This window comes from Triticum aestivum, chromosome 5A, assembly GCF_018294505.1.
Source record: "Triticum aestivum cultivar Chinese Spring chromosome 5A, IWGSC CS RefSeq v2.1, whole genome shotgun sequence".
NCBI classification, from domain to species: domain Eukaryota; kingdom Viridiplantae; phylum Streptophyta; class Magnoliopsida; order Poales; family Poaceae; genus Triticum; species Triticum aestivum.
In genome coordinates this window covers 309,609,483-309,681,571 of record NC_057806.1, presented here as the reverse complement: position 1 = coordinate 309,681,571, position 72,089 = coordinate 309,609,483, and the positions used below count along the sequence as shown (strand labels likewise).

Below are 72,089 nucleotides of genomic sequence, written 5' to 3'. Positions count from 1 at the left end.
TGCAAGCATGTGAACATGGCAAAAACATAAACAGATTCAGACTTTGTGAAAAACTGGAGCATGCAAATCAGTTAACGAGTAGGCATGTTTATGAGCTCGATGCAGTCACTACAGAGCATGGCATGACAAACTAAGCATACACCCATCAAGAATACATGGCATAGAAGCTATACATGGCAAGAACAACCACATAGCATGCACGGATCAATATCAACATCCTCGGCAAAATCGCTAACAAGTCAACAATCTGCCAGGATTCACGATATAGCAAAAGTAGAGCTCGATTGACTCAAGCTAGGGTGCTACATAAATGCAAACAAAGACATGGATGGATAGAGCACCATAATATTAACAAAACATCCTTACTGATCATCCTCAAAAGAGGCACGGATCACTAGGAAACAACATGAACATATGGCATAACGACAAAAACAGGACAAGGACTTAGTGAAATTCTAAGTCCCTGAAATCAGCATTAACGATTACGCTACTTTGCAATCTTGTACTAGTCACCACAAATAACACAAAAATACATGGCAAGAACCTCTGTAAAGAAGGCATGGCATATAACAAAACACATGTGGAGCTCAGGGTCATAGCATGCACACATTAAACGTGGAAAAAATGACAAAAAGCTATTTGATGAAACAGATCTGACAAATTACTCACATAGCCCTTTTACAACAGCATTTCGGGCATCAAGATGAGCTCAAATGAAAATGATGCACTGAGATGAAATGATGTACTCGTTGAGGCGAACATTTTGATATGCTACACGGGTAAATTGGAGTTACGGATGCAGAGATACAACATGATGAAGATTGCAAAAATTCTAGGGTTGGTAGGGAAAAAGTCAACCGTGGAGATTTAGATCTCAGATCCAGATCGGGATCTCGCCGGAGTTACTGTAGCGCACGGAGCTCGAAGTTCGCCGGAGGGTCACCGGAGGTCGGAGAAGAGGGCCGGCGAGGTCGGGGCGCCGGATCCCGCCGGATCCGAGCCGGAGAGGCGGCGGGGAGGCGCGGCTGCGACGGAGGAGGAGGAGTGGGGCGGCGACGCACGGATGGCGGCGCCAGCGAGGGTCCCACGCGGCGGAGCGGCAGCCGGCGATGGTGCCTGGGGCGGCTGGTGGCGGCGCCGGCGGACGGAGGGCGCGGGGAGGCGCGGGCCGGCGCTTAGGGCAGGCTCGGGCCGGCGCTCACGGCAGGCGCGCGGAGTGCGGGCCGGGAGGGCCGGCCATGGGCTCGCGGGCCTGCGGCGGCGCGCGGCGGCGCTTGCCACGTGGCGGCCCAGGAGAGGCTGGGAGCGGCGGCGCGGTGACGGGCGGACATGTCCGTCGGCGCGGGAAAAGTGTCTGGCGGTGGAAGGAGGAAGATTGCTAGGGTTTCGCCCGAATTTTTGGAGGAGGCCTTTTTATAGGTAGAGGGAGCTAGGAGTGTCCAAATGAGGTGAGGTTTTCGGCCACGCGATCGTGATTGAACGACCAAGATGATGGAGGAGGTTTAGGTGGGTTTTGGGCCACTTTGGAGGGGTGTTGGGCTGCAACACACACGAGGCCTTTTCGGTCCCTCGGTTAACCGTTGGAGTATCAAACGAAGTCCAAATGGCACGAAACTTGACAGGCGGACTACCGGTAGTAAACCAAGGCCACATGACAAGTCTCGGTCCAATCCGAAAATGTTTAACACCCACACACGTAAAGAGGTAGAAAGGACCACCAGAGGACATAGGAGCGCCGGAATGCAAAACGGACAACGGGGAAAATGCTCGGATGCATGGGACGAACATGTATGTAAATGAAATGCACATGATGACATGATATGCAATGCATGACACGCAAGCAATGACAATGCAACAACACCGAATAACTGGAGGACACCTGGCACATCGGTCTCGGGGCGTTACAACATGAATTAAGCTTGGGGATGCTTGATACGTCTCCAACGTATCTATAATTTTTTATTGTTCCATGCTATTATATTATCTGTTTTGGATGTTTTATATGCATTTATATGCTATTTTACGTTATTTTTGGGTCTAACCTATTAACCTAGAGCTCAGTGCCAGTTTCTGCTTTTTCCTTGTTTTTGAGTTTCGCAGAAAAAGAATACCAAACAGAATGAAACATTCGCGATGATTTTTCTTGGACCAGAAGATACCCCAGAGACTTGGATATCAAGTCGGAAGAGCCATGAGGTGGCCACAAGGGGGGAGGGCGCGCCCCCACCCTTCGGGGCCCCTCGTGACTCCCCTGACCTAATTTCTTCGCCTATATATTCACATATATTCCCAAACCACCAGAAGCATCCACGAAAAGACTTTTCCATCGCTGCAACCTTTTGTACCCATGAGATCCCATCTAGGGACCTTTTCCGGCACCCTGCCGGACGGGGGTTCAATCACGGAGGGCTTCTACATCAACTCTATTGCCCTTCCGATGAAGCGTGAGTAGTTTACCACAGACCTACGGGTCCATAGCTAGTAGCTAGATGACTTCTTCTCTCTCTTTGATTCTCAATACCATGTTCTCCTCGGTTGTAACGCCCTCGATGCGGCTATATCTCCTACGTGTCAAAGCACGACTTAGAGGCATAACCGCATTGAAAGAAATGTCGCAAGTAAGGTAATCTTCACAACCACCCATGTAAATATATAAAAGGGAAAATGATACATAGTTGGCTTACACTCGCCACATCACACCAATACATGAATAACATTACAATGATCCAATACACTCATGGTCCGACTATGGTACCAAAATAAAAGATCAACCCCAACATGCGACATGGTCCCCGATCGCCCCAACTGGGCACCACTACTGATCATCTGGGAAAGACACATAGTAATGGCGGGAGTCTTCATCGAACTCCCACTTTAGCTCAAGCGCATCATCTGGAACGGTATCATCGGTCCCTGCATCTGGTTTGGAAGTAAACTGTGAGTCACGGGGACTCAGCAATCTCGCACCCTCACGATCAAGACTATTTAAGCTTATAGGTAAGGCAAGGTAATATGTGGAGCTGCAGCAAGCGACTAGCATATATGGTGGCTATCCTGTTCGCAAAAGAGAGCGAGAAGAGAAGGCAAAGCACGAACGAAGAACTATGATAAAGAAGTGATCCTAGAACAACCTACATCAAACATTACTCCAACACTGTGTTCACTTCCCGGACTCTGCCGAGAAGAGACCATCACGGTTACACACGTGGTTGATTCATTTTAATTAAGTTAAGTTTCATGTTATCTACAACCGGACAATAACAAATTCCCATCTGCCCATAACCGCGGGCATGGCTTTCGAAAGTTCAAATCCCTACAGGGGAGTCCCAACTTAGCCCGTCACAAGCTCTCACGGTCAACGAAGGATATTCCTTCTCCCGAGACATTCCGATCAGACTCGGTATCCCGGTTTTACATGACATCCTCGACAATGGTAAAACAAGTCCATTAACACCGCCCGAATGTGCCGACAAATCTCGATAGGAGCTGCACATATCTTGTTCTCAGGGCACACTCGGATAAGCAATCCGTACAACTAAAAACCAGCCCTCGAGTTTCCCCGAGGTGGCGCTGCAAGGGGCTCTAGTTTGGACCAACACTCAGAGGAGCACTGGCCCGGGGGGGGGGGGGTTAAATAAAGATGACCCTCGGGCTCCGGAAACCTAAGGGAAAAAGAGGCTAGGTGGCAAATGGTAAAACCAAGGTTGGGCATTGCTGGAGGTGTTTTATTCAAGGCGAACTGTCAAGGGGTTCCCATTATAACCCAACCACGTAAGGAACGCAAAATCCAGGAACATAACACCGATATGACGGAAACTAGGGCGACAAGAGTGGAACAAAACAGTAGGCAAAAGGCTGAGCCTTCCACCCTTTACCAAGTATATAGGTGCATTAAGATAAACAATATAATATGGTGATATCCCAATAATAAACAATGTTCCAAAAAGGAACGATCTCCAATCTTCACCTGCAACTAGCAATGCTATAAGAGGGGCTGAGCAAAGCGGTAACATAGCCAATCAATGGTTTGCTAGGACATGGTGGGTTAGAGGTTTGACATGGCAATTTGGGAGGCATTATAAGCAAGTGGTAGGCATCATAGCATAGGCATAGCAAAAGAGCGAGCATCTAGCAAGCAAAAATAGAAGTGATTTCGAGAATATGATCATCTTGCCTGCAAAGTTGTCAAAGTTGACTTGATCCTCGTAAGCAAACTCAACAGGCTCCTCGTTATCGAACTCGTCTCCCGACTCTACCCAAACAAGACAAACAAGCAAAAGGAACACAATCAACCACGTGCAATGCTCGAACAACATGATGCAAACATGGTATGCTATGCGGGATGCGATATGTGATGCAAATGCAAGATTTGACAAGGAATGATTGAACCTGGCCTCAACATGGAAATCCAAGAGTGACACTAGAAAGGTGAGGTGATTTCGGTTGAAATCGATATAAAGATCACCGGAATCGGATGCACAGTTTGGAAATGGCAAGCAAAACAAATATGGCACCGGTCTGCGATAATCAGCAAGTAGCCATCCAAAAGCATCAAGATAATTATGCTAAAACACTCAAACATGACAACAAAATACATGGAAGGGATCCATTCATGATACTTGACAAAAGATGAACACTGAGCTACGGCTAATTCATCCATTAACAGGTTCAAACAAGCATGGCAAAATGCAAATGATAACAGGTTTCAGACTTAGTGAAATTAACACAAGTCTGGAATTTAACATCAGGAAGCACACCTTAGAGCATGAAAACTATATGAACTTAACATGGCAAAGCAAGGAATGGCATGAAGCTACTCAAAGCACTTAACAAAAGTCCCTTAGTGACCTTGAGCCAAAAGGGATCAGAAAATACAATTGCAAGCATGTGAACATGGCAAAAACATAATCAGATCTCAGACTTAGTGAAAAACTGGAGCATGCAAATCAGTTAACGAGTAGGCATGTTCACGATCTCGATGCAGTCACTATAGAGCATGGCATGACAAAATAAGCATACACCCATCGAGAATACATATCATAGAAGCTTGACATGGCAAGAACAACAACATAGCATGCACGGATCAATTAACAACATCCTCGGCAAAATCGCTAACAAGTCAACAATCTGTCAGGAATCACGAAATAGCAAAAGTAGAGCTCGTTTGACTCAAGCTAGGGTGCTCCATAAATGCAAACAAAGACATGGATGGATAGAGCAACACAATGTTAAAAAATCATCCTTACTGATCATCCTCAAAAGAGGCACGGATCACTAGGAAACAACATGAACATATGGCATAATGACAAAATCAAGACAAGGACTTAGTGAACTTCGAAGTCCCTGAAATCAGCATTACCGAATGCACTACTTTGCAAGCTTGTGCTAGTCACCACAAATATCACAAAAATACATGGTAAGCACCTATGTAAAGATGGCATGTCACATAACAAAACTCATGTAGAGCTCAGGAGCATATCATGCACACATTAATCATGGCAAAAATGACAAATATCTAATTGATGAAACAGATCTGGCAATTTTATCACATAGCCCTCTTCCAACAGCATTTCGGGCATCAAGATGAGCTCAAATGAAAATGATACAATGAGATGAAATGATGTACTCTCTGAGACGAACATTTTGATATGCTACACGCACAAATCAGATCTACCATGAGAGAGTTATAGCATGCCAAAGTTTGCAAAAAGATTAGGGTTCGGGGGTAAAAAGGTCAACCGAGAAGTTTCAGATCCAGATCTGGATCCGGTCGGAATGGATCCCGAGGTTCGCCACCGTTGCACTGTAGCTCGCCGGAGGGGAGGAGCAGCGCGGTGGCCGGACTTGGCGGCGCTCGCCGGCGCGTGGGAGGCGGAGGCCGGACGGCGAGGTGGTGCGGCTCGGGCACCGCGCGGCCTCCACGGGGGCGAGGGGCGGCGAGGTAGGCGCTGCGGCGGAGTTCGGCGACGGAGGCGGCGGTCGGTGAGGGAGGCAGCGGTCGGAGTCGAGCTAGCGGGCGGCGGAGGCGGCCGACGAGGGAAGGGACGAAGGCGGCGCGGGCGGCAGCCTCTGGCCCGTGCGCGGGCGCGGGCGGGCCGGCCACGGGCCCGGCGGGCTTCGTCGATGTGGGCCTTGGGTGGGCGAATGGCGGAGTGCCATGTGGCGGCGGCGGCGCGGGTCGGACGTGTCCAGCCCGGCGATTTTTGTCCGGCGACGGAGAGGGAGCGGGGCTAGGGTTTAGGGTAGGAGGGGATCCGGGAATTTCGAGAGGGGATCTATATATAGGCATAGAGGGAGCTAGGAGGCTCCAAATGGAGTGCGGTTTTCGGCCACACGATCGTGATCGAACGCTCTAGGTGATGAAGAGGGTTTAGGTGGGTTTTGGGCCAAATTGGAAGGGTGTTGGGCTGCAACACACACGAGGCCTTCTCGGTCCCTCGGTTAACCGTTGGAGTATCAAACGAAGTCCAAATGGCACGAAACTTGATAGGCGGTCTACCGGTAGTAAACCAAGGCCGCTTGGCAAGTATCGGTCCAATCCGGAAATGTTTAACCCCCACACACGAAAATAGCTAGAAAGGGGCACCGGAGGAGATAGGAGCGCCGGAATGCAAAATGGACAACGGGGAAAATGCTCGGATGCATGAGACAAACACGTATGCAAATGCAATGCATATGATGACATGATATGAGATGCATGACAAAGGCAACAAACACACAAAGACAAAACCTGAACCCGAGGAAATAAAATAACTTAGTCCGGAAACGACAAGAGTTGGGATACATATAAGGTAAATTACATCCGGGGTGTTACAACACTCCACCAGTACGAAAGGATCTCGTCCCAAGATCTAGGACTGGGAAAACGCCAGGTAATCAGAACAGAGGTGATCCTCGTGTTCCCATGTGGCTTCACGGTCGGAATGGTGTGACCACTTGACTTTGAGGAATTTGATTGACTTATTGCGAGTCTTGCGTTCAGTCTCTTCAAGAATAGCAACGGGGTGCTCACGATAAGAAAGGTCTTCTTGAAGATCAATGTCTTCGAAGTTGACGGTGCAGTCAGGGGTCTTGAAGCACTTGCAAAGCTGAGAGACATGGAACACGTCGTGCACATTTGCAAAGTTGGAGGGAAGCTTGAGTTGATAGGCGAGATCACCTCTCTTGCTGACGATCTTGAAAGGACCCACGTATCTAGGGGCAAGCTTCCCTTTGATACCGAAGCAACGAGTACCTTTCATTGGAGAGACACGGAGGTAAACATGGTCTCTGATCTCGAAGGCCAAATCACGATGCTTACTATCATAGTAGCTCTTCTGGCGCGATTGCGCTGCTTTGAGGTTATCCCGAATGACTTTGCACATTTCCTCTGCCTTTGAGATCAAGTCATTTCCAAGAAGTTGACGTTCACCAGTCTCTGACTAGTTAAGAGGAGTACGACACTTCCTGCCATAGAGAATTTGAAATGGGGCCTTGCACGAACTTGCTTGAAAACTGTTGTTGTAGGAGAACTCGACATATGGGAGACAATCTTCCCACTTCATATCGAAGGAGATAACGCAAGCCCTGAGCATATCCTCAAGAATCTGATTGACACGCTCGACTTGACCGCTAGTTTGAGGATGAAAAGCTGTGCTGAAACGGATGTTGGTGCCCATGGACTTCTGAAAAGAATCCCAAAACTTGGAGGTAAAGATGCTGCCATGGTCTGAAGAGATCAACTGTGGAGTGCCGTACAGAGAGACAATCCAAGAGGTATAAAGCTCCGCCAATTGAGCTGCGGTGATAGACTCTTTGATAGGCAGGAAATGAGCCACTTTAGTGAGTTTGTCGATGACAATGAATATAGCATCATCGCCACGCTTGGACTTTGGAAATCCCGTCACGAAGTCCATCTCAATGTGGTCAAACTTCCATTCTGGAATGGCAAGAGGTTGGAGGAGACCAGCTGGTCGTTGGTGTTCTGCCTTCACTCTTCTGCAGACATCACATTCATTCACGAACTGAGCAATCTCGCGCTTCATTCGAGTCCACCAATAAGCCTGCTTGAGGTCCAGGTACATCTTCGTACTCCCAGGGTGGATAGAGAGGAGTGAATTGTGAGCCTCGTTCATAATGACTTTATGGAGGTCACCTTTAGGTACAACAATGCGATCCTCGAAGAAGAGAGTATCCTTGTCATCAAGGCGATAGCACTTGTACTTGGATTGACTCTTGGCAATCCCAATCTTCGCCTTCTTCACCATAGCATCAAGAAGTTGAGCCTCGCAAATTTGATCTTCCAAAGTAGGAGAGACTTGAAGGTTGGCGAGGAAACCTTGAGGAACAACTTGCAGATCGATTTTGCGGAAAGCTTCACAAAGCTCGGGTTGGTAAGGCTTGAGAATCAGACTGTTGCAGTAAGCCTTCCTGCTCAAAGCGTCAGCAATCATATTGGCCTTGCCTGGAGTATATTCGATGCTCGGATTATACTCTTGAATCATTTTGACCCAACGAGTCTACCTGAGGTTGAGATTAGGCCGAGTGAAGATGTACTTGAGACTCTTGTGGTTAGTGAAGATGTCCACTTTTCTTCCCAATAAGAGATGTCTCCAAGTCAAAAGAGCATGCACAACTACCGCCAACTCGAGGTCATGAGTGGGGTAGTTCTTCTCGTTGGGCTTCAAATGGCGAGAGGTATAAGCCACAACTTTCTTCTCTTGCATCAACACTGCACCAAGACCTTGAAGAGAGGCATCGCAGAAGACCTCGAATGGTTTGGATTCATCAGGAGGAGTCAGAACTGAAGCAGTGACTAATTTCTCTTTCAGGGTGTTGAAAGCGATGTCACATTCCAGAGACCAAACGTACTTCACGTGCTTCTGGAGAAGGTTCGAAAGCGGCTTCGTGATCTTTGAAAAGTTCTCAACGAACCTTCGACAATAGCTTGCGAGACCAAAGAAGCTGCGGAGTTGCTTCACGTTCTGAGGTGGTTCCCAATTCACAATTGCAGACACCTTCTCAGGATTCACCGCAATGCCCTTGGCAGAGATGATATGCCCAAGATAGAGAACCTCATCGAGCCAAAACTCGCACTTTGAGAACTTGGCGTAGAACTGATGTTCTCCGAGCTTATCGAGCACCAAACGCAAGTGCTTGGCATGATCTTCCTTGTTCTTCAAAAAGACCACAATGTCATCGAGGTAGACCAAGACGAAGTCATTTGTGTAAGGGTTGAAGATGAAGTTCATCGTGCGAGAGAAAGTCGGTGGAGCGTTGACGAGGCCAAAAGACATGACAATGTATTCATATGAACCATAGCTTGTTCTGAACGCCGTCTTGGGGATATCTTGCTCACGGATTCGAATCTGGTGATAGCCCATACGGAGATCAAGCTTGGAGAATACTTGAGCACCTTTGAGTTGTTCAAACAGCTCGTTGATGTTGGGAAGTGGGTATTTGTTCTTTATAGTCTTCTTGTTCAATGGACGGTAGTCAACACAAAGTTGGTCCGTTCCATCCTTCTTGTTCACAAAAAGAACTCCACAACCCCACGGAGAAGAACTAGGTCGGATGAGACCCATTCGCTCTTGAATATCGAGTTGCTTCTTCAGCTCCTTCAACTCTTCAGGTCCAAGCTTGTAAGGACGTTTGCAAACAGGTTCCGTGCCTGGCTCAAGATCGATTACGAATTCAACTGGCCGGTGCGGAGGCATTCCTGGAAGCTCTTCTGGAAAGACGTCTTGATATTTGCAAACGACTGGAATTTGAGAGATGGCATCCAGTTCACCCTTCTCATTGAGAGAAAACAGATGGATGGTATCATCATGAGCGACAAAGACAATTACATCCTCAGACGAATGAGTAAATTGAATCTGCCTGGCAGCACAATCAAGCTGAGCCTTGTGCTTAGAAAGCCAATCCATTTCGAGAATAAGATCAATATCCGAGTTACCAAGAACATTTGGAGAGGACAAGAACTTATAGTCACCCAATGTGATTGAAACATCCGGAACGCATACTCGAGATGTCATTTGACGGGCCGGAGAGACAATAGCCAACAGTTTCGGCAACACTTGAGTAACAAAATCATGCTTGGATGCAAAAGGTCTCGAGATGAAACAATGCGATGCACCAGTGTCAAAAAGAACTCTTGCAGGAATATCGTTAACAGGAAGGTTACCCATGATGACATCTGACGAGTCCTCTGCCTGAGCTGCATTCACCATGTTGACCTTGGCATACTTGGGGTTATGCTTGACCACAGCTGTACTTGCCGATCTCAAAGGAGGAGGAGGAGGGAGACGCCTCTGATTGAAGCATTTGTTGGCATAGTGACCCTTCTGTTGGCACTTGTTGCACGTGACCTCCGAGAGCGGACGGTGATACGGAGCACTCGATCTTCCACTACCACCATTGCTCTTCTGCTGATAAGGCTGGCGGAATGGAGGAGGAGGAAGCCAATACTTTTGCTGCTTAGCCACTTGAGTTGAGGAAGAAGGAGTTGCATCTCTGACTCGCTTCTTGGAAGCATCGCAGTTTAGTTGAGCAGTCTCTTGCTTCATTGCCATGTTGTAAAACTCATCGTACCTCTTGGGCTCAAAGAGAAAGAGAGCTAGCTGGATTTCTTCTCTGAGACCACCCCTGAACTGATATATCATGCTCTTCTCGTCAGGGACGTCCTGCTTAGCAAAACGGGCGAGTTTCTGAAACATCTTGGTGTACTCGTAAACAGACATAGAGCCTTGCTTCAGGTTGTGGAATTCCTCACGCTTGCTTTCAACCACGCTCTGAGGAATATGATGAGCTTTGAAGTCTTGATGGAATTCATCTCAGGTAATCACACGGCCTCCTCTGGAATCTTTGTACTGCTGAAACCATTTTGCAGCTTGGTCTTTGAGTTGGAAGGAAGCGAACTTGACAAAGTCCTCAGGCCTGACGTTACCGCACTCGAAATGCTTGCATATGTCCACGAGCCAATCATCAGCGTCAGTTGCCTCAACACAATTGCTGAAGGTCTTTGGCTGGTTAGCAAGGAACTGGTTGAGTGTAGCAAAGTGGTTCTGATTGTTGCCTTGACCCTGGTTCCCTTGGTTGCGCTCTTGAAGAAGTTGCATGATCAGCTGCGTGTTTGCATTGGTATCGGCCATCACAGCTTACCATGCCTCCGGAGGTGGAGGTGGTGGCGGCGGATCAGGATTCGGAGTCGTGCGTGTTGGAGGAGCCATCCTGAAGAGGTTGACATCCATTAGCACATTGACAGACAAATATTGAAGCTGAATCAAACGGGTTGAAATTGCAACATATAGTCTTCACATCCGAACAAAATGAATGAATGCATTCCAATAGAAATGGTCACATATCCAAAAATTAAGAAGCCACTTAGAATTGAGGTAGAAGAATAAAACCAACAAGGTACGGAACAAGAACGAATACTCGGTGAGGATTACCCAATCCCAAACCAAATATCCACGGAAGAAGAACTAGAGCTACAAGAATTCCCACCTATGAAACTCCCGAACCTTTCCGGTTATGCAATCAAGTGTTGGGGATACAGGGGAAGCATAATATCTCACCCAAATCTAGCAAATCCTACATCCAGCTGTATCCATCCTTCAATACATAACCGAGAAACCTTCGGAAATCGTCTACCTCAACCTTCGAAAAGCATCCGTTATACAAGTTATGTCAATACTCCTGAACTCCCGCCCCAGTACTGGGTGGCGTCGAGGTTATCTCACCAACAAATGCATAAAAGAGATTGTCGATGTCGGCGAACCTAAACTCGGGTATTCCAGAACTGCAACGATAAAATTGTGATGACAACACCTCGGAGCTCAACTCCCCGGGACACTGCCACAACCCCTAAATGACAGGAGGCACCAAGAACAATGTTCTCGTCACAAATCGATCAGAACGATTCCAAGATACCCACGTGATCCTAAATTTTTTTTAGTGAAATTTGAGAAGAGAAGAGTCAAATCTCTACGTCAGGATGCCTTACCAGAGCGATGAAGGGACTGGGGAGTAAAAAGAAGTCCTAACTCTCCGATATATATAATCCTAAATGACTCAAAACATTTTTCTAGACTCAACAACGCCAGCTATTCGATCAAGCAACGGGCTCCTAAGGTCGGGGAAGGCTCTGATTACCAACTTGTAACGTCCTCGATGCGGCTATATCTCCTACGTGTCGAAGCACGACTTAGAGGCATAACCGCATTGAAAGCAATGTCGCAAGTAAGGTAATCTTCACAACAACCCATGTAAATATATAAAAGGGGAAAGGATACATAGTTGGCTTACACTCGCCAGGTCACACCAATACATGAATAACATTACAATCATCCAATACACTCATGGTCCGACTACGGTACCAAAATAAAAGATCAACCCCAGCATGCGACATGGTCCCCGATCGCCCCAACTGGGCACCTGTAACGCCCGGATAATCATGCTACAATGATCTCACGTTAATGGTGACACGTCACCTCTGTCACTGTAATTAATCTCGGGTTAATTCAAAACCGTTTCAAATTTAAATCCTAAATAAGTCAAACGACAAAAGTTTTCAAATATTAAAATAAAATGTTCGGGCTATGTCTATTATTGCATCAGTAATTATGGTGAAGTAAACACATTTTTATAAACTGCCTAAATACTTTTAAATGAATTAAACAGGAAAGAAATAATAAAAGAAAATACAAAAAGGGAAAACAAAAAAAAGAAAAAGGAAAGAGGAGGCCCCCCACACTGGGCTCCGGCCCAGCAGGCCGGCCCATTCGGCCGCAGGCCCAACCGGCCCAACTGGGTAAAGGCCCAGCGGGCCACCCCCATTCCCCATATCCCCCACAACCCAAACCCTAACCCCACCCCGTCACCCACTCCCCCACTCGCCCCCTCCCCGCAGTCGCTCTCCCCCCTCCTCCCCGATCCAGATCGGATCGAGGGGAACGCCCCCCCCCCCCCCCGACGCCGTGCCCTTCGCCGTCGCCGCCTGGACCGCGCCTCCGCCTCGACCTCCCCGTCGCCGGACCCCCCCCCCTCGCCGGCATGCATCCTCCTCGCCGGACCGTCCCCATCTCTCCACCCCGAGCCCCATTGCCCCGATCCCTACACCCCTCGGTGAGCCCCGCCGCCGCGCTTGTCTCTGCCGCTCCCCTGCAACTCTGCCGCTGCCACGCGACCTCGCCTACCCGCGCGTCGTGAGCGCCACGCCTCGCACTGCCGAGCTCCGCTGCGAACCCCCCCTCTCAGCTCAGTCCGCGCCCGCACTCCCCTGGAGCGCGTCGGCACCCGCGCCCGCCGGTCACCACGCGCGCACGCATGCCTCACCGTTCCCTGCTCGCGACCCCGCTTCCCACGGCCCTACTTGTCGGCCCGCGTGCGCCCGTCGTGGCCGCGTCCGGCCACAGCCCTCCGCCCCGCTTCTGCAGTCCCGTCGCCGCTCGCTGGCCGGACCCCGCTCCGGCCATGGCCTCGCCATGGCCACTGACCTCCCCTGCGCCGGCGCCCTGCCGGGTCCGCTGCCCCTGGGCGTGCGCCTGCTCGGGCAACATCGCCCCACGGCCCCGTTAACCACCACCCGCACGCCCGCTATGGCCCTTTGGCCCACTTACACGCGGGCCCCAGCCCCCAGAACGTTTTAATTAAAAAAAGAAGAAGAAAAGAATTAAAAAAATTATAATAATAATAAAAATAATTAATTAATTAATTAATTAATTAAGTTAATTAATTATAATTAGATTAACCTAATCACTAATTAACCTAATTAACTGTTAGTTAATTAAAACAGAGTATGACGAACGGGACCCACCTGTCAGGTTGACCAAGTCAACTACTGACGTCATGCTGACATCATGATGACGTCAGCAGACACTATTCTGGATAACGTTGATTAAATTAAATAAATAAATCCTAAAAATGATTTAAATCTTTTAAAATTAATATAAAATAAACCATAGCTCGGATGGAAAAACTTCGTACATGAAAGTTGCTCAGAACGACGAGACGATTTCGGATACGCAGCCCGTTTATCTGCCACGCATCCCTAGCATAGCGAACACGCAACTTTCCCCCTCTGTTTCATCTGTGCGAAAACACGAAACACCGGGGATACTTTCCCGGATGTTTCCCCCTTCACCGGTATCACCTCATACCGCGATAGGGCACCCCTAGCGCCGCTACTTGTCATGTCATGCATCGCTATGCATCTGTTTGCTTAAATATTTATTGTTTCTCCCCCCTCTTCTCTCGATAGACACTGAGACCGACGCCGCTGCTACCCAGTACGACTACGGTGTTGACGATCCCTCTCTCTTGCCAGAGCAACCAGGCAAGCCCCCCCTTTGATCACCAGATATCGCTTACTCTTCTCTATACTTCTTGCATTAGAGTAGCGTAGCATGTTACTGCTTCCCGTTAATCCTATACTGATGCATAGCCTGTCCTTGCTACTACTGTTGTTACCTTTACCTGCAATCCTAATGCTTAGTATAGGATGCTAGTTTATCATCAGTGGCCCTACATCCTTGTCCGTCTGCCATGCTATACTATCGGGTCGTGATCACTCGGGAGTTGATCACCGGTATATACTATATACTTTATACATGATACATGTGGTGACTAAAGACGGGTCGGCTTGAGGAGCACCCGCGAGTGGATCTTTGAGGCGGAGCGACAGGGCAGGTTCCGACCACCTAGGAGAGAGGTGGGCCTGGCCCTGGTTGGAGTTCGCGGATACTTAACACGCTTAATGAGATCTGGGTATTTGATCTGAGTCTGGCCATATGGTCTATACGCACTAACCATCTACGCGGGAGTAGTTATGGGTATCCCGGCGTCGTGGTATCAGCCGAAGCCTTCGTGACGTCAGCAACGGAGCGGCGCGCGCTGGATTGGACTGGAACGCCACTAGGCTAGGTCTGCTTCCGGCCGCCCACGCAACGTGCAGGTGTGCTAAGGGCGATGGGCCCAGACCCCTGGGCGCTTAGGTTTAGACCGGCGTGCTGACCTCTCTGTTGGTCTAGGTGGGGCTGCGACGTGTTGATCTTCCGAGGCCGGGCATGACCTAGGAAAGTGTGTCCGGCCAAATGGGATCGAGCGTGTTGGGGAATGTGGTGCACCCCTGCAGGGAAGTTAATCTATTCGAATAGCCGTGATCTTCGGTAACAGGACGACTTGGAGTTGTACCTTGACCTTATGACAACTAGAACCGGATACTTAATGAAACACACCCTTCCAAGTGCCAGATACAACCGGTGATCGCTCTCTCACAGGGCGACGAGGGGAGGTTCATCGGTTAGGATTATGCTATGCGATGCTACTTGGAGGACTTCAGTCTACTCTCTGCTACATGTTGCAAGACGGAGGCTGCCAGAAGCGTAGTCTTCGAAAGGATTAGTTATCCCCCTCTTATTCTGGCATTCTGCAGTTCAGTCCACATATGATACCCTTACTCCATTTGATATCCATGCATATGTAGTGTAGCTCCTTGCTTGCGAGTACTTTGGATGAGTACTCACGGTTGCTTTCCCCTCCTTTTCCCCCTTTCCTTTCATTCTGGTTGTCGCAACCAGATGCTGGAGTCCAGGAGCCAGACGCCACCGTCGACGACGACTCCTACTACACCGGAGGTGCCTACTACTACGTGATGCCCGCTGACGACGACCAGGAGTAGTTAGGAGGATCCCAGGCAGGAGGCCTGCGCCTCTTTTGATCTGTATCCCAGTTTGTGCTAGCCTTCTTAAGGCAAACTTGTTTAACTTATGTCTGTACTCAGATATTGTTGCTTTCGCTGACTCGTCTATGATCGAGCTCTTGTATTCGAGCCTTCGAGGCCCCTGGCTTGTAATATGATGCTTGTATGACTTATTTTATTTGTAGAGTTGTGTTGTGATATCTTCCCGTGAGTCCTTGATCTTGATCGTACACATTTGCGTGCATGATTAGTGTACGGTCAAATCGGGTTCGCCACAAGTTAGTATCAGAGCCGACTGCCTGTAGGAATCCCCCTTCCACACTCCTTGGCCGAAGTTGAGTCTAGACATTACAAAAACTTTTACTAACATGGTTGTGTGCCTTATGGGCCCACGTCGCCATCTGGGTGGTATTAGGATCTTTTACTCCTCGATCCTTACTCTGGGACTCCGAACTCTCTCCTACTCGGGTTAAACGATTTTACTAACTCTAACACTAGGATCCCGTGACCACGTTCACCCCAAAGTTGGATAAGCCCTAGTTATTCTTTAGAGTAGTACTTGAACATTATCCACATGGTCATTTGACTCCTGTGAAAACATCTTTGTTTTCAGATGGAACCCACGAGGCAGGTCGTGCGCCACACGACGACCATTGGTGCCTCAGGATCACCTGCTGTGTTGGTTGAGATGATGACCTATCTGGGTTATCGCTGGCACCCTGAGTACATCGTCTATGAGGAGTATCAGGACTTCAACCAGGAGCAGTATCGTGCCATCGTCCACCTCTACTCTCGGGAGTATGACTCCACTACCGTGCTGCACACTGCTCATGGTGTTGGAGTGACTATCGATATGGCGGTCCACGATGCTGCTTATGCTGCTCTGACACGTCTCCGTGGAGAGTATCAGGAGTTGGATACCTCCCCCTTCAGGCACATTGCTATCGCATCCGATGTTGGTGCGGAGGGATACTACACTGCTGCCTACTCCACTATCACCCGAGAGCCCTTCTACCATCAGAACCTGGTTCTGCATGCTAATGGGCTGGATAGAGCTAACCGAGCTCTTCGCCACGAGTTGTACACCACCCGTCAGCACCTGTACCGTGCTCTGACGCTGTTGCACCCCTCTGTCCGATCTGGTGATCTGTCGCGTTCTGCGGTCTACCCTGCCAGGACCGTGATGCCCCAGGGCGTCGGCTGGCCAGATGTGGGAGGCTACTCTCCTGCACTTGGTCCTCTTCTGCCACTTGAGCGTCAGGTTCTGCACCAGAGTACCCGCGGACCCCAGGTTGCCGACGTGGTGTACCCGATGCCACACTACCAGCTTTCAGGCTACTGCTACCTCTGCAGTACCGCGTGGGACTGATGTAGACTTGCTTGTTAGTGTTAGATGCATTCGTCGCGAGCCTGCGTGCCGCCTATGATGTCTTAGTCTATGTACCAAACTCTGTGTAACGAACTCCATGCATGATCTCTTTTGTAAGATAAGCCGACTACTATGTAGTATCTATCGTGCTGCTTTCCTTGTGCATGTTTCATCATGAATGACTCTTGTTTTTTTTGCAAATTTCTCAATGCTGAACTACCCCTGTTAAATATTAGCAGGATGGTTAGACCAAGTGGTCGTGGTCGTGGTGGCAACGCCCCACCACCGCCTGAGTACATGGCTGGTATGGTCCAACAGCTTGAGATGAATCGCCAGTTCATGGAGAATATGATGGCTCAGTTTCCTCGCCCCAATATGAACCAGCAGCCAACCCCAGTAACTCTGCAGGATTTCATGCGCCTGAACCCAACTGTGTACCGCAGCTCAACTCAGCCTCTGGATGCTGATGACTGGCTCCGTGACATCACCTATGAGATGGAGTCTGCTGGTGTAGCCCCTGCCAGCTATGTCACCTTTGCTTCCTTCTTCTTGAAAGGACTCGCAGCTCAATGGTGGGATAGCCACAGGCGTACTCTGCCAGCTGGAACAATCATCACCTGGCCAGACTTCCAAGCCGCCTTCCGTGCTTGCTTCATTCCTCAGGGAGTTATGGACCGGAAGAAGCGTGAGTTCCGCAACCTCACCCAAGGCAACAAAACTGTGGAAGCTTATCAGTGGGAGTTTCTGGACTTGTCCCGCTATGCTGAAGAGGACATTGCAACTGATGCACACAGACAGGAAATTCCGGGATGGCCTTCAAGCTGACATCAAGCTCGCACTTCTAGTGCATGACTTTGCTGATTTCGCCACTCTGGTGAACAAAGCCATCAATGTCGAAACTGGTCTGCAGGAATACCAGAGCTCACACAAGCACAGCCGTGACACGGGCTCACCTTCGGGCCCGTCCTTGCAGAAGCGCAAGATATGGATTCCCAACAGCATGTACCAGCCAAATGCACCTGCCCCAAGGCAGTCCTATGCTGCACCTCGTCTGCCTACGACTCCAACTAGGCAGCCAAGGCTTCCAGCTCCACCACCCCAAGCTCCTGTTCCTACTCCCGAGAATGGTTTGTGCTTCAGGTGTGGACAACCAGGGCACCGTGCTAGGGAATGCAACCAGAAACAGAATCAATTGGCCCTTCCAGCAACTGGCCGTGGAAACAACCAGTCCCGCAGCAACAATGCCAAGTCTTATGGTCGTGTTCATGCCAACCACGTTGATCTGAGCGAAGCTCAAGACCAGCCTGCTACTGTGATGGGTACCCTCCTCGAAAATTCAGTACCAGCATCCGTTTTATTTGATACAAGTGCATCGCATTCATTCATGTCAGAAGGTTTTGCATGCTTGCACGACATTAAATGTGAGAACATGGATGCTTCACTATTAGTACACACCCCTGCGGGCCAATGTCGAACCTCCATGATTTGCAACGACGTCCCTGTAGAAATCGAAGGACTGGAATTCCTTATCTCTCCCATCGTACTGAAGACCTGTAGCATTGATCTCATTCTGGGAATGAATTGGTTAAAAGCGCATACTGCTTCTATAGTTTGCACCACTAAGGTCGTCCATCTGCTACACCCTTCTGATGAAATAATAGCTTACCAAGCTCATCTAGTTCAGAACGCCGAGGCACGACTTTATGCCTTGAATGCGTTGAACGCTGCACCACTCGAGGGCATTGAAAACATTCCCATCGTTCGTGAATTCCAAGATGTCTTCCCAGAAGAACTTCCATGGATTCCCCCTGCTAGAGCTGTCGAATTCATCATCGACTTGAAACCCGGCACTACCCCTATAGCTAAACGACCCTACAAGATGCCGCCACATGAACTCATTGAGCTTAAGGAGGAAATCGACAAATCTCTTGTCAAAGGTTTCATTCGCCCAAGTTGCTCTCCTTGGGGAGCACCTTCTCTCTTTGTTAAGAAGAAGGATGGGACAAACCGATTAGTCCAAGACTACCGTCCTATAAACCAAGCTACCATTCAGAATAAATACCCTCTTCCTCGGATCAATGATCTTTATGATCAACTGGCTGGCTCATCAGTGTTCTCCAAACTCGACTTGAGGTTGGGTTACCACCAGATCCGTGTTCGTGAAGAGGACATCCCAAAAACCGCCTTCGTGACTCAGTATGGATCATACGAGTACACCGTCATGTCATTCGGCTTAACGAATGCTCCAGCCACCTTCTCTTGTCTGATGAACTATATATTCATGGATTACCTCGACAAGTTCGTCGTGGTTTATTTGGACGATATCCTCGTATTTTCCAAGAACAAGGAGGAACATGCTGAACATCTTCGTCTTGTGCTGGAAAAGCTTCGGGAGCATCAGCTATATGCTAAGTATTCCAAGTGTGAATTCTGGCTCCCCGAAGTAACCTATCTTGGGCATGTCATCTCCAAAGATGGTATTGCCGTCAACCCTGAACGAGTTGAGGCTATTCTCGATTGGACTCCTCCGAAGAATGTGAAGCAAGTCCGAAGTTTTCTCGGTCTCGCTAGCTATTGCCGTCGATTCGTTGAGAACTTCTCCAAGATTGCCAGGCCTCTGACTAATTTGTTGCATAAGGGTGTCAAGTTTGACTGGACAGACAAGTGTCAGGAAAGTTTCTAGGCGCTCAAAGACAAGTTGACTTCTGCCCCCGTGCTTGCACCACCTGATACTAAGAAGGACTTCGTCATTTACTGTGACGCTTCCCGCCAAGGATTAGGCTGTGTCCTAATGCAGGAGCGCAGAGTGATTGCTTATGCCTCTCATCAACTGCGCCCTCACGAAGAAAACTACCCGGTTCACGACCTCGAACTTGCTGCTGTCATTCATGCACTGAAGCAGTGGTGACATTACCTTCTCGGTAATCATTGCGAGATCTTCACCGACCATCAAAGTCTGAAGTATCTGTTTACTCAGCCAGATTTGAACCTACGCCAGCAAAGATGGATGGAGACTGTTGCAGACTTTGACGTGGGTATATCCTATACCCCCGGCAAGGCTAATGTAATGGCTGATGCCTTGAGCCGCAAGTCTTACTGCAACCACCTCCAGGTCCACAAAGTTCAGCCCTCGCTTGCCGAAGAATTTAGAAGGCTGAACCTCCATATTGTTCCTCCGGGATCACTCGCTCCCCCTCCCGAAGGTTTCCCCAAACGGAACCTCCATGTTGTTTCCAAGGGTTCTCTCAATACCCTGGTTGCGAAACCAGATCTTGTGGACACCATCAAATGGATACAGAAATGTGACGATGAAGTCCTCAAGATTAAGCGCGACCTCAAAAAAGGAAAGCCCTCATTCTTCACTGTTGCTGACGATGGCGCCTTGTATTTCAAAGGCCGCCTAGTGGTACCATGTTCGAAGAAAAACCTGGATAAGACTAAAAGGGTTATGCAAGAAGCTCATGATACGCCTCTGTCCATCCATCCTGGTAGTACAAAGATGTACCAGGATATTCGTCAAAGATTCTGGTGGTCTAATATGAAGCAGGACATTGCTCGTTATGTTGCTGAGTGTGATGTTTGTCGCTGAATCAAAGCAGAGCATCAAAGGCCTGCTGGAACTCTGCAACCTATCTCTATTCCTGAATGGAAATGGGAGCATGTTGAGATGGACTTCGTCACTGGATTTCCCAAATCGCAGAAAGGTAATGATGCTATTCTTGTCGTCATTGACCGGCTTTCCAAAGTTGCCCATTTTTTGGCGGTCAAAGAGACAATCACTGCTAGTCAGCTTGCTACTCTCTACATGTCCAGAATTTTTTCACTTCACGGTATTCCACTGGTTATCAGTTCGGACCGTGGCAGCTTATTCACTTCAAGATTCTGGGCAAGTTTCCAAGAAGCTATGGGGACTCATCTGTCGTTCAGTACTGCGTTCCATCCTCAGTCGCAAGGACAGGTTGAACGTGTCAACCAAGTTCTTGAAGACATGCTTCGAGCTTGTGTAATATCATTCGGCAAGAAATGGGAGGAATCTCTTCCATATGCCGAGTTCTCTTATAATAATAGCTATCAAGCTAGTCTGAAGATGTCCCCCTTCGAAGTGCTATATGGACGAAAGTGTCGAACCCCTCTGAACTGGTCTGAAACTGGGCAACGTCCACTCTTCGGTCCGGATATTATCCAACAGGCCGAAGAACAAGTTCACATTATTCGCGAGAATCTCAAGACTGCTCAGTCACGTCAGAAAAGTCAGTATGACCGTCATCACCAAGACATGGTCTATCATCCTGGCGAAAAGGCTTATCTTCGAGTTACACCAATGAAGGGTGCTCACCGCTTCGGGATCAAGGGCAAGCTAGCTCCTCGCTATATCGGTCCCTTCACTATTCTCGAAAGGCATGGAAAAGTGGCATATCAACTGGAGCTTCCGCCGAACCTTTCTCAGGTTCACGATGTGTTCCATGTGTCACAACTCCGTCGTTGCTTCAAGGATCCGATCCGAGCGGTGGATCATGAAGTGCTCGAATTACAACAGGACCTCTCTTATAAAGAGCATCCGGTCCGCATTCTTGACCAAGCTGAACGCCGCACACGTCAGAAGGCGATCAAATTCCTCAAAGTCCAGTGGTCAAATCACTCTGAAGACGAAGCCACCTGGGAATGCGAGGACCTCTCTTATAAAGAGCATCCGGTCCGCATTCTTGACCAAGCTGAACGCCGCACACGTCAGAAGGCGATCAAATTCCTCAAAGTCCAGTGGTCGAATCACTCTGAAGACGAAGCCACCTGGGAATGCGAGGATCGTCTTCGCGATGAATACCCTGCACTGTCATACCGCGATAGGGCACCCCTAGCACCGCTACTTGTCATGTCATGCATCGCTATGCATATCTTTGCTTAAATATTTATTGTTTCTCCCCCCTCTTCTCTGCTAGACACCAAGACCGACGCCGCTACTACCCAGTACGACTACGGTGTTGACGATCCCTCTCTCTTGCCAGAGCAACCAGGCAAGCCCCCCCTTTGATCACCAGATATGGCTTACTCTTCTCTATACTGCTTGCATTAGAGTAGCGTAGCATGTTACTACTTCCCGTTAATCCTATACTGATGCATAGCCTGTCCTTGCTACTACTGTTGTTACCTTTACCTGCAATCCTAATGCTTAGTATAGGATGCTAGTTTATCATCAGTGGCCCTACATCCTTGTCCGTCTGCCATGCTATACTATCGGGCCGTGATCACTCGGGAGTTGATCACAGGTATATACTATATACTTTATACATGATACATGTGGTGACTAAAGACGGGTCGACTTGAGGAGCACCCGCGAGTGGATCTTTGAGGCGGAGCGACAGGGCAGGTTCCGACCACCTAGGAGAGAGGTGGGCCTGGCCCTGGTCGGCGTTCGCGGATACTTAACACGCTTAACGAGATCTGCGTATTTGATCTGAGTCTGGCCATATGGTCTATACGCACTAACCATCTACGCGGGAGTAGTTATGGGTATCCCGGCGTCATGGTATCAGCCGAAGCCTTCGTGACGTCAGCAACGGAGCGGCGCGCACTGGATTGGACTGGAACGCCACTAGGCTAGGTCTGCTTCCGGCCGCCCACGCAACGTGCATGTGTGCTAAGGGCGATGGGCCCAGACCCCTGGGCGCTTAGGTTTAGACCGGCGTGCTGACCTCTCTATTGGTCTAGGTGGGGCTGCGACGTGTTGATCTTCCGAGGTCGGGCATGACCCAGGAAAGTGTGTCCGGCCAAATGGGATCGAGTGTGTTGGGGAATGTGGTGCACCCCTGCAGGGAAGTTAATCTATTCGAATAGCCGTGATCTTCGGTAACAGGACGACTTGGAGTTGTACCTTGACCTTATGACAACTAGAACTGGATACTTAATGAAACACACCCTTCCAAGTGCCAGATACAACCGGTGATCGCTCTCTCACAGGGCGACGAGGGGAGGATCATCGATTAGGATTATGCTATGCGATGCTACTTGGAGGACTTCAGTCTACTCTCTGCTACATGTTGCAAGACGGAGGCTGCCAGAAGCGTAGTCTTCGAAAGGATTAGTTATCCCCCTCTTATTCTGGCATTCTGCAGTTCAGTCCACATATGATACCCTTACTCCATTTGATATCCATGCATGTGTAGTGTAGCTCCTTGCTTGCGAGTACTTTGGATGAGTACTCACGGTTGCTTTCTCCCCCTTTTCCCCCTTTCCTTTCATTCTGGTTGTCGCAACCAGATGCTGGAGTCCAGGAGCCAGACGCCACCGTCGACGACGACTCCTACTACACCGGAGGTACCTACTACTGCGTGATGCCCGCTGACGACGACCAGGAGTAGTTAGGAGGATCCCAGGCAGGAGGCCTGCGCCTCTTTCGATCTGTATCCTAGTTTGTGCTAGCCTTCTTAAGGCAAACTTGTTTAACTTATGTCTGTACTCAGATATTGTTGCTTCCGCTGACTCGTCTATGATCGAGCTCTTGTATTCGAGCCTTCGAGGCCCCTGGCTTGTAATATGATGCTTGTATGACTTATTTTATTTGTAGAGTTGTGTTGTGCTATCTTCCCGTGAGTCCTTGATCTTGATCGCACACATTTGCGTGCATGATTAGTGTACGGTCAAATCGGGGGCGTCACAGCGCCACTACTGATCATCTGGGAAAGACACATAGTAACGGCGAGAGTCTTCATCGAACTCCCACTTGAGCTCAAGCGCATCATCTGGAACGGTATCATCGGTCCCTGCATCTGGTTTGGAAGTAAACTATGAGTCACGGGGACTCAGCAATCTCGCACCCTTGCGATCAAGACTATTTAAGCTTATAGGTAAGGCAAGGTAATATGTGGAGCTGCAGCAAGCGACTAGCATATATGGTGGCTACCCTGTTCGCAAAAGAGAGCGAGAAGAGAAGGCAAAGCACGAACGAAGAACTATGATCAAGAAGTGATCCTAGAACAACCTACGTCAAACATTACTCCAACACCGTGTTCACTTCCCGAACTCCGCTGAGAAGAGACCATCACGGTTACACATGCGGTTGATTCATTTTAATTAAGTTAAGTTTCATGTTATCTACAACCGGACATTAACAAATTCCCATCTGCCCATAACCGCGGGCACGGCTTTCGAAAGTTCAAATCCCTGCAGGGGAGTCCCAACTTAGCCCATCACAAGCTCTCATGGTCAACGAAGGATATTCCTTCTCCCGAGACATTCCGATCAGACTCGGTATCCCGGTTTTACAAGACATCCTCGACAATGGTAAAACAAGTCCAGCAACACCGCCCAAATGTGCCGACAAATCCCGATAGGAGCTGCACATATCTCGTTCTCAGGGCACACTCGGATAAGCAATCCATACAACTAAAAACCAGCCCTCGAGTTTCCCCGAGGTGGCGCTGCAAGGGGCACTAGTTTGGACCAACACTCAGAGGAGCACTAGCCCGGGGGCGGGGGGTTAAATAAAGATGACCCTCGGGCTCCGGAAACCTAAGGGAAAAAGAGGCTTGGTGGCAAATGGTAAAACCAAGGTTGGGCATTGCTGGAGGAGTTTTATTCAAGACGAGCTGTCAAGGGGTTCCCATTATAACCCAACCGCGTAAGGAACGCAAAATCTGGGAACATAACACCGATATGACAGAAACTAGGGCGGCAAGAGTGGAACAAAACACTAGGCAAACGGCTGAGCCTTCCATCCTTTACCAAGTATATAGGTGCATTAGATAAACAAGATAATATGGTGTTATCCCAATAATAAACAATGTTCCAAAAATAAACGATCTCCAATCTTCACCTGCAACTAGCAACGCTATAAGAGGGGCTGAGCAAAGCGGTAACATAGCCAATCAACGATTTGCTAGGACATGGTGGGTTAGAGATTTGACATGGCAATTTGGGAGGCATGATAACCAAGTGGTAGGCATCGTAGCATAGGCATAGCAAAAGAGCGAGCATCTAGCAAGCAAAGATAGATGTGATTTCGAGAATATGATCATCTTGCCTACAAAGTTGTCAGAGTTGACTTGATCCTCGTAAGCAAACTCAATGGGCTCCTCATTAGCGAACTCTTCTCCCGGCTCTACCCAAACAAGACAAACAAGCAAAAGGAACACAATCAACCACGTGCAATGCTCGAACAACATGATGCAAACATGGTATGCTATGCGAGATGCGATATGTGATGCATATGCAAGATTTGACAAGGAATGATTGAACCTGGCCTCAACATGGAAATCCAAGAGTGCCACTGGAAAGGTGAGGTGATTTCGGTTGAAATCGATATAAAGATCACCGGAATCGGATGCACGGTTTGGAAATGGCAAGCAAAACAAATATGGCACCGGTCAGCGATAATCAGCAAGTAGCCATCCAAAAGCATCAAGATAATTATGCTACAACACACAAACATGACAACAAAATACATGGCAGGTATCCATTCATGATGTGTGACAAAATATGAACACTGAGCTACAGCTAATTCATCCATTAACAGGTTCAAACAAGCATGGAAAAAGTGCAAATGATAACAGGTTTCAGACTTAGTGAAATCAACACAAGTCTGGAATTTAACATCAGGAAGCACACCTTAGAGCATGAAAACTATATGCTACGGGAACTTAACATGGCAAAGCAAGGCATGGCATGAAGCTACTCAAAGCACTTAACAAAAGTCCCTTTGTTACCTTGAGCCAAAAGGGATCAGAAAATACAATTGCAAGCATGTGAACATGGCAAAAACATAATCAGATCTCAGACTTGGTGAAAAACTGGAGCATGCAAATCAGTTAACGAGTAGGCATGTCCACGAGCTCGATGCACTCACTACAGAGCATGGCATGACAAAATAAGCATACACCCATCGAGAATACATATCATAGAAGCTTGACATGGCAAGAACAACAACATAGCATGCACGGATCAATTAACAACATCCTCGGCAAAATCGCTAACAAGTCAACAATCTGTCAGGAATCATGAAATAGCAAAAGTAGAGCTCGTTTGACTCAAGCTAGGGTGCTCCATAAATGCAAACAAAGACATGGATGGATAGAGAAACACAATGTTAAAAAATCATCCTTACTGATCATCCTCAAAAGAGGCACGGATCACTAGGAAACAACATGAACATATGGCATCATGACAAAATCAAGACAAAGACTTGGTGAACTTCGAAGTCCCTGAAATCAGCATTATCGAATGCACTACTTTGCAAGCTTGTGCTAGTCACCACAAATATCACAAAAATACATGGTAAGCACCTATGTAAAGATGGCATGTCACATAACAAAACTCATGTAGAGCTCAGGAGCATATCATGCACACAATAATCATGGCAAAAATGACAAATATCTAATTGATGAAACAGATCTGGCAATTTTATCACATAGCCCTCTTCCAATAGCATTTCGGGCATCAAGATGAGCTCAGATGAAAATGATGCAATGAGATGAAATGATGTACTCTCTGAGACAAACATTTTGATATGCTACACGCACAAATCGGATCTACGATGAGAGAGTTATAGCATGCCAAAGTTTGGAAAAAGATTAGGGTTCGGGGGTAAAAAGGTCAACCGAGAAGTTTCAGATCCAGATCTGGATCCGGCCGGAACGAATCTCGAGGTTCGCCGCCGTTGCATTGTAGCTCGCCGGAGGGGACGAGCAGCGCGGTGGCCGGACTTCGCGGCGCTCGCCGGCGCGTGGGAGGGAGAGGCCGGACGGCGAGGTGGTGCGGCTCGGGCACCGCGCGGCCTCCACGGCGGCGAGGTAGGTGCTGCGGCGGAGTTCGGCGACGGTGGCGGCGGTCGGTGAGGGAGGCGGCGGCCGGAGTCGAGCTGGCGGGCGGCGGAGGCGGCCGACGAGGGGAGGGACGAAGGCGGCGCGGGCGGCAGCCTCTGGCCCGTGCGCCGGCGTGGGCGGGCCGGCCACGGGCCCGGCGGGCTTCGGCGATGTGGGTGCCGAGCGGGCGAATGGCGGCGTGCCACATGGCGGAGGCGGCGCGGGTCGGACGTGTCCGGCCCGGTGATTTTTGTCCGGCGGCGGAGAGGGAGCGTGGAAAGGGTTTAGGGTAGGAGGGGATCCGGGAATTTCGAGAGGGGATCTATATATAGGCATAGAGGGAGCTAGGAGGCTCCAAATGGAGTGTGGTTTTCGGCCACGCGATCATGATCGAACGCTCTAGGTTATGGAGAGGGTTTAGGTGGGTTTTGGGCCAAATTGGAAGGGTGTTGGGCTGCAACACACAAGAGGCCTTCTCGGTCCCTTGGTTAACCGTTGGAGTATCAAACGAAGTCCAAATGGCACGAAACTTGACAGGCGGTCTACCGGTAGTAAACCAAGGCCGCTTGGCAAGTCTCGGTCCAATCCGGAAATGTTTAACCCCCACACACGAAAATAGGTAGAAAGGGGCACCGGAGGAGATAGGAGCGCCGGAATGCAAAACGGACAACGGGGAAAATGCTCGGATGCATAAGACGAACACGTATGCAAATGCAATGCACATGATGACATGATATGAGATGCATGACAAAGGCAACAAATACACGGAGACAAAACCTGAACCGGAGGAAATAAAATAACTTAGTGCCGGAAACGACAAGAGTTGGGATACATATAAGGTAAATTACATCCGGGGTATTACATCGGTGTTCTTGGAGATCTATCCGATTTAATGCTCTTTTGTGGTGTGTTTGTCGAGATCCAATGAATTGTGGATTTATGCTCAGCTTATCTATGAATATTAATTGAATCTTCTCTGAATTTTTTTATGCATGTTTAATTCTCTTTGAATTATCGGTTTGGTTTGGCCAACTAGATTGGTTTTTCTTGCAATGGGAGAAGTGCTTAGCTTTGGGTTCCATTTTGCGGTGTCCTTTTCTAGTGACAGTAGGGGCAGCAAGTCACTTATTGTATTGTTGCCATCGAGGATAAAAATATAGGGTTTTCATCATATTGTTTGAGTTAATTCATCTACATCATGTCATCTTACTTAATGTGTTACTCTGTTCTTCATGAACTTAATACTTTAGATGCAGATAGGAGTCAGTCAATGTGTGGAGTAATAGTAGTAGATGCAGAATCATTTTGGTCTACTTAACACGGGCGTGATGACTATATTTCATAATCATTACCTTAGATATCGTCATAACTTTGCGCTTTTCTATTAATTGCTCGGTAGTAATTTGTTCACCCACCATATTATTTGCTACCATGAGAGAAGCCCCTAGTGAAACCTATGGCCCCCAGGTCTATTTTCTATCATACATGTTTCCGATCTACAATATTAGTTTCCGATCTACTATTTTTGCATTCTTTTACTTTTCGATCTATAAACCAAAAACCAAAAATATTTTCTTTATCGTTTGTTTAGTTTCATCTATCTCTATCAGATCTCACTTTTGCAAATAACCGTGAAGGGATTGACAACCCCTTTATCACGTTGGGTGCAAGTTGTTTGATTGTTTGTGCAGGTATTAGGTGATTTGTGCATTGTCTCCTACTGGATTGATACCTTGGTTCTCAAACCGAGGGAAATATTTATCTCTACTTTGCTGGATCGCCCTTTCCTCTTCAAGGGAAAAACCAACGTAAGCTCAAGAAGTAGCAGGCTGCAGTAGCGAGTTATATCGACCATGAGCTAATGATACAAGGCTTTTTACAAAATTGTGAGCCTCCATATTGGACATTCTGCATTCATGAATAATCCGGACCTCTTCAAACTCCTGACGACGGATGTTGATCTCATGTAGAATCTGGTTGTAGATAGCTTTACTTCCTCCATTAATCTGTTTAACTTCCGCTTCCGTGTCGCATGCAATAATAAGCCTTCGAAGGTTCAAATCGGCCGCGAGGGAAAAAGCCTCCAAACATGACATTGCTTCAAGCATTCCGGGGTCATCACAACTGTCAATGATGCATGCAGACGAGCCAAGGTAAACTCCTTGGGCGTCTCAGCACACGGCGGCTGCCGCACCCTTGCAACAGTTGTTCTTCGCTATTCCTCCATCTACATTAATTTTGACCATACCTTCCATTGAAGGGATCCACTTTGGCACCTGCACTGACAGTGGCATAGTTGTACCTTACTTCTGTGAAGCATCTGCGATGATGTCCAGGTCTGCTAGATATCTCATGATGAAACCATGAATTGCCTCCGGGCTCTGGAAGATCGATTTGTGGATTGCTTTCCATCTTGCGCTCCAAATTGCCCACAAAGTAATGATGGGCTTTGTGAATTTTGCATGTGGTAGCATTTCAAGCATGTGAAATAGCCATTCCTTCGCTTTTGGGCACGTTGTCATGCTCATATGCTCTGTAAGTGAGTCGTCGACGAGTGCCCACACGCATCTCGCCATGGTGCAGTCAAGTAATGAGTGTCGCCATGTGTCTTTCTCTGCACCACATAGTTCGCACCTTGCTGAAGTAGCCATCTTTCGATGGTACAACACTGCTCCTGACGGCATGGATCGCTGGGCTAGCCACCACACAAACACATGTATTTTTGACGGAACTTTAATCTTCCATAAGGTTGTCCACGCCTTCTCTGAGCGGCTCGAGCTTGAACTTGGCCTACCTTCTAACCAATCCTCTCGCAGTTTTTTCGTTGTAACCAAGATACGGTAACATGATCTTACCGAAAGTACTCCTGTTTTCTCATACCCACGGGCCAAGTATCTATCAGCATCAACCCCAAAAGTAGACCACCATATCTACATGTGGGCGTAAGCTGTTTTCTTTAGACTAGCCACAGTGGGAGTAACTTCAGCAGTAACTTCAAGTCCAACTCAGCAAATTTGTCTATGTGGCAATGAGTTAATGAAGAGAGAGGTAGTTCTAGTAACTTAGCTAATACTGTAATATCACATGTCTCAATGCAGTATGAGTCTATAACCTAATAAATGGAGTTTTACATGACACCACACCTATGTTACTACCCACTATGAAGGATTGAAGGTAATAATATAGTCTAGGGATATGTGTATGTTATTAATCTTAGAGGAAGTGGGCTTAAGTTGTTGCTAGTAAAAAAAATCTTATAACAAGGAAGTTTTTCTTGGCCCAGTTATTATTAAACGGAAAATCATGTATCAAGGTTTGAGACAAATCTACGAATTGGATTTCAAAATCAAAAATCATCTCTCTATGAAACTTTTGTCTGTGTAACCTGTCTATCAATGGAGTATTCTCATTTGGCGATGAATTCAATGATATATTTGAGGGCATATAATATATGTTTAACTAAAAACGCGTGTCTGGATAGAGTAGTAGCAACAATAGTAAACAGTTTAAAACCAACTGCAGCGTCTCTCCATAGAGTATTAATTAGATCATTTATTGTTTCACCGAGGATGAATTAATAACACGTCAGTGAAATAACATTGGCCAGTCGAACTGGCTTTGCGTGAGTTAATAACACGTCTGTGAAATAACATTGGCCGGTCGAACTGGCTTTGCGTGAGCTGCAGTCTGTAGATTGCTGATGAATGCGTCGGCGAAAGGGCAACAGCAGTACTGTCACGCAGATACACCATCGCCGCCAAATGCGTCCTCAAGGAATTCACCTTGATCGAGATGGCCGACGTCGCCGGCCTTCTCGAGGATCCATTCGCCGCCGCCGATACGGAAGACGCAGATCGAAGTGTTGTAGAGCTTCCCGCGCACCGGGCTGGTCGGGTCGGCGTGTATGCACAGCTCCTCCGTGCTGGCGCCATGGGTGACCACGATCACCCGCTCCCCTGTCAACGCAGCACAAGTAAAACAGAAATCAGATCTTCCTTTCTTCTCAGCGGCAACTGTTCCGATGCCCAGGGACAAAATCTGTGGTGTCAGGGTGAGGATTGCTGCTTACCCTTGTGCTTCTCAGCTACCGTGTTCAGGTACGAGACACACCTCTTGGATAGCTGATCGAGGCTCTCCCCACCACCCTACAAAGATGGAGAATGCGATGGAACAGATATTTCGACGCGATGCCAGGATAATTTCCATGCGAGAAATGGCAGAACAGAGCAGAATAGCTGAGAAAATTCAGACGGAAGCATGGAAGTTACGGGGATTTCATGGGTCCTCGAGTAAGAAGAGAAGATCTCAGGGCTCCTTCTGACGGCGTCGTCGAATACCACGCCGTGGAGATCCCCCATGTGCCTCTCCCTCAGCGCTGGATCCAGCACCAGCTGAAACCAAGCAGCTCATGTCATGAGCCGATCAAGAAAAGCATCCATGGACTCAGCAATCAGGATGGAACATACGTACAGAGGATACGCCGCAGGCTGTGGCTATGGTTTGCGCGGTCTCGGCGGCGCGCTTGAGGTCGGAGGAGTAGACGGCAGCTGGCTTGGCTTCCCTCGACAGCCGACGGGCAACCTTAGGATCCAAATTCAGAGAGAGGTCCTGATAAGTGATCAAGTATTTTGCTATCGGAGTATTTCTGTCGAGACTCGAGAGCGTACGTACCACGAGAGCCTGTCGTCTGCCGGTCTCGTTCAGCTCCGGATCCATCTGCCCCTGCGAGCACGAGATTTGGGGAGACGGCTCTCTGTCAGCCGGAGAAGATCGATGGTGGAGGAGGTAAGTGGACAGACCTGGATGGTGCGGGAGGCGTTCCACGACGTCTCGCCGTGTCGCACCACCACCACCTCCGCGAACTGCTCGCCTGGCGGCGGCGAAGCAGGCGGAAACGTCGCTGCTCGACCGGCCATGGTTGGTGGCGTACTCTCCCTTACATGCAGCAGCGAGACGAGTAGAAGGATATAGTATCGCCGGGGTTCGTTGCGGACTGGCTTGCAGCTTCCAGGAAAGAAGCCAGTATCCGTTGCGTCACATTGCTCTGTCCTTTATCAACATTTTATACTGCAAGTCTCGCCGGACTCGCGTGCTCTTATTCTAATGAAGGTACTCTCCACCTCGGTGAGGACAACAACAATGGATGAGACAACGCACACGCCTTAATTAGTGTGATGTGCCTGTTGAATGAAATATGTTGCACCTCCTCAGGTCCACATGACAGCGTTCAGGTGATGGAGATAAGCTTCGGCTGAGGAGTCCAAACCGCATAGACTAGGATCTCTAGTTAGTTGCCATATGGTTATAATCTTCTCCAACTACTTCTATCTCTTTCTCTTCAAGTCTCCTGTAATCTGAACGATCTTGTACGCTATACCAGGAATCGCGCCCTGGCTATATAAACACGCAGCCGTCGCCCCGGAAGGGTACGACGTTCCTCCACATGGTATACAGAGCCTGACTCTTCTCATCTAGCCCTCCTCTCCACCACAACCTCCTGCCATGGCCTCATCCGCCGCCGCTTCCTCCCCTCTCTCCGGCCAGATCACCGAGCGCCTCACCCGCACCAACTACGTCCTATGGCGCACCCAGATCACGCCGCAGTTGAGAGGAGCTGGAGTCTTCGGGTACGTTGATGGAAGCATGGCGGAGCCGGCCGAGTTCGTCGTCAGCAAGGACAAGGATGGAAAGGAGGAAACCATCCCCAATCCTCTTCATGCCGTCTGGTTTCGAGAGGACCAGCATGTACTTGGGTATCTTCTGAATAACCTATCAAAAGAAGTGCTAGTGCAGGTGACCTCCATCGCGCATGCACGAGAGCTCTGGACAGCGTTGGCGAGCATGTTCTCGTCGACGTCGCTGTCCCGCATCAACAACATCCGTGCTGCCCTCACCAACGCGCAAAAGGGGACGCGGTCGGTGGCTACCTTCTTCGCGCACATGCGGGGACTCGCCGACGAGCTCGCCGCGGCTAGCAAGCCGCTGCAGGATGGTGAGCTCATCTCCTACATCCTCAATGCGCTTGACATGGAGCACCAGCCGCTGGTGTCTGCTCTTGACGCCAGAACCACTCCGGTCACCCTCGACGAGTTGTTCGGGCAGATGAGCAACTTTGATCAGAGGGTGACTCTGCTCCAAGGCGTGGGCAGCGGATTCAAGTCATCTGCCAACATCGCCACCCGCGGCCGAAGCGGGGGCTCTCGTTACTGTGGGCCACCACGGAACGGCAAGGGCAGGGGCGCCAGCAGCGGCGCCAACAACAACATGTGTGGCGGCCGGCCTTCCTCCTCCAACAACAGAGGCCGGCGCAATAGAAGCTCCAACAACAGATCGCGCCCTGACACGATCAGGTGCCAAATCCGTGGCAAGCTGGGTCACTCGGCAAAGGACTGCTGGTATCGCTTTGAGGAAGATGAAGATGATTCATCCCAGGATGAGAAGGTGGCCGGAGCTGCTGATGGCTCCTACGGCGTCGACACCAACTGGTACGTCGATAGCGGCGCCACGAACCACATCACCGGTGAGCTGGAGAAGGTGACCATGCGCGAGAAATACCGTGGCAAAGATCACATCCACACAGCAAGTGGAGAAGGTATGAAAATTAGTCACGTTGGTCACTCAGTTGTTAAAACCCCTCATCAGCATATCCATCTTAGAATTTTTTTTGCATGTCCCTAGCGCTTCAAAAAGTCTTCTTTCAGTCCATCGCATTGCTATTGACAATCATGTCTTTCTTGAGTTTCACCCTTTACTTCTTTTTGATCAAGGATCAGGCAACGAAGAAGGTGCTCTATCGAGGTAGATGCGTTCGTGGGTTTTACCCTTTGATCCCGGAGATTAGAAGACTCAATAAACAAGTGTTTAGTGCCACCAAAGTGTCTTCAACACGATGGCACGATCGTCTAGGACATGCATCTTTTTCTTTAGTTGAGCGTTTGCTTAGGAAAAATAAGCTCCCATATGTTGGAGAGCGTGATGTTGAAACAGTTTGTGATTCATGTCAAAAGGCTAAAAGCCACCAGTTACCCTATCCAGTTTCTACCAGTATCTCTACCAAGCCTTTGCAACTTGTTTTCTCTGATGTGTGGGGGTCTGCCCCCTCCTCTATTGGTAGACACACGTATTATGTGAGTTTCATTGACAACTATAGCAAATTTTCCTGGATTTATCTTCTTAAGAAGCGATCCGATGTGTTTCAAGTTTTTCTCAACTTTCAAGCTCTTGTTGAACGCCAATTTGATTGCAAAATTCTTGCTCTCCAATCTGACTGGGGTGGAGAGTACGAGAAGTTGAACTCTTTTTTTTCAGAAAATTGGCATATCTCATCATGTATCTTGTCCACACGCTCACCAGCAAAACGGGTCTGCTGAACGCAAACACAGACACATAGTTGAAGTTGGTCTAGCACTGTTGGCTGGTGCCTCCATGCCCCTTAAGTTTTGGGACGAGGCTTTTCTTGCGGCTGTTCACATCATCAACATGCTACCTAGTCGTGTAATCAACTATGAAACTCCTATTGAGCGTCTTCTCCACACTAAACCGGACTATACCACTTTCCGTGTGTTCGGTTGTGCTTGTTGGCCCAACCTTCGTCCCTACAATTCTCGAAAGCTCATGTTTCGATCTAAACAGTGTGTTTTCCTTGGCTATAGCGCTCAACACAAAGGTGTCAAGTGCCTTGATATTTCTACTGGTCACATCTACATCTCTCGAGACGTTGTTTTTGTTGAGACTAAATTTCCCTTTTCTGATCTTCACCCAAATGCCGGAGCTCTCCTTCGCAAAGAGATACTTCTCTTGCCCTCTAGCCTCACTGGCATCACACAAGGGGAAAATAATTGTAGTGACTCAATGCTGACTAATGCTCATAACCACGTCTCTGAGTTGTGTGATGATGCAGATGATGATAGCTGTGAAGAAACAGGTGCAGAAATCAGCAAAAATGGTGCAGAAATCGCCCCCAACACGACACATTTTATGTGTCCTGAGTTGGGGAGAAGATCCTCCTCAGGATCGATTCCCCTGCAGCCTGCCAGCGGATCGACCTTGGGATCTGGCCCGCACCAGGACGGCAGCGTGCGGGATTCCGTGTCACCTGTCCGTCGCGGATCCCCATCCGCCACGAGGCGCCCCGCTCCTGGCCCGGATGCTCCCTCCGGCCCGCACCACTCGGACGCCCCCACGCGGTGCACCGAGACCCGCTGGGCCACTGCTGGGCCCCTCCACTACGAGCACCGTCCGCCGACCGGGGCGCAGGCTCGTCTGGTGCCAGGCGCGGGCGCGGACGCGGGCACCAATACCGATCCTGGCGCGCGATCCGGCTCGGATTCGGCTGGGCCCCCTCATCATCGCGGCATGATGGGCCTGCGATGGATTTGTCCCGCAGCCTCGGATCTTCTGCGCCGCGTTCTACCTCGACCCTCACGCCTCACGCTCCATATGCCACAGACAATCCGTCTGGCTTGGATGCAGACGAGGCGGTCAGTGCAGGGGGATCTATCTCGGGATCTGCTGCTCTTGTCCCATCCGCAGCGGGATTTCCTGCGCCGGATCTCTCTGCTGCACCTCCTGTTGCCACGCACATGTCTCCAAAAATGTTTAACTAAACTGGTTAATTATAAGCAAATAACAAAGTTTGGTCTTGCCTGCTCCACAGATGGTGAACCACGTTCTCTTGGGGAGGCACTCAGTGATACAAAGTGGAAAAAGGCCATGGAAGAAGAACACATGGCCCTTCTGAAAAATAAAACATCGCACTTGATTCCTCCACGGCAAGGTAAAAATTTGATCGATTGGAAGTGGGTTTTCATAGTAAAGAGGAAATCTGATGGAACTGTAGATCGCTACAAAGCCAGACTAGTTGCAAAAGGGTTTAAACAACGGTACGACAGTGACTACGAGGACACCTTTAGTCCTGTTGTTAAAGCTGCAACTATTCATCTTGTGCTCTCTATTGCTGTTTCCAGGGGATGGAGTCTTCGTCAGCTAGATGTCAAGAATGCGTTCCTTCATGGCGTTCTGGAAGAGGAAGTATATATGAAACAACCTCCTAGGTTTGAAAACAAAAACAAGCCTTTTCATGTAGGCAAGCTTGACAAAGCTCTATATGGATTGAAGCAAGCTCCCAGGGCCTGGTATTCTAGACTCAGTCAGAAATTACAAGCTCTTGGTTTTGTTCCTTCTAAGTCTGACACATCTTTGTTCATTTACAATAAGCTGAAAACATCAATATTTGTTCTTATATATGTTGATGATATTATAGTCACAAGTTCATCTGATGAAGCCATATCAGGACTGCTGAAGGATTTGAGTGCTGAGTTTGCCCTCAAGGATCTAGGAGATTTGCATTTCTTCCTAGGAATTGAGGTCAAGAAACAAGGAGATAGTCTGCATCTCTCTCAAGAGAAGTATGTTGTTGATCTGGTAAGAAGAGTTGGGTTACAAGGATGCAAACCTTCACCAACACCGCTATCTAGCACGGAAAAACTGTCACTTGCAGAAGGGGAACCTCTGAGTCATGATGACAGTACCAGGTACAGAAGCTTGGTAGGAGCACTCTAATACTTTACTTTGACACGGCCTGATATTTCCTTTGCTGTGAACAAAGTTTGTCAGTTCCTTCATGCACCCACTAAAAATCATTGGACTGCTGCTAAACGTATTGTGAGATATGTGAAAGATACCATGAATCTTGGACTTATTTTTACTAAGTCTTCATCCACACTTGTTAGTGCATTCTCTGATTCTGACTGGGCAGGATGTGTAGATGACAGACGCTCCACTGGTGGGTTTGCAGTATTTCTTGGTCCAAACTTGATATCATGGTGTGCAAAGAAACAAGCCACAGTGTCACGTTCCAGCACAGAAGCTGAATACAAGGCCTTAGCCAATGCCACAGCAGAGATCATTTGGGTTCAGTCCATGTTGAGAGAGCTTGGTATTAAAAACACACAAGCCCCATGCTTGTGGTGTGATAATCTTGGTGCCACTTATCTATCTACTAACCCTGTTTTTCATGCAAGGACAAAACATATTGAAATTGATTTCCACTTTGTCCGAGAACGAGTTGCCAATAAACAATTGGAGATTCGATTTGTTCATTCTCGAGATCAGGTTGCAGATGGATTCACAAAAGCTTTGCCCACACGAAACTTTGAAGAATTCAAGCGTAATCTCAACTTGACAAAGTTGTGATTAAGGGAGGGTGTTGAATGAAATATGTTGCACCTCCTCAGGTCCACATGACAGCGTTCAGGTGATGGAGATAAGCTTCGGCTGAGGAGTCCAAACCGCATAGACTAGGATCTCTAGTTAGTTGCCATATGGTTGTAATCTTCTCCAACTACTTCTATCTCTTTCTCTCCAAGTCTCCTGTAATCTGAACGATCTTGTACGCTATACCAGGAGTCATGTCCTGGCTATATAAACATGCAGCCGTCGCCCTGGAAGGGTACGACGTTCCTCCATAGTGCCTTGACGAGGCAACAATGGACGAGCTTGCTGGCCGACCCCTCTTGACGACGCCAGCGTCCTTTTCTCCGGCAACATGCTGACCTTCTTCTTATGGATGTCGACGACCTGCAATTGGGGCGTGCCATGCGGGAGGCCAAGCTTGGTGGCATTAAGGGCACGACAGGCATGAAAGTTGAAGTAGCTAAATCGGTTAATGACTTACTAGACTTAGAGCATCTTCAACCGTTGCCCTCCTCCCCCCAATAATGCTAAACATACAAAGAGTTACACGCAATTACACGCTGACTAGGATTTTTTCATCTACTAACCAATCATAAACTTGCCCCCTGATTTTCAGAGGGGGTGGGCCGCCTCCCCACTTGTTAAACAATCAAATTAACCCTCTTTGTAAAACCTTGTAACTCGTTTGTACGTGTAGCATTACTCCCTCCACAGGAGGCATAAAAATCGCCATCTGGGGCGAGCCGACGGTAGAATCGGCTCTGGGGGCGGTTGGGCATCCAGCCGTCGCCCCCGGCGCCGATATTGGCCCATTCCTGGCCGCTTTTCGGCCCACTTTCTGCCAAATATGGCCTGATATCGGCGAGAAACGGCCCATATTCAGCGTGGTTCGGCGTTGAATTCTCAACCTAAGTAAAAAAATTATCACATAGTTCATCACAGAAAATCAAATAGTTCAACAAAATACTTCAATACAAATTATATAGTTCAACAAATAAAAACTCATATTTCATCACACGTCGAGCGAGGTAGCGTCGCCCTTGATCCTTCATAGGTGCTCCACCAGATCTTGCTGTAATTGATGATGCACCTGTGGGTCTCGGATCTCCTGACGCATATTGAGGTAGGCAGTTTAGGTTGCCGGTAGTTGGTGATCAATTTCGGCTAGAGTACCCTGCCTGTAGTATGGTTCAGTGTCAAACACTGGCTCTTCCTGCTCGCTCTCGATGATCATGTTGTGCAAGATGACACAATAAGTCATGATCTCCCACATTTGATCTTTTGACCAGGTCTGAGCAGGGTACCAGACAACAGCAAATCGAGATTGGAGCACACCAAATGCATGCTCGACATCCTTCCTATAAGCCTCCTGCACCTTGGCAAAGTGGGACCTCTTGCCTCCTAGCACAGCGTTTGAGATAGTCTTCACAAATGTAGACCATTTCGGATAGATGCCATCAGCTAGGTAGTACCCCTTGTTGTAGTGCCGCCTATTGACCTCGAAGTTCACCGGAGGAGAATGACCTTCAACAAGCTTGGCAAAGACAGGGGAGCACTGCAGCATGTTGATGTCATTGTGAGTTCCTGGCATACCAAAGAAGGAGTGCCAAATCCAGAGGTCCTGTGTGGTCACAGCCTCAAGTACCACACTGCAACCGCCTTTGTACATCCCCTGCCAAGCAAATGGACAGTTCTTCCATTTCCAATGCATGCAGTCGATGCTTCCAAGCATCCCAGGAAATCCTCTTGCTGCATTCTGTGCTAGGATCCAAGCAGTGTCTTCTGCATTGGGTGTTCGCAAGTATTGTGGTCCAAACACTTCCACCACTGCCCGATAGAACTTGTAGAAACACTCAATGGTGGTGGACTCGGCCATGCGCCCATAGTCGTCGAGTGAATCATCGGAAGCTTCATATGCAAGCATCCTCATGTTGTCGTGCACTTATGGATTGAGGTGAATCCAAGTTTGCCGGTGCAATCCTTCTTGCACTTGAAGTAGTTGTCGAACTCCCAGATGGAATTCACAATCCTTAGGAAAAGCTTTCGACTCATCAGATAATGACGCCGAAATACTTTGTCGCTGTGCAGTGGAGCGTCGGCGAAGTAGTCGGAGTAGAGCATGTCGTAGCCTTCGAGACGATGTCAGTTCTTCCCTTTCATCCGCCCCGGCGCCGAGCCACCTCGCCGCGGCTTTTCATTACTCTCCAGCAAGCTGGCGAGAGCGGCGAGGACCATGAGATGTTCCTTTTCCTGGACGTTGGCATCCGCTTCCTCCTCCAGCAGCGCGGCGAGCTCCTCCTCGTCGTCCGAGTCCATTGCCGAGGCAAGAAAATCGCCGAACACCTTGCAGGCGTTGTGGGCGCGCACCCGCCGCTACACTGCCCCTCTGCGGCCGGAACACCGGGAAAATTGCCCAGCCGATGCTGGAGAGGCTGCCTCGGCGAAACCTCTACTCTTTTTCTTGCAGGGAATGGGCTATCTAGCGGTGGTGGGCGGTGGTCGATGTCGGGATCAGTCGGTTGGCGACCGAGAGCGCGGGGTGTGGGAGGCGAATCTGGAAGATAGTCTTGACTTTTCGCCTGACGGTGTGGGCCAAACGTGCTTTTCCCTTGCGCTGGGGCCCCCGAGCGCCCCCAGTGCGCCGGGTTCGGCCTGTGATTGCCGGGCCCAAAAACGGGCCGAACCGGCGGATTTCGGCGTCCTAGGGATGCGACTGGGCGTTTTTTCAGCATTGGCACAGAAAAAGTCGCCTGGGGAGCCTGTTGGGGGCGTGGCTAGAGATGCTCTTAGAGGCTGAGAGAGCCATGGAGATGATTCACAATATTACATCGATAAAACATATGAATGAGTCAGACATTAATGCGCTAGGGATCAGGGCACTTGATTGCCTTTGTGAGGATCTAGTACCCTCCTCTGTGTTACAGGAAGAGGATGAGGATACGGTTTTAGAGGGGTATACAACCCCTATGCAACTAGATTGGAGTGTGCAGACTGATACCAGTTATATGGATCGAGCAGCTAGACAAGATAAGCCAAAACGAACCTGGAAGAGGAAGGTATATTGTGCATCCATTGTACATAGAAGCGCGAGAATTCGGACCACAAAATAATTTCATGACAAAATATGAAAGTAATATTTTGTGATAGGAGAGGTCTGGCAGACTTGGCTAAAAGAAAGTTTTTGGCGGAAGCATCGTTAGAACATAAGTTGGACTTCATTGCCTTACTTGAGACTGGTAGGGATAATTTTGCATCACAATTTCTTGGCACATTATCTGGTGGTGTTGATTTTGATTGGCATTGTCTACCCCCAAGAGGAAGATCCGGTGGGATCTTACTTGGGGTCAAGTGCGAGACGCTAGAAGTCCGAAACGTGGTGGTAGGGGACTTTGTCGTCAAATTCAGGGTGCGCTCCAAGGTTATCGGGTTTCAATGGGCACTAGTTGCAGTATATGGAGCCGCTCAACCAGAGCTCAAATCGGACTTCCTAGTCGACCTTTTGCGGGTTTGTGGGGATGAGAGATTACCTATAGTGGTCGGAGGTGATTTGAACATTATCAGGAGGAGAGATAAAAAAATAACGATAATTTTGATGGCAGATGGTCATTTATGTTTAACAAGATTATCAAAAGTTTAGACCTGGGAGAGATAGAACTCTCAGGCAGAAAGTTTACTTGGGCAAACACGATGTCGAATCCAACTTATGACAAGTTGTATAGAGTTCTCACCGGTATTGAATGGGAACATAAGTTTCCATTGGTGACAGTCCAAGCATTACAAAGAGCGATCTCCAGTCACACCCTGCTGCTTGTTGACTCTGGGGAGGCGACGCATGCGAAAAACAAGAATGTCTTCTCTTTCGAATTAGCATGGTTGAGAGAGATAGGGCTTCTTTGATCTCATAGCCCAGGAATGGGCTAAGGCCACAGGAGGAAGGACGAATATGGAGAGACGGCAAAATAAGATAAGGCACTTGAGGTAGTTCCTGAGGGGCTAGGCTAAAAATGTTAGCAGAATTAATAAGGTGGAAAAGGATAGGCTTATACACCTTATAAATGAGCTTGATCTCAAGGCTGAATCCACCCTTTTAGATGTGGATGATTGGGCATCTAAGACGGAGGCCGAGCAGAGACTGCGGGAGCTTCTCAGAGAAGAAGAGATGAAATGGGCACCTAGAGCTAAAGTGCGGAAGATCGTCCGAGGGAACGACAATACACAGTTTTCCATATGATCGCAAATGGAAAACACAAAAAGAAGACATATTTTCAGCTTGAGCAGTATGAGGTTACAACTATAGGACACGAGAACCTAAAATTGTATGTCTCTAATTACTATAAACAACTATTTGGGGCTCCCGAATAAAATTTTGTGTCTATGGACGAGCACATGATCTGGGATATTCCTCAGCTCGAGACAGACGGAAATGAGATTTTATCCGCACCACTCACATATAAAGAGGTGTTTGAAGCAATTTCACGGAAGAATAATAAGGTGCCTAGCCCGGATGGCTTCTGAGTAGAATTTTATAAGAAATACTCCACATTATTAAAGTTGATCTAGTAACGATGTTCACTGACTTGTTTAGTGGCCATCTGCAGCTATTCCACCTAAACTTTGGGACAATAATGTTGTTGCCAAAGAAGGAGGTGGTGCACGTTGAGCAGTTCTGCCCAATTTGTCTGCTTAATGTGTGCTTTATTTTTTTACTAAAGTTGGGATAAACAGACCGGTGTGGATTGCACATAGTGTGGTGAAACCAACTCAAACGGCATTCATGTCGGGCAAAAACATACTTGAGGGTGTGGTGATGCTACATGAAGCACTTCACGAGATCCTCTCGAAGAAACTGGACAGTGTGGTATTCAAAGTGGATTTCAAGAAAGCGCATGATAAAGTTAAATGGTCGATCCTATAGCAGGCTTTACGTATGAAGGGATTCGATGATTCCTGGAGGAAGCAAGTCGATTCATTTGTACAAGAAAGGGAGTGTCGGGATTAAAGTGAATGATGACGTAGGTCACTACTTCCTGACGCACAAGGGTCTAAGACAAGGGACCCGATGTCTCCTATCTTGTTCAACATAGTAGTGGATATGTTGGCAATTATGATAGGAAGAGCTAAAGAGGAAGGCCAAGTAGGTGGACTAGTACCACATCTAGTAGATGGTGGAGTGTCTATACTACAATACGATGATAATACCATCATATTCATGGAACTTGATTTGGCAAAGTCTAGAAACATGAAGCTTGTGCTATGTCTATTCCAATAGTTGTCGGGATTGAAAAATAATTTTAACAAAAGTGAATTGTTTTGTTTTGGGAGAGCCAAAGATGAACAAGATGCTTATAAAACAATTGTTCGGATGTGAACTGGGTACCTACCATTTAGTTATCTGGGTATTCCAATTCACCATCGCAAGCTATCCAACAAGGAATGGAAGTGTATTTAAGATCGATTTGAAAAGAAACTAAGCTGTTAGAAGGGCTAGCTTATGTCATATGGAAGTCGGCTGATTTTAATAAACTCAATGCTCACGAGTATGTCGATGTTCCTCTTGTCCTTCTTTGAGGTACCTATAGGGGTACAAAAAAGATTGGACTTCTACCGATCATGATTCTTTTGGTAGAGTGACGAAATAAAGAGGTAGGCTTACTGAATAGGACATCATTTGTAGGCCAAAGGACCAGGCTGGTCTTTGGCATTGAGAATTTAGAGGTAAAGAACAAATGTCTAATCAGTAAATGGATGTACAAGCTCTGTGTGGAGACCGAAGGCACGTGGGTACAAAATTTACGTAATAAGTACTTACACTCTAAGACCTTGACCCAAGTTACCGTTAGACCCAATGATTCACCTTTCTGTAAGGGCTTGATGAGAATGAAAGCAACTTTATTCCATAGAACTAAATTCATCATTGGAAATGATAATTCGATGAGATTTTGGGAGGATGGGTGGTTAGGGGAGACGCCTTTGGCCACACAGTATCCATCTCTCTATAACATTGTTCAACGTAAGGAGGCTTACGTTTCTACAATGTTACATCCAACCCTCTAAATATTCAATCTAGAGATCTTTAGTAGGAGACTGATGGGAATCATGGCTACATCTGGCAGAAGGTTGATGGATGTGAACCTATCTGATGATCCTAATAGTTTTCCCTAGAAATTAACTACGAATGGTATTTTTCTAAGTGAAATCTACATATTTGGACCTAATTGATTCTGGTCCGATTTCAAAATTGATTCATATTTGTAAGATCAAAGTCTCGTTAAGAATCAAAGTCTTCATGTGGTTTGTTCACAAGGAGGTAATTCTAACTAAAGATAACTTGGCAAAACGTAAATGGGAGGGGAGTCAAAGATGTAGCTTTTGTAACCATGATGAAACCATCAAACACCTCTTTCTCAATTGTCTGCTGGCCAAACTATTATGGTGCTCAGTTCATATAGCCTTTAATATCACCCCTACAAATAGTATTCACACGTTATTTGGGACATGGCTAAATGGAGTAGAGACAAATATTGCAAGACATATTCGGATAGAAGTATGTGCATTACTTTCAGCTATATGGAACTGTAAAAATGTCATGGTTTTTAACATACAAACTTGTATAATTTATTTTGCACGCTATCTACAGGGCCACTGCTTGGATATGTATGTGGTCGTTACTCACTCCTGTGGAAGTCGGGGAGCCTTTCATTACTGGGTTTGCCCGATGGGAGATGGTAGCTAGGGATATCTACAACCGGTTTGGATGGTGGTCTAGCAATAGGATCTACAACCGGTTTGGTTGGTGGTCTAGCAATAGGATGATGCTCAGTCATCCCGTTCTATTGTCGCCGATTGTGGCATATTATACTTTTTTATTTTTCTTTAGCTCTGAGCGAGCTTGCACTGGATCACAGACTATTTGGTTATTTTTCTTAATAAAGGGGGCGCATGCATCACTCTGATGCGGAGGCTAGGGGTAATCCTCCTTTTCTAAAAAAGGAGAACATCTCGTGGATTTTCATTAAGAAAAAATGCTAGTTTTAGAGCATCTATAGCCAGACTTGGCAAATCCGGCTACCTATATGCCCGTGGGCCCGTCTGGGCAGACGCGGCTGCCAGCCCCTTATATCGTGTGCCTCACATCCACATACCTCAAATGTGGATCCTCAAATACATGCAATACATGCACGTCGATTATATGATACAAATTATCTGAATTCAACAGTTCAAAACAGAGCAAAGGAAACCATAGTTCAGTAAACCGGACATGCCAAAAGAAATCCATATCCGAGCGTGACGGATGCCTCAATTGCTTGTCAGATCACTAGTCGGACGCCATCCATGCCGCCTGCTCTAAGGCCATGCTTGCATCCTGCTCTGCCTACATCTGGGCGGCCTCCTCCGCTACTACCGTAGCCGCCCTGGCCACCTCATACTCCCTATGCTCGTTGATCTCCTTTCTCTTATCTGCAAGACACTTCTTTGCATGCTCATCCAAGAGGGTGTCGTCCGCCAACATGATCTTCACATCCTCCGCGTCCCGTGTGAGTTGCAACCTCTCCTTCTCAAGCTCAATCTCTTCAAATGTCTTGGCCTTCTCAAGTTCCCATTTGATCGCCGCATCTTGCTTCTCCAACTTAATATTCTCTCTCTCTCTCCCTCTCTCAATTTCTAGCTTCTTCTCCGCCCTCTTCCGGTCCCAATCCATCCTCTCCTTTTGAGCATCCAACATGAGCTTGTATCTCTCCTCTTTCTTGTTCTCCCTTGCCGAAAAAATACCAGTCCATGTGGACGACATTTTTGTAGCCGCGGCATCACGGGAGGCCCTTGCCTTCTCCCACTTGTTTCCCATGACTTGTCAGATATCCTTTGGCACGGTGGCTCTTCCATTCTTGACGAAAATATCGTCCTCTTCATTGTCCAACATGATTAATTGGTGGAAGCTTGAGCCATCATTCCTCTTCTTCCCGGCCTTGAGATCAGCCATAAGTTGTGTCCACTTTGGCACTCCATTTAATATGATCTAACAATGGCTAAAAGCAAACGGCTTCTCCTCTGTCTCATGCCACAAAGTGGTCACCACCACCAACTAGAAAACAACATATGTATGAGCACAAGAATACAAACACAAGAAGCATATGAAAATGATGACAAGATGATGCAATTGAGCTTACATGAGTTGCCACTCCCATCCCACTTTGAGGGCGTTTGGTCATTCATGGGTAGTACTTGGCGTACTTGTTCACTTCCCCTTGAATGATCACCTATCGATGTTGAGAGATGCCACATTGCGGTTGGTCACAATAGGATGCGGCTCCACATATTCCTTTTGTTCGTGATACTCCTTCCCAATCTTCTCCTGATACTTGTTCTCCTTTTGCTCGGTGCCGCATATTGGATCCATTGTTGTGGCCTACTAAGCTTTGACCAACAAGATGTGCTCAAAAGTTGAGAATATCGGACCTCTTGCCTTCATCGTCTTCCCCTTCATATTCTTCTTCTTGCTCGGATTGGGATCAGATGTTGTCCCAACTTCAAATGTGGTGCCCCCCAATTCGTATTCCATTTGGGTCGGATCTTCATTGTCATAGATCATGTTCGACATGAACGCCTCCTAGATGATCATGGTTTGCAAGCATTCATCATGTCCAAAATGAACTAACGGTCTATGCAAAACATTGAACATGCCATATGCAACTTTGATCGGACACGAGCAACAAAAACATACTGACTATGGTTGTGTCATTCCGTCGAACAGGTCATGGGCAGCTCGGGCGCCGCCGGTGCCCGTGCTCATCCGCGCCCGAACGAGCTGCGGCGAGTGACATACGTCCACAGCCGACATCTGCATGGGCGGAAAGCTCTTCGGAATGGCCCAACCGGTCGTCAAATCCACATCTATCCCAACGTGGCCGACGGTGTAATTCATGTCGGCAGGCGGATGGATGGGATGCGGGGTTCTGGGCGGGGCAGGGGGAACAACTTCTCGTCCATGTATGCACCTTCCTGTGACACTGCCACCGCTTCCCTCTCTTGTTGCCAGCATCGCCACATCTTCCAGGTGATGTTCTCCGCCTTGCATGACGGAGCCGAGGAAGGGACACTAACGAACGAGGCGGACAAAATCACGGTTGCGGCGGTCAGGGATGGGCTGGACGACATCTAGGGCGGTGGATCGGGATCGGTGGTGAGGATGGGGAGCAAGTGTGGCGGACGACGAGGGCTCGGGCGCGGGAAAGGTAGGAGGACGGTGGCAGGAGGAGGAAGGGTTTGGTGGATTTGGTGTAGGTATGGCTGTCGGGTCCGACGCGGCGAACGTGCCCAGGCGCCCATATATCCGCCCCATATTTGGGCTGGATATGAGGGGTGCAGGTCAGCCTGGGCGTTTGAGGCCTGTTTAAGGAGCCCGTTTGGGTTGGATTTTTGTGACCGGGCCATCCGCCCAGGTGTTTGAGCGGGTTTGGGGCGCCCGGCTATAGATGATCTTATTACATTTTTTTACAAATTGAAAGTATGAAAAGGAAAAGCAACATAGATGGCCGTCTTGGCTTAAGAGTCGAATCGGATTTCCGAAAGCAACACCCTTAACTTGGCAAAGAGGGAATGGCCACATGACCTCATATGTGCCATGTGCCCCATACATATATTTTTATTTATTAAAAGGGATTTTCTTTCCAGATTTCATATTAAGAAAGTGCCCCATTGATGTCTACTACACAACCTTCTTCTTGTAGACGTTGTTGGGCCTCCAAGTGCAGAGGTTTGTAGGACAGTAGCAAATTTCCCTCAAGTGGATGGCCTAAGGTTTATCAATCCGTAGGAGGCGTAGGATGAAGATGGTCTCTCTCAAGCAACCCTCCAACCAAATAACAGAGAGTCTCTTATGTCCCCAAAACACCCAATACAATGGTAAATTGTTTAGGTGCACTAGTTCGGCGAAGAGATGGTGATACAAGTGGTATATGGATGGTAGATAAAGGTTTTTGTAATCTGAAAATATAAAAACAGCAAGGTAACTAATGATAAAAATGAGCACAAACGGTATTGCAATGCTAGGAAATAAGGCCTAGGGTTCATACTTTCACTAGTGCAAGTTCTCTCAACAATAATAACATAATTGGATCATATAACTTTCCATTGACATGCAACAAAGAGTCACTCCAAAGTCACTAATAGCAGAGAACAAACGAAGATATTATGGTAGGGTACGAAACCACCTCAAAGTTATTCTTTCCAATCAATCTGTTGGGCTATTCCTATAAGTGTCACAAACAGCCCTAGAGTTCGTACTAGAATAACACCTTAAGACACAAATCAACCAAAACCCTAATGTCACCTAGATACTCCAATGTCACCTCAAGTATCCATGGGTATGATTATACGATATGCATCACACAATCTCAGATTCATCTATTCAACCAACACATAGAACCTCAAAGAGTGCCCCAAAGTTTCTGCCGGAGAGTCAAGACGAAAACGTGTGCCAACCCCTATGCATAGATTCCCAAGGTCACGGAACCCGCAAGTTGATCACCAAAACATACATCAAGTGGATCATAGAATACCCCATTGTCACCACGGGCATCCCACGCTAGACATACATCAAGTGTTCTCAAATCCTTAAAGACTCAATCCGATAAGATAGCTTCAAAGGGAAAACTCAATCCATTACAAGAGAGTAGAGGGGGAGAAACGTCATAAGATCCAACTATAATAGCAAAGCTCGTGATACATCAAGATCGTACCACCTCAAGAACACGAGAGAGAGAGAGAGAGAGAGAGATCAAACACATAGCTACTGGTACATACCCTCACCCCCGAGGGAGAACTACTCCCTCCTCGTCATGGAGAGCACCGGGATGATGAAGATGGCCGCCGGAGAGGGATTTCCCCCTCCGGCAGGGTGCCGAAACGGGTCTAGATTGGTTTTTGGTGGCTACGGAGGCTTCTAGCGGCGGAACTCCTGATCTATTGTGCTCCTCGAAGTTTTTAGGTTTATATGGGTATATATGGGAGGAAGAAGTACGTCGGTGGACCTCCGGGCTGTCCACGAGGCAGGGGCGCGCCCAGGGGGGTGGGCACGCCCCCCACCCTCGTGGGCAGCCTGGGACTCTCCTGGTCCAACTCCGATACTCCGTGGGCTTATTCTGGTCCAAAAATAAGTTTTGTGAAGTTTTAGGTCAATTGGACTCCATTTGATTTTCCTTTTATGCGATACTCTAAAACAAGGAGAAAAAATTAGAAACTGGCACTGGGCTCTAGGTTAATAGGTTAGTCCCAAAAATCATATAAAATAGCATGTAAATGCATATAAAAGATCCAAGGTTGATAACATAATAGCATGGAACAATCAAAAATTAGAGATACGTTGGAGACGTATCAGCATCCCCAAGCTTAATTCCTGCTCGTCCTCGAGTAGGTAAATGGTAAAAACAGAATTTTTGATGTGGAATGCCACCTAACATATTTATCCATGTAGTTCTCTTTATTGTGGCAAGAATATTCAGATCCATAAGATTCAAGACAAAAGTTTAATATTGACATAAAAATAATAATATTTCAAGCATACTAACTAAGCAATCATGTCTTCTCAAAATAATATGGCCAAAGAAAGTTCATCCCTACAAAATCACATAGTTTGGTCATGCTCCATTTTCGTCACACAAGAATGCTCTCATCATGCACAACCCCGATGACAAGCCAAGCGATTGTTTCATACTTTAGTAATCTCAAACTTTTTTCAACTTTCACGCAATACATGAGCATGAGCCATGGATATAGCACTATGGGTGGAATAGAATATAGTGAGGGAGTTATGTGGAGAAGACAAAAAGGAGAAAGTCTCACATCGACGCGGCTAATCAATGGGCTAGGGAGATTCCCATCAATTGATGTCAATGCAAGGAGTAGGGATTGCCATGCAACGGATGCACTAGAGTTATAAATGTATGAAAGCTCAACAAAAGAACTAAGTGGGTGTGCATCCAACTTGCTTGCTCAGGAAGACCTAGGGCACTTGAGGAGGCCCATTTTTGGAATATACAAGCCAAGTTCTATAATGAAAAATTCCCACTAGTAAATGAAAGTGACAAAACAAGAGACTCTCTATCATCAAGATCATGGTGCTACTTTGAAGTACAAGTGTGGAAAAAGGATAGTAGCATTGCCCCTTTTTATTTTCTCCCCTTTGTTTGGCCTTTATTTTTTTGGGACAATGCTCTATTAATGATGATCATCACACTTCTAATTATTTACAACTCAAAGATTACAATTCGATACTTAGAACAGGATATGACTCTATATGAATGCCTCCGATGGTATACCGGGATTGCGATGAATCAAGTGTGACATGTATGAAAAATTATGAATGGTGGCTTTGCCACAAATACGATGTCAACTACATGATCATGCAAAGCAATATGACAATGATGATGCGTGTCATAATAACGGAACGGTGGGAAGTTGCATGGTAATATATCTCGGAATGGCTATGGAAATGCCATAATAGGTAGGTATGGTGGTTGTTTTGAGGAAGATATAAGGAGGTTTATGTGTGATAGAGCGTATCATATCACGGGGTTTGGATGCACCGGTGAAGTTTGCACCAACTCTCAATGTGAGAAAGGGCAATGCACGGTACCGAAGAGGCTAGCAATGATGGAAGGGTAAAAGTGTGTATAATCCATGGACTCAACATTAGTCATAAAGAACTCACATACTTCTTGCAAAAATCTACAAGTCATCAGAAAATAAGCATTACGTGCATGCTCCTAGGGGGATAGATTGGTAGGAAAAGACCATCGCTCGTCCCCGACCGCCACTCATAAGGAAGATAATCAAATAACACCTCATGTTTCAAATTTGTTACAGAACGTTTACCATACGTGCATGCTACGGGACTTGCAAACTTCAACACAAGTATTCCTCAAATTCAAAACTAACCAACTAGCACAACTTTGATATCACTATCTCCATATCTCAAAACAATCATCAAGTATCAAACTTCTCTTAGTATTCAATGCACCTATATGAAATTTTTTATTATGTCCCTCTTGGATGCCCATCATATTAGGACTAGTTTCATAACCAAAGCAAACTATCATGCTGTTTAAAGACTCTCAAAATAATATAAGTGAAGCACGAGAGTTCATCTGTTTCTTCAAAATAAAACCACCATTGTGCTCTAAAAGATATAAGTGAAGCACTAGAGCAAACGACAAACTACTCCTACAGATATAAGTGAAGATCAATGAGTAGTTGAATAATTATGCAACTATGTGAAGACTCTCTAACATTTACGAATTTTAGATCATGGTATTTTATTCAAACAGCAAGCAAAATGAAATGAAATAAAATTACACTCCAAGCAAAACACATATCATGTGGTAAATAAAAATATAGCTCCAAGTAAAGTTACCGATGAACGAAGACGAAAGAGGGGATGCCTTCCGGGGCATCCCCAAGCTTAGGCTTTTGGGTGTCCTTTAATTTTACCTTGGGGTGCCATGGGAATCCCCAAGCTTAGGCTCTTGCCACTTCTTGTTCCATAATCCATCAAAACTTAACCCAAAACTTGAAAACTTCACAACACAAAACTCAAAATAGAAAATCTCGTGAGCTCCGTTAGCGAAAGAAAACAAAACACCACTTAAAGGTACTGTAATGAACTCATTATTTATTTATATTGGTGTTAAAACTACTGTATTCCAACTTCTCTATGGTTTGTAAACTATTTTACTAGCCATAGATTCATCAAAATAAGCAAGCAACACATGAAAAACAGAATCTGTCAAAAACAGAATAGTCTGTATTAATCTGTAACTAACGCAACTTATGGAACCCCAAAAATTCTAAAATAAATTAATGGAAGTGAGGAATTTATCTATTAATAATCTTCAAAAATAATTAACTAAATATCACTCTCCAATAAAAAATGGCAGCAATTCTCGTGAGCGCTAAAGTTTCTGTTTTTTACAGCAAGATCAACAAGACTTTCCCCAAGTCTTCCCAACGGTTCTACTTGGCACAAATACTAATTAAAAGAATAAAACCACATATAACAGAGGCTATATGAATTATTTATTACTAAACAGGAACAAAAAGCAAGGAACAAAAATAAAATTGGGTTGCCTCCCAACAAGCGCTATCGTTTAACGCCCCTAGTTAGGCATGATGATTTCAATGATGCTCACATAAAAGATAAGAATTGTGACATAAAGAGAGCATCTTGAAGAATATGACTAGCACATTTAAGTCTAACCCACTTCCTATGCATAGGGATTTTGTGAGCAAACAACTTATGGGAACAATAATTAACTAGCATAGGAAGGCAAAACAAGTATAACTTCAAAACTTTAAGCACATAGAGTGGAAACTTGATATTATTGCAATTCCTACAAGAATATATTCCTCCCTCATAATAATTTTCAGTAGCATCATGAATGAATTCAAAAATATAACCAGCACCTAAAGCATTCTTTTCATGATCTACAAGCATAGAAATTTTATTACTCTCCACACAAGCAAAATTCTTCTCGTTCGGAATAGTGGGAGTGTCATAAGACACTCGAATACTATAAATTGTTTCCACATTAAAAGAGTAATGTTCAGAAAAAGGGTAATCATAATCATGACAAGTTTTATAAATATAATCATCTCCACTTTTTATAGCATAAGTGTCATCACAATAATCATCATAAGTAGGAGGCATGCTATCGTCATAATAAATTTGCATATCAAAACTTGGGAGACTAAAAATATCATCTTCATTAAACATAGCTTCCCCAAGCTTGGGACTAACATTAATTGCAGCAAATATATTCTCAAAAACATCATCTTCATCAAACATAGCATCCCCAAGCTTGGGCCTTTTCATATCATAAGCATAATCACTCTCATCATTAATAGTATGGATAGCACCAATAGTATAGCAATTATCATCATCACAATGAGTAATAGGAGCAACATTATTTGGGGGAGATACCTTTCTACATTTGCTTCTCCGTCTTTTATTTTTCTTCTTCACATCATGTGTGGGTTCAACCCTCTTTTTGGAGCTCCTTATTAATGAGATTGGTTGAATAGAAGGCTCCTCCTCGTTACCTGATTCATCATAAGAGATAATAGGAGGATATTGGGAAGTCTCTTCCCTTTAAATTCTCTTAATTTTCTATTTGTTTTCTTTTCTTTATGTAATTGTCAATATAAGGATTTTCAATACAATTCTCCGCACAATACATATAAATTTCCTCTAGATCAAAACCAAGAAGTTTATCACGGGCAAATACTGGAAGATAGTTAGTTATACGTTTCATTTCTTCAAAACCCATAAGCAAACTAAGTTCATTATGATGTGCAAGAGAAATCAAGTCATCACAATTTTTTGGAAACGATTAGATCATGAAACAATTTGCATCGGATGGTTAAATGACCACGTTCATTGCAAAGTTCACAAGTACGGCCAAGAAAATTTAAATTTTCAGCACAAACATCTAGCCTTTCTTGCAACAATTTAGTTTCTAAATGCTTATGCCTCTTGCAATATCTATCTTCCCTATTTGGTGTGTACTTGCAAACCCAATGCACTCCACAAAAAATGACATGTTTATAGGAGACATTTTCATCATAAATAGTGCAATCATCATTAGTACTATGGATATTCAAGGAGTTCATACTAACAACATTGCAATCATGCTCATCATTCAAAGATTTAGTGCCAAACATTTTAATGCATTCTTCTTCTAACATTTTGGCACAATTTTCCTTTCCATCATACTCACGAAAGATATTAAAAAGATGAAGCGTATGAGGCAAACTCAATTCCATAATTTTTTGTAGTTTTCTTTTATAAACTAAACTAGTAATAAAACAAGAAACTAAAAGACTCGATTGCAAGATCTAAAGATATACCTTCAAGCGCTAACCTCCCCGGCAACGGCGCCAGAAAAGAGCTTGATGTCTACTACACAACCTTCTTCTTGTAGATGTTGTTGGGCCTCCAAGTGCAGAGGTTTGTAGGACAGTAGCAAATTTCCCTCAAGTGGATGACCTAAGGTTTATCAATCCGTAGGAGGCGTAGGATGAAGATGGTATCTCTCAAGCAACCCTGCAACCAAATAAAAAATAGTCTCTTGTGTCCCCAACACACCCAATACAATGGTAAATTGTATAGGTGCACTAGTTCGGCAAAGAGATGGTGATACAAGTGGTATGTGGATGGTAGATAAAGGTTTTTGTAATCTGAAAATATAAAAACAGCAAGGTAACTAATGATAAAAATGAGCACAAACGGTATTGCAATGTTAGGAAATAAGGCCTAGGGTTCATACTTTCACTAGTGCAAGTTCTCTCAACAATAATAACATAATTGGATCATATAAATTTCCCTCAACGTGCAACAAAGAGTCACCCCAAAGTCACTAATAGCAGAGAACAAACGAAGAGATTATGGTAGGATATGAAACCGCCTCAAAGTTATTCTTTCCAATCAATCCGTTGGGCTATTCCTATAAGTGTCACAAACAACCCTAGAGTTCGTACTAGAATAACACCTTAAGACACAAATCAACCAAAACCCTAATGTCACCTAGATACTCCAATGTCACCTCAAGTATCCGTGGGTATGATTATACAATATGCACCACACAATCTTAGATTCATCTATTCAACCAACACATAGAACCTCAAAGAGTGCCCAAAGTTTCTACCGGAGAGTCAAGACGAAAACATGTGCCAACTCCTATGCATAGATTCCCAAGGTCACGGAACCCGCAAGTTGATCACCAAAACATGCATCAAGTGGATCATAGAATACCCCATTGTCACCACGGGCATCCCACGCAAGACATACATCAAGTGTTCTCAAATCCTTAAAGACTCAATCCGATAAGATAACTTCAAAGGGAAAACTCAATCCGTTACAAGAGAGTAGAGGGGGAGAAACATCATAAGATCCAACTATAATAGCAAAGCTCGCGATACATCAAGATCGTACCACCTCAAGAACACGAGAGAGAGAGAGAGAGAGAGATCAAACACATAGCTACTGGTACATACCCTCAGCCCCGAGGGAGAACTACTCCCTCCTCGTCATGGAGAGCACCGGGATGATGAAGATGGCCACCGGAGAGGGATTGCCCCCTCCGGCAGGGTGCCAAAACGGGTCTAGATTGGTTTTCGGTGGCTACAGAGGCTTCTGGTGGCGGAACTCCCGATCTATTGTGCTCCTCGTTATTTTTAGGGTATATGGGTATATATGGGAGGAAGAAGTACGTCGGTGGACCTCCGGGCTGTCCATGAGGCAGGGGACGCGCCTAGGGGGTGGGCGCGCCCCCCACCCTCGTGGGCAGCCCTGGACTCTCCTGGTCTAACTCTGATACTCTGTGGGCTTCTTCTGGTCCAAAAATAAGTTTCTTGAAGTTTCAGGTCAATTGGACTCCGTTTGATTTTACTTTTCTGTGATACTCTAAAACAAGGAAAAAACAGAAACTGGCACTAGGCTTTAGATTAATAGGTTAGTCCCAAAAATCATATAAAATAGCATAAAATGCATATAAAACATCCAAGGTTGATAATATAATAGCATGGAACAATCAAAAATTATAGATACGTTGGAGACGTATCACCCATACATATGAAGACAATGCCTCATATAATGGCCCATTGGATTCAAATCAGCAGTTACTAAACCAGCCTATATGCTGAAAATGGAGATCACTACAATCTTTTACAACCCACTTTTGCATCCATATGTATACATAGTGTTTATCACGTTAATACATACTGTCCTAATGTGCACAGTTTGGTATAAGCTAGTGGTTGGGGGCAATGATCCCCTGATGATACCGGTTATCATCGATTCTATATTAATCGACCAATTCAATCATCCCGGTTTGATTTTTTATGGGTATCATAAGAAGACATATCTTCTTACTAAGGATATCCAGGAAAGAGTATTGGAGACATTTCGTAATGATCCAACATTTTGCAATGTAGCAGATATTACTAATTACAATCCTGAAGCTGAGGCGGCTAAAACGATGTTAGCGGGTGCTTTGATGGGTATCATGGTTTGTATGAGTTAAACCGCACAAATTATGATTAGTACAGCTGGTACAACATAAACACGGGTAAGGTAAGGTAAGGTAAGGTAATGATAGATAGCATATTAGAAATGTAGATAGATAGATACATTCATTGTGATGAGAGAGAGAAAAGAGATAGTGCAGTGACTCGATACTCAAGAAATCCCGAAATTGATCGTTGGATGGAGTAGTAAATGAGGTGTATTCTTTTTAGAGATCTTCTCCCTCTTATGAATAGGAATGAAACTGGGGCGGATTGAGGAACACAAAGGCATGAGTTGAGGTTGCAGGTCTTCGGCTCTTCTATAATGACTCATAATCTAGAGGATTGGTGGATTGAGTGTCATCGGAGGATCCAGCCACACATGAAAGAATTCTCTACTTTGGTTATGCTGATTAGGTGACATCCATGGAAGAAAAGAAACAAGAGAATCTTTAGGTCGAAGATGTGTCATGTTCAACACATTGGCGACCTAGCGATTCGGGACTTGGTAGAGTGGAGGATGGACAGTCTTCAAAACCTGGAGTATGATGGCATTATGTAGTCTCATCTTGATAATGTACCCTATAAATTGTCTTCCTCTCCCCCAACCTTCCCTTTTTTACAACAAAGGTGAAGCAACACCCTTCATCATAGCGAAGGTGAAGCCAACAAAACTGAGCATAAGGTAACCACACATGGATTCTGTTCCAAACTGTCATATCATACATGCGAAGTTCAACAACACCACCAAAAGAAAACACAGCTAATAGATATTACAGATCATAGCCAAAGTTCACTAGATCCAGAAGAAGATGATCCGAAAGGCCAGCTAACCAACAACATCACACCGAGGTAATTCTGGGTCAGCCAACCATATGTGAACTTTACTGAAAATCTCTCACATCATTTCCTTGATCTTTAGAACGCCTTCATCTATGCTTCCTCGCCCTTCGTTTGTGTGCAAGAGTTCACCTGGTAAGATAATGGCAAAAGCTGAAAAAAACAACTGCGGGATTATCCGGCATTATCTTATCAAAAAAAATATTTCCAGATAGTCCAACATAGTCCTGTCCCACAAATTGGAGCCATTTTTATATGACTAGGTGGGAAATTTTTTAGCCAGGCTCCAACACAATCATTAATATCCTCAGGAGCCTAACTGTACCAAAAGCGTTGAGTATCACTCTCCGTAACTTTTAAGTTGTCTTTGGTCAACACATAGTTTCTAAGCAATAACCATATAAAGGTTTTAATCTTCAAAGGCATTTTGCTTTGAAATCCCTCTAAATCCAACCACAATATATGCTTCGAGTTGCATATACATATCTCTGACAGCGAAGGTCTTTTTGTTGTCAATCTTCCAAGGAACTATTCAAACTGTAAGTGCATCTAGTGCCACCCCTAGTTGGTTTTGGAGTATTGACGACAAACCTAGTTGAGGGACTAATGTGTTTGTGAGAATTGCAGGATAACACAGGTAGAAGTCCCTCATTGATTCGGTTTTCCTACCAGAGATGACCCCTAAAAATGTATGAAGACATTGAAGTCAGAGGTGGTATGTGAAGACATTCACATTAAAGACTATGACAAGAGAAGACATCATGTGAAGACTATGGAGCGCGAAGACTTAGCAGTTTCGTCGTTCTGTGTTTTTCTTTGTTGAGTCATAGGAACCACCGTACTGTTAAGTGGGGTCCAAGAGAACCAGTCAGAATGACTGAAGTGATGCTTAACCAAAATCCTATGTCTTAGAGTGAAGACTATGAGAGCAAATCTTGTCCAGAGTTGGATAAGTCAGCCTTGCTTGTAGCCCAAGTAAAGTTGCCATGTGTGTTTGAAATCTGACCATTGGAACACGTGTCAGTTCCTTAGTGACCCAGGGTCATTTCGGACAAATCAGGTCGGGTTGCCTAGTGGCTATAAATAGCCCACCCCCTACAACCATAAACGGTTGGTTGCTCAGAGTTAGAGTACGGCTTTTGTCATTTGAGAGAAAAACACCTCGAAGCCTTTGAGAGAGAATTCCTTGCGAGGATAAAGCCCTAAACACCCAGAGCCAAAGAGTGTTAGGCATCACTTAAGTCTTCCCGTCTGTGTGATCTAAAGACTTATTACACTTGAGGACTGTGAATCCTCCAGCCGGTTAGGTGTCGCGTTCTGAGCATCCAAGAGTCATTGTGGATCACCGGTGAACGAAGTCTGTGAAGGTTTGGAAGTCTACCTTGAAGACTTACCAAAGTGATTGGGCGAGGACTGGGTGTCCTTAGCTCAAGGGGAATAAGGTGAAGACGAGGTCTTCTGAGTTGAATCGCAGTCTCCCTAACCAGACGTACAGTTGTCACAGCAACTGGAACTGGTCCAACAAATCATTGTCTTCAACGAGTCACTGGTTTCATCCTTCCCTTCCCTTTGCTTACTGTTGGTTCTTGTGAAGTCATTGTATGATTGCATTATCTTTTGTCTTCACTGAGTGACTACTTGTTCTGATTGGCTTCACAATATCTTCCTACCTGATCTTTACTGCCTAGCTGCTATTAGTCATTATGCTTTCACTTCATTGAATACTTGACTATGGTTTGCCTAGTGTAGTCTACCTTCCGCTGTATGGTAATAGGTTTATTTCTATCGTTTGTCTTCGAAACTTCCATGTTTTGAAGACTTCCATAAAAATCGCCTATTCACCCCCCCCTCTAGTCGATCACTAGCACTTTCAATTGGTATCAGAGCAAGGTACTCCCTTGTTCTGTGTGATTCGGTTTAACCACCTAGAGTTTTAGCTATGTCGACTGCAGGGATAATTAAAGTCTCCGCTGCTTGCCCCGTCTTCGATGGAACTAAATATCCCTACTGGAAAAATAAGATGCGCATGCATCTTGAAGCCATTGATGTCGACCTATGGTATGTCGTCAAGAACGGCGTTCCCAAGGCTAGTGAAGGTGTCACCGCTGCTGATGTCAAGAAGTTTGTTCAACTGGACTCCACTGCCAAGAACATCATCTGTGGTCATCTGACCAAAGGACAGTATGGCCGTGTGAGTGCTTTGGAAACATCTAAGCTAGTCTGGGACTGGCGCTCCAAGGTCAATGAAGGCGTCCCAACCCAGAGAGATCAGAGAATCAGTGTCCTTCGCAACCTCTTCAACCGCTTCAAGAGAAATGACAATGAGAACGTCCAGCTTACATTTGATCGACTCACTGACATCACAAATGAGCTTCAAGCTCTCGGCGCCACTGAGATCACCAAGCATGAAGTCGTCAAGACACTCCTGAGATCACTTGACAGCTCGTTTGACACCCTAGCCCTGATGATTCAAGAACGTCCTGATTTCAAGACACTCGATCCGTCTGACATACTTGAGAGGCTCAACACACATGAGTTTCAGCTTTGTGAGAAAAGAGACATCTACGGTCCCAACTATGGGCAAACTCGTGCCTTGAAGGCAAAAGTTGTCTCCTCATCTGAAGAAGAATCTGACAGCAGTTCTGATGATCTTGAAGACATTGGAAAGGATCTTGCTATGCTTGTGAATAAGTTCCAAAAAATCACCTAGAAGAAAGGCTTCAGAAAGTCTTCACGATCAAGCTCAAGGAATGATGAAGCTTCTGCTCATGACTACAAGAAGAGAACATGCCACAAGTGCAAGAAACCTGGCCACTACATCTCTGAGTGTCCGCAGTGGGACAATGAGAACAACAAGAAGAAGAAGAGCAAGGAATATGAGTCTGACGACAGGAAGAAGAAGAAATACTCAAAGTCTTCTTCCAAGTCTTCCTCAAAGTCTTGATCACACAAGAAGAGCTCATCTAGCAAGGCACATGCGTTTGTTGGCAAGGAAATGGATTCAGAGGAGGAGTCCGCTTCTGAGGAGGCGGAGGTGGAGTCTAAGGAGGAGTCCGATTCTGGCGTTGCAAGTCTGGCTACAGCATACGTTGCCAAGTCCATCTTCAACACTGATGACAATGACTTCATCACCGACACCGATGCAAATGACAAGGACTACTCCGCTCCTACCTACTGCTTCATGGCACGCGGTGCCAAGGTAAACACACGCACTACTCACTATCAAACATCTAGTGAAGATGACTCTGATTGTGGTTCAAAACCCAGCTACAAAACACTTGCTAAAATTGCAACTGAACAACAGAAAGCTATGGAACATATTCAAAAACTGTTAGACAAAAGCGATGATCTCTTAGACGCTAAAATGGCGATCTCAGTCCTTAATTGAAGACATAAAAAATCTTCACGTTAAGTATGAGGAACTTGAAAGTCGTCATGAAACGCTCTCAACAACTCATGAAAAGCTTTCCTATGATTATCTTCAAAGGAAGCAAGATCTTGAGAAATTGAGAGCGGCTCATGAAGATCTTCAAAAGGAAAACGAGTCACTTCGCGCCGAACAGATCAGTTCCGCTCAGGAAGGATTTGAACCACCATGTCTTAAATGCATCGAGCATGACAATGCTACTTCTGTTGCTGAGTGTTGTACTGCTGCTACTGTTGCAATATCTTCAACTGTTGATGTGGTAACTAACCCCTCTGCTGAGGATACCACTGCTATTGCTGATGAGAATGCTAGGTTGAAGACATTGCTTGAAACAGGGATATACAAAAGTCTCAAAGGGCATCAGACACTATGTGATGTCCTCAAAAAGCAGATCCTAAACCGAAACCCTAGGAAAGAGGGTGTTGGGTTCAAAAGGAAAATGAATGCTGATGGCTCTTACTGGAAACCTGAGCAGTACCCCAAAACCACATGGGTTGCTACAAAGGAACCTTCAGCGGATCCATCCACTCTATCTGGCTTCACTTGTGCTAATCCCATTGTTATTGATGAATCCTTTGATGCAAACTATAAACTGTTTAAGAATCAGAATGGTGAAGTGTTTGCCAGATATATTGGTACTAACTGCAGGAATGGACCGCCTATGAAGAAGGTCTGGGTGCCGAAAAGGTGTTTGGAGAATCTTCCTGTGAATGTCATCATGACACCATAGGTGAAGAAGACAAACCACAGACCACAGGCTTCATATGGTCCAAAGGCTTCATACAGACAGAGGACTCACCTGAGTCGCACTAACGCAAATGTTTTGCAGGGAAACCGTACTCAGGCCTGTGAATATGAGCGCGTTTCATCAAACCACCATGTTCATAAGACCAAGAACTATTCTACTTATTCTTATGAGTACTATTGTCCACCTGCAAGACTTTTTGCTAGGGCTCCAAAGCCAAAGTTCTCAGATGCTGCACTTAGACTCATTGCTTCGAAGCCACCCTTGAAGATGTGGGTGGCTAAGAAATCTTAACTCTCTTTTGCAGGGAAAGGTCTCCAGCCGAAAACCAAAATCGGCTGACGCTACTGCTGGGGACCTTAAACTTCTTGTAGGGCGCAAGATCAAATGCCCAAATGGTCTTATTATGTACTTTGTTCCTGAATCGCTTGCTACTTGCCCTATCAGTCCAAATCTCGATCTAAGCTTTCATAATCCACTGGTTCGTCAAATGTTTTTGCTTCACAATTCTCTTCGTGAAGCCTATCCCCCTAACTGCACTATAGGGTACGACACCAGCTGCTTCAGAATGGATTATTGATAGTGGGTGTACCAATCACATGACTGGCAAGCGAAGCCTTCTTATGGACTCAACACTACGTCCATATGACAAAAGTCACATCACATTTGCTGACACTGGTAAAAGCAAGGTATTGGGTCTAGGTAGAGTTGCAATCTCAAAGGATCAACACATGGATAAAGTCATGCTTGTTGAATCCCTTGGTTTCAACTTAATGTCTGTTTCAATGCTTTGCGATCTAAACATGATTGTGATGTTTGGAAAACATCGTTGCCTTGTACTAATGGAATCTGACAAGTCTCTAGTGTTTGAAGGGTATCGGAAAGATGATTTGTACATGGTAGATTTCTCAGCAGGACCACAACTTCCCGTATGTCTTCTAGCAAAAGCTTCTGAATGATGGCTCTGGCATCAGAGGCTAGGGCATGCTGGCATGAGGAACCTCCACACCCTTGCAAGGAAGAAGCATGTCATAGGCATCGAGGGCGTCAAGTTCAAGAAGGATCACTTATGCGGTGCCTGTGAAGCAGGAAAGATGACGAGGGCCAAGCATCCCTCGAAGACAATCATGACAACGAATCAACCCTTCAAACTGCTCCACATGGATCTTTTCGGTCCCACTCATTACTCAACTCTTACTACTACTGCTTGTCTCTATGGCTTTGTCATTGTTGATGATTATTCAAGATATACTTGGGTGCATATAATCCTCTACAAGACTGAAGTGCAGGATGTCTTCAGACGCTTTGCGAACAACTATGGCGTCAAGATCAAGCACATCAGAAGTGATAACGGCACTGAATTCAAGAACACTGGTCTAGACACTTATCTTGATACTTTGGGCATTACACATGAATTCTCAGCTCCGTACACACCACAGCAGAATGGCGTCGTGGAACGCAAGAACAGAACACTTATTGAGATGGCCCGGACGATGCTTGATGAATACAAGACTCCAAGAAAGTTCTGGCCTGAAGCCATTGATACTGCATGCCATATCATCAACCGTGTTCATCTTCACAAACTTCTCAACAAGACATCCTATGAGCTCCTTACTGGCAAGAAGCCAAATGTCAGTTACTTCAGAGTATTTGGTGTCAGGTGCTGGATCAAGGATCCACATCACACCTCAAAATTTGCACCAAAAGCACATGAAGGTTTTATGCTTGGATATGGAAAGGATTCGCACTCCTACAGAGTCTTCAACCTCTTTCATTATAAAGTGGTTGAAACAGTGGATGTGCGGTTCGATGAGACTAACGGCTCAGAAACAGAGCACCTGCCAAATGTGCTAGATGAAGTTCCATCCAGTGAATCAATCAAACTTATGGGAACTGGAGAAATCATACCTTCTAAAGCTCAGCCTGAAGAGGAACTTATCATCTCCGCACCTAATCAACCTGAAGACAATGCTCAGCCTGAAGACTATCCTTCTAACGATGACAATGATCAGCAAGAGCAAAATCTTCGTCATGTACATCCTCGTGTCGCAAATGAAGTACAGATTGAGAGAATAATTGATAGCATCAATGCACAAGGTCCACTCACTCGTTCAAGGGCAACACAGCTAGCAAATTTCTGTGGGCACTTCGCATTTGTCTCAATATCCGAACCCAAAAAGTTGAAGAAGCCTTCTTGGAACCTGAATGGATTCAAGCTATGCAAGAAGAGCTTCAACGGTTTGAGCTGAATAATGTATGGGAACTGGTTAAGCGTCCTGATCCTCACAAGCACAATATAATAGGCACCAAATGGATATATCGCAACAAGCAAGATGAGCATGGTCAAGTTGTCAGAAACAAAGCTCGTCTCGTTGCTCAAGGGCACACTCAAGTTGAAGGGATTGACTTTGATGAAACATTTGCTCATGTGGCTAGACTTGAAGCCATACGCATACTGCTGGCCTATGGAAATCATCATAACATTCTTCTGTATCAAATGGATGTGAAGAGCGCTTTTCTCAATGGCAAGATTGAAGAAGAAGTGTATGTTGCACAACCGCCTAGCTTTGAAGATCCAAAACATCCTGACATGGTGTACAAGCTCAACAAGGCACTGTATGGCCTCAAACAAGCCCCTCGGGCTTGGTATGACACACTCAAATACTTCCTGAAGAGCAAAGGCTTCAAACCTGGTTCCCTCGACCCCACTCTCTTCACGAAGACATATGATGGTGAACTATTTGTGTGCCAAATATATGTGGATGACATTATCTTCGGCTGCACCAATCAGAAATACACTGACGAGTTGGATATATGATGCAAGAGCAATATCAGATGTCCATGATGGGTGAGCTGAAGTTCTTCCTTGGTCTTCAAATACGTCAGCAACGCAACGGCATCTTCATATCTCAAGAGAAGTATCTCAAAGATTTCCTGAAGAAATTTTGGATGCAAGACTGCAAAGGCTTCACGACGCCAATGCCCGCCAAACATCATCTGGGTCCCGGCGACAATGGTAAAGAGTTCGATCAAAAGGTATACCACTCCATGATTGGTTCTTTACTGTATCTATGTGCATCTAGGCCAGATATTATGCTTAGTGTTTGCATGTGTGCTCGATTCCAAGTGGCACCAAAGGAATCGCATCACTTAGCTGTGAAGCGAATTCTTCGATTTTTGGCTCACACCCCAACACTAGGATTATGGTATCCAAAGGGCTCAGAGTTTGATCTAGTTGGATTCTCGGATGCTGATTATGCTGGTGACAAGGTGGATCGCAAGTCTACATTAGGCACATGTCATTTTCTGGGACGATCACTTGTATGTTGGTCTTCAAAGAAGCAGAACTGTGTATCTCTCTCCACTGCTGAATCTGAACACATTGCTGCTGGATCTTGCTGCGCTCAGCTTCTATGGATGAAGCAAACACTCAAAGACTATGGCATTCATCTGAAGCAAGTGCCACTCTACTGCGACAACGAAAGCGCCATCAATATTGCCAACAACCCAGTTCAGCACTTGAAGACAAAGCACATTGAAATTCGTCATCACATTCTCAGAGATCATGTTGTGAAGGAAGATATTGATATCATACACGTCAACACTGAAGAGCAATTGGCAGATATCTTCACCAAGCCCTTGGATGAGAAGAGATTTTGCAAGTTACGGTGTGAGCTAAATATCTTGGAATCCTCAAATGTCCTGTGATCAGGCACACATCCTAACACTTATGCATATTGATGACTTAGATGTGCAACACATGAAGTAAATTATATCTTCAATCGATGAAGACTTACATTCTAAGTGTGAATACATTAATGTGGAATTTGACTTCGGAGCGCCACGATAATTGTGCACCGTGTCTGGGTCTAATACTTCCTATACGGTGGGTAACGCCACCACAAAATTTTTCTGTTTGAAGTGTTTCACTCATGGCGTTACGTTTGGTATGTCTTCACATTTGGTTTGGTTTCAATCTCAACCTGTCTTCATGATTATCTTCACTATGTTGATTATATATATACTAGTGTTCTGTCCTCTACAGCATTCACTTATAGCTATGTCTTCTTGTTGAATCTTTTGAACTAAGTGAATGTGATCGGACCCTAACCTCTCTATGGTTTCTATCTCAAACTCTATCTCTCCAAACCATATGCATTCTATTGAAACTGTCGAATATCTTCTCTGCGTCCTTGTCAACAGAAGATACAGAGACAAACATTAAGTCCGTTTTCAATGCTAATTCCTTCACCTGAAACCCGGAGAAGTGGGAACGACCACCCGACAATCCAGGCGTGCGTGGGAACGTGGAACAACCTCCGATATGTTGCATGATGGCCACGTGTCCTTCAGATGTGAATCGCCAGGGGCACCTGTGTAATAACACTGTGCCGTCCCTGTCTCTATAAATACACGCCTCACCACAGTCATTATCCTTTCTTCCACTCTCACACAAACCCTAGCACCACCGCTCACCCTCGACGACGCCGGCGACGAAGCGCTTAGTTTCCGCGACCTCACCGACGCCGTCTTCACGCCGGCCGCGGACATCGTCTTCTCCGCCGTCGCCGTAGGTGTCCTCCGTCGCCAAGTTAGGGCACGGACGATCGATCTGCTCGGCCTCCTCTCCCACTCCGTCTAGCAGTTCTTCGAGTGGTAAATAAAACTTCTTTTTTACGGCCCCTTTGATTCTATAGATCCATCACTTTCTACCACAAGCAGTTTATGTTCACACAAGTTGGATCTATTTCATACTGCATCTCATAATATGCCTAGTATGTTCACTTATGCTTCACAAAGTAGTTAGATTCCTCACTTGTACTTATTCGTGGATTCATACAAATCTGGAACCAACTCCCTATCTATGAGTGAATGTCTTCGCACTATGAGGTCAATGTCTTCTAAACTGATTTATCTTCAAAATCTTCTGAGAATGCATATGACCTCTTCCCCTTCCTTCGCACCTTAACGCTGTCATAGGTACATGTCCGTGGGAGAATCCCTTGGTTCTCATAGTCTGCATTCATTTGCAGAATTCTTACAGCATCATATAAATTCTTCCGAAGCCAGTTCCTGTTTGACCAGCAAGTGGAAGCCTTTGAAATCTTTGAACGTGTTAAAGCCATTTAGTTTGAAGATCATGGCTACAGAAAAATCAACAAGGAAGGGTGGCCGACAGCATCGATGTCACAGCCCTAGAGTACCTGAGTGAAATTGTTGCATCTGCACTCATGCATCATGTCTAAAATTTCTGAAAGTTGAATTGAGGTTTGTTGAAACCCTCAGATACCAGTTCAAAAATAATCAACATTAAAATGTCTTCAAAGAAGTCCAAGAAAATGTTCCTCTTAGTCTTTGAAAATATTGGCAAGAGGTAAAATTCAAACCAATGTTTTTGGTATCTCAGAAACATTTATTTTGGGCCTTTGAATTAATTCAATAACTATTTGCATTTGATATATATTCTTTATATAATTAATACATGTCCAATAATTCTAGAACATTTTATGTGGTTTTGGATATTTTAGTTCTAGCCACATAATTATTTTCAGGATTTCATAAAATGGTTTGGTGTTAAAACTAAACCCAAAACAATTGCAGAAAAATAGAAAACAGAAACAATCTAGAAAACAGAGAAGAGAGAGAGCTTACCTGGGCCACTGCTGGCCTGACACTGTGCCGGCCCAGCCGACTGCCAGCGCCAGTCACCCCCTACCTCGTGCCAGAAGGCAGGGTCGCATGCTCGCCGCGCGCTGGCCACGCGCCGGCCACCTCCTGCCTCCCTGCCTGCCTCCTCGTCGCTCTGGCCCTCCCTCGCGATGCCACGCATCCCCCGACCTCTCTTGCACTCTCCCTTGCCCTCATCCCCTCCTCTGTCTCTCTCTCTCACGCGCGCGACCGAACACAGTTGTCGCCGCTGACGAGCTCCCCCATGGTCAGAGCCACATCCGAGCCTCTCCGACGCGTCCCCGAGCTCCGCTGTGACGCCCCGGTCCTTTCCGCCGAGCCACATGACGCCGGACGCCTCGAAGCACCATCCCCGACCCCTTCATCCTCCTCGGGTCGCCAGAGATTCGCCTCGCCGCCTCGCTCGCTCTGACACCTCCCCAGCCCCGCCGTCTGCGCCGGAAGACTCAACGTAAGCCCCTGCCCCTAACCCCCCTCCTCTACGCCTCGGTTGCGCCGCCTAGCCACCATCTCCATCGAGCCCGAGCACTCGGCTCCGCCGGCGACGCCGTCGTCGTGGCCACAGCCACGCGGGCTCGAAACCGAGCGCGTCACCGCGTTTGCCACACTCCCAGGAGGCTGTAGCCCCTCTCCACGCCCTGTTGTGTATCCCAGCGCCGAACCCGAGCACGCCCGAGCTCCGGCCGCCGCGGTCGAGCTCCCCGCCGTCGCCTCCGGCCGCCCCAGGCCCGGCTGGCGCCACCATCCGACGCACGCTGGTTTGGGCTCTCGAACGAGGCCAACCATGCTGCGAACGGGGCCCCAGAGCCCGTTCCCGTGGCCCTCCGCCGCGTCTGGTCATCGCCGGCGGCTAAACGCCGGTGGTTTAGCCCCGGTGGACCAGGGGTTTGACCTCCCCTAACGTGTGGGCCCAGGCGCCTGCTTAATTAGTGTTAGGTTTAGTTAGTGTTAATTAACTTAGCTAATTAGATGAGCCACTGATATGCGGGCCCCGCCCGGCTAACTAAGTTAGTTAGGGCTAATCCTATTTAGGTTAGTTAGGTTAGTCGCTGACCAGTGGGCCCAACCCAGTTAGTTAGGGCTAACTAACTTGGTTAGTTGACTGGGTCACTGACCAATGGGTCCCACTGGTCAGGTTTGACCTGACCGACAAGTTGACCCTCTAACATCACCCTTGCGCAATGCTGACACAGTAAAGCTTCTCTGGGATTTTAAATAAATCAGAAATGATTTATTTATTTTAGAAAATAGCTAAAACTTCTAAAAATCATAGAAAATAATCTATAACTCCAAATGCAATAAATTATATATGTAAAATTATCAGAAAAATCCAAGGAATCTGATTATGGAATTTTCATGCATGTTTGAACAACTTAACCTCACTGTTTAGTCCAAAACATGATAATGCACTATTTGAATTCATAGTTTGAATTTGATTTTGAACCTAGTGTTCAAACCAACTCCATTTAACTTGTTGCTAGTTGCATTAGCTCAATCAACAGCATATTGCCATGTCATGATCATGCATCATATTGTTGCATCGCATTGATTGTGTTCTTCCTTGTTTGCCGGTGATTGTCCCCTGTCGGTAGACGCTGCTCCGATGCTGTGATCGTTGACACTGATGAAGACTCAATGTTATCTTCAGAAGTGCCAGGCAAGCAAAACCCCCTTGTTCATTCCAATACAATCCCACTCTCTCGCTCCTGCTCTCTTTTACTGCATTAGGACAACGACGATTCATCTGTTACTTGTTGCGGTAGCTGAATCCCTTTATACTTTGCATGACCTGTCATTGCCACAGTAAATAGATGAAACCCACTAGCATGAGTAGGAGTTGTTTGAGCCTTGATGTGCCTACTCATTCATGCTTGTTGTCATGCCTACTACTGCTTAGAGTTGAGTCAGGTCTGATTCATCGGGGATGAATTGGAATAGTGATGAACATGTCCTACTGTGTGTGAGCTAAGTGTGTGAACACGATTTGGTAAAGGTAGCGGTGAGAGGCCATGTAGGAGTACATGGTGGATTGTCTCATTGAAACCGTCCTTAGGAACTGAGTTCTGTGTTTGTGATCCATGAAACAGTTACTACCACGCATTGGGCCCGAAACCAATGGACCCTCTCGGCTTCTTGATCACCCTTGTCCTCTATCCAGGAGTTGCAACTAGTTTCTGGTGTTTATAGGATATGTGTTGGCGGCCGTGCGTAGCGCTGACCCTAGGGGTGGGCTATGATGTGGTAGATACACCATGGCCGGGCATGCCGCGCGCCCGTTTGGTGTCTCGGAACCATGTACACATCGTCCGGGGCCGTATGTGGAAACCTCGGCTGGACTCCCTGCGGATGGAACCTGGATAGGCGATAAACCTGGACTAGAGACTTGAGTGTTTAGGTAGGCTGTGGCCGACACCCTCGTTGGGCCTCCGGTTGAAGGTTGCCGAGTACATGTCGTGTAAACGGCGGTAAGTGGTGAGAGCGTGTGTGAAGAAGTACACCCCTGCAGGGTTAACATCATCTATTCGAATAGTCGTGTCCGCGGTAATGGACTTCTGGGTTGCCTATAACAGTTCATAGACGAGTGAAAGTGGATACTCTAAAACTCGCAAGATAAGTGTGAGTGCTATGGATGGCCTTCTCGTAGGGAGACGAGAGCGGATCCATAGTGGTGTATTGAATGGTGAACATGTGGACTCGTGTGCGCCACCTCAAAAGAGTTGCTTGCAGTCGTAGTTCAGGATAGCCACCGAGTCAAAGCTGGCTTGCTGCAGTTAAACTCCACCACCCCTTTGTTGATACCGATGCATATGTAGTTAGTTCTGATGTAAGTCTTGCTGGGTACATTTGTACTCACGTTTGCCTATTTTATGTTTTGCAGAGAGACGTCAGTCTCGCTAGTAGTTCCGCGTGGACTTCGACGTTTAGCTTGATACCTCAACTACGATCTTGTGCCCTCGGCAGGATCTGGTAGATAGTCAGGCTTATTAGCCTTTTTCATTTGTAGATGTCTGTACTCAGACATGTTAAGCTTACGCATGTGCTTTGACTTGTATGATATGATTGTTGGGTCATGAGACCCATGTTTGTAATATCTCGCTCCTCGGAGCCTAATGGATAAATACTTGAGTTGTAGGGTTATGTTGTGATGCCATGTTGTATTTACACATATCGAGCATATTGTGTGTATGATTGAAATGCTTGGTACGTGTGGGATCCGACAATCTAGTTGTTTATCCTTGGCAGTCTCTCTTATGGGGAAATGTAGTCTAGTGCTTCCATGAGCCATAGTAGTCCGCTACAGCCCGGTTCACCGGAGTCCTATTAGCCCAGCACTACTGCTCAGGACACTTGACTGGCCGGCATGTGTTTCACTTCGTTCCTGTGTCTGTCCCTTCGGGGAAATGTCACGTGGTGACATCCGGAGTCCTGCCTAGCCTGCTACAGCCCGGGTTCCCGGAGTCCTGTTAGCCCAGTGCTACAACCCGGATTCACACGCTGCTGACCGACACGCTCGATGTGATTCATGTATGCCTGTCCCCATAGGTTAGTGCCGCTTTGGGTTCACGACTAGCCATGTCGGCCCGGGTTCCCTGTCATATGGATGCTAGCGACACTATCATATACGTGAGCCAAAAGGCGCAAACGGTCCCGGGCCATGGTAAGGCGACACCCGTGGGAATATCGTGCGTGAGGCCGCAAAGTGATATGAAGTGTTACCGGCTAGATCGATGTGACTTGGAATCGGGGTCCTGACAGCATTGGTATCAGAGCCTGACTGCCTGTAGGATTACCAAGCCAAACTGGTCGAAGTTGTGTCTAGAAATGCTCTAGTTATATAAGGGAATTGATTGTGGAAGGGAACATAAGGCTCTTTTTACTCCTTATACCTCATGCCCTCTTATCTGAGTCATCCTCTTCCTTCCTACGGGGATTAAGAACTAGGCCTTCTCATCTATCTATTAGGATGACGAATTGCTATGATAGAGACTTATAAGATTGTTGGATTCAAGCCTCGGTTCAGTTCTTATTATTTTGTATGTTGACCATTGATCTCGGAACCTTGTTATTGTGATGTTGAGTGGTTATGCCACCATTTTGCAGGATGTCTTAAATCTTTTGAGCATTTACAGCCGTTATGCTGTCCGAGTCATCCCAGGTTTCTAAATAATCTGATGCATTTGCAAATCCTTCCTCCCAGTTCCGGATGTCCTTTTGGGCCAGTTTAACCACACTAATCGGTGAGTTGAGGTACTCTGTTGCCTCGACATATATGTTGGAACTATTATTATGGCCATAGGTGTCTTAGGGAATCACCCAGTAATCTAGCAATGCTTTATATTCCTAGCGTGATGATTCTGGCCATTCTTCTCGAAAGCATCCCGTGATGTTATTAGTTAGTAGGTATTCTACTCCTGGGTTCTTGACCCAAGATTCACTCTACTTACCTCGTGTTGATAGTGTTGCTCGTACCTTTAGGATATTAGTAACCTTTGCGATAGTCCTCGAGATCCATGGTATTTCCTTCTTCCAAATACCATGAACCATTAAGGCAGAAGTTCTTTGTACCAAAAGATCACCATTAGAGTACTCCTGAGGAGTTCTCCATTCATAATTGTGTCTCCGCCAGTCCTACCTCTCAGCATGGGTCATCCGGAAGAAATATGTTGAACTTGTTCGACATACTAACCTATGCATCCACAACTCAGAAAGATATATGTTCCTTGAGTTGTCCCTCTGTAGTTGTATTCCGATCCTTGTCTATTAGTTGATAGCCAAGTTTATGTCGTGCATTCGTGTTATCGATGCCTAGTATTCTTGTGGTTCGTCAACCCGTTCTATTTCAGAATGACTAGGAGAAACAAACTCCAGTACCTCATCCATATCCAGGATTGGGTCAAAGCAGTTGTATTCCGTAGATCAAATGCAATCAACCTTTGATTCTGTTCTACCCTGAAGTATTACCCACTTTTATGTCAGGAACGTCATGAGAATTGCACCTTATCTTATGAATTCTTGATGCAGTGATACTCTAGCCATCAACGTTCATTCCTTGGTCCCGTGTTGCCATAACTGGAATGCCGACAAGTGAACTGTAATGTGTGAAATGAATACTCCTAGCAACCTCGATGCTTGGTAGTTAATGGACAATATTCTCATTCTTAGCGTGTTGGTTATTGAATCACCATCCTAAGATTGATTGTGCTACCTAGTCCATTTCCCTGGTGCACTCTTCGATCAAGAGTTGGGACTGTGTCTATCCTTGCTTATTTGATCATATTGTCTTGCCCTGACAAGCAAGATTTTTCTCGAGCTTAATAACATATCGGTGGTTCGTGATTTCCGAAGATCTTCTCCGAAGTATTACCTGGTTGTCACCTGACCGGTATGTTGAGTTCGTGATTAAATGGGTTTTCTTATAAATCACCCCTTCTCCAAGAATCTGTGTTGGATATCCCTGAGCTAGTTGGTTGAGCTAAACAACAACTTGGAAAGTTGGAAGATAAAGCTTGTCCGACTTAGTTCATGTTAAGGGATATCTTTTTGTGTGTGTGCGTGTTGAAGAAAGATGATATCTCCATCGATTGGTCCTCGTGATCAGTTGTTGGATCTATTGCCTTGTCAAAACCTTGACTTGAGTATGGGCTATCGTCAAGTCAAATCAGAACCAATGATGTTCGTAATGTTGTCTTACTCGTGGTTGATCCCTCGAGCATACATCATTACATCTTCTAGTCTGACCAATACTATCACCGTGTTCACATGATGGTGGAAGTCCAGTGATATGGAAATTCAGATGAGTTGCTGTTGAGCCCATTAGCAGCATTCTGTCTTCCCCCATGACTCATGTTGAACATCAACCTAGTGTTGGAAACTTGTGTAAGCATTTCTTCGTGTTTCGTTCATGAAGCATATGTTTGGATGAAAGAAGCGACTTTCTCTGATTCATGTGCATTTGGTGCAAGTTGCCGCTATAAATTCGAGAAAGCTTGTTTTTGCTCCCTCTGGAATCATCCCAAGTTAGTCATGCCTATGTGCGAAGTACTCTATGGTATGATAGGTTGGCCGCCTCCATTCTTTATGTGTTCCTAGCACACCAAGCCACTGATTGATTTGTTCAAGGAGAAGAAGTTCCTTCTTAAGAGCTAATGATGACTTATGCAAGGACTTTGTTATCCTTGATGATGGTTCCCCACCTGAACTCGGTAGTGTTTTATTATAAGACTACCATGTGGTCATGCTTGTCTGGAACAGCGTGTTCACAGGTTTGTAGCAGAACCAGATCATGTTTTGGAGCC

General features: G+C 46.3%; 1 protein-coding gene across 1 annotated transcript; it reads right to left on the bottom strand.

Moving 5' to 3' along the window:
• Positions 1–30,328: 30,328 nt before the first annotated feature.
• On the bottom strand, positions 30,329–31,903 carry LOC123106844 (phosphoglycerate mutase-like protein 4). Its single transcript, XM_044528884.1, has 6 exons — positions 31,642–31,903; positions 31,514–31,564; positions 31,313–31,423; positions 31,111–31,233; positions 30,912–30,987; positions 30,329–30,798 (listed from the first exon to the last, which is right to left on the bottom strand). Exons 1-6 carry the CDS (start codon positions 31,756–31,758, stop codon positions 30,578–30,580), a joined length of 699 nt encoding a protein of 232 aa, XP_044384819.1. The 5' UTR covers positions 31,759–31,903; the 3' UTR covers positions 30,329–30,577.
• Between the last annotated feature and the right edge of the window lie 40,186 nt (positions 31,904–72,089).

Bases quoted from the DNA above. Each gene is read 5' to 3' on its own strand.
- LOC123106844 (XM_044528884.1), bottom strand. From the start codon at position 31,758: ATGGCCGGTCGAGCAGCGACGTTTCCGCCTGCTTCGCCGCCGCCAGGC. The intron at 31,234-31,312 runs GTACGTATGTTC...GCTTGGTTTCAG, and splicing joins CAGCCTGCGGCGTATCCTCT to CTGGTGCTGGATCCAGCGCT. The intron at 30,799-30,911 runs GTAAGCAGCAAT...CTGCGTTGACAG, and splicing joins GGTAGCTGAGAAGCACAAGG to GGGAGCGGGTGATCGTGGTC.